Source organism: Budorcas taxicolor, chromosome 7 (genome assembly GCF_023091745.1).
Source record: "Budorcas taxicolor isolate Tak-1 chromosome 7, Takin1.1, whole genome shotgun sequence".
Taxonomy (NCBI): Eukaryota; Metazoa; Chordata; class Mammalia; order Artiodactyla; family Bovidae; genus Budorcas; species Budorcas taxicolor.
Genome location: NC_068916.1, coordinates 51,762,837 through 51,834,925, shown reverse-complemented (window position 1 = coordinate 51,834,925; position 72,089 = coordinate 51,762,837). Strand labels below are relative to the sequence as shown.

Genomic DNA, 72,089 nt, shown 5'->3' with positions numbered 1-72,089 from the left:
TGTATAATTCAGTGGCTTTTAGTATATTCACATCCACAACCACAGTCAATTTTAGAACATTTTCTACCTCAAACCCAAACCCTTTAGTTCAGATTTTCCAGCTTTATAATTAAAATTGAATTTTGGTAAAGATTCATAATATATTTATAAACTCAGTGTTTTTGCTTAACTATCTTTAGAAGTTTGTCTAATACTTTGTCTAAGGTTAAAGGATCTAATCAATAATGTCTAAACTCCTGTCACAAAGGTCTTTGTATACCTTCCTTTGGCCATAGGTGGTACTGCCAGACTGGATAATTTTCTTTCAAGCAGCCAACGGTAAGCAGAATAATGGCCACCTACCCAAAGATATCCATGCCCTAATTCCCAAAATCTGTAATAATGTTACCTTACATGTCAAAAGAGAATTCATAGATGTAATTAAATTGAGGACCCTGTGAAGGAGAGGTTATCTTGGATTATCTGGATTATCTACAGATAGAACATTTCCTGGCTATGATCAAGGGAGATATGATTATAGAAGAACTGGAGTAAGGGACAGAGTGTTGCTGGCTTTGAATGTAGATGCAAGAGACCATGAGTCAAGTAATATAGGCAGCATCTAAAAGCTGGAAAAGACCAAGAAATTAATTCTCCTCTAGAGCCACCAGAAAGATGTATCCCTAACATTCTGAATTTAGCCCAGTCAGACTCATGTCAGACATCACACCTACAGAACTATATAGTAGTACATTTTTATTGTTTGGAGCAACTATGTTTGTGGTAATTTTTAATAGTAGCAATACAAAACTAATACACATAAACATGAATTTTCATGCACCCAGCATCCAAGTCAGCAGAAATTCATCACTCTACAAGAACAGCATTATCAGAGCAAATGCTGAAGAATGTCTGATTCAGCTCTTGTGATCCATTTTTTCAAAATAGTCATTTATGACCCTCTAAATCTTTTCTCAGTATAATTTTTTAAAGAGATGTCATCAAAGCCATGTGGTTAATTTTAACAGAAAATTACTAGAGCCTATTGGCTCTATTAACATTCCAGAATCTCTAAATTGTTTAGTGATAAAAATTCTGCCACATAATTGCTCATACTTTTCTGAAATTAGTTATTTCATTCAGAAGTAATACTAGAATAGCTACTGCTTCTAAACAAATAGTCAGCTAATGTGAATATAGTATTTTAATCTGAGTAAGGAACTTACAAATTGTGTATAATAAACTTTTAAAAAAAGAATATATTAGGATTGACAGAAAAAGACTGAAGAAATAGTACAAAAATACAACCATAGGGTTAATTCTACTCTCTATTCAGAGTATTCATTTCTGCAGTAATGAATGTGATATGTTGAGAAGGTATAGGAATATAATCAGACTGATTGGATCATGATGAAGGTCAACTGTGGTATCTGACCCAGCTTACTTAGGTCAATGCTGCTATAAGAACTTTGGGTTCATTGGTTCAGAGCAGTGTGATCTTTGGTACAGAACCAAAATCAAGGAATAGATTAAAAGTTACATTTCTACATGTGAGTTCAGTTCATGAAAAAGAATTTCACCTTCTCAGTTTCGAAGACAGTGCTACCAGTTAGTGCTTGCCAGGACAGCATCTGGGTTAAGAACTGGGGTACTCAATTCAAGGAGACTTAGAATATATTTCACGTTTTTTTCATTTATTACTTCCAAATTGTGTGCAAGTAAAAGAGGAGATAATATGTCAACTTCCTTAGGGTTTGGCAGAGGATTATAAAGATAATGAACATAAAGCACTCCTCACTCTAAATTAGTGCTCAAGAAAAAATGACAAAGATCAGTTATATCAAATTCTCTTACACTTAACAGTTGTGCATTCTACTGTATTATATTTTAACACACTATCTTACTGTGAGAGCATTAGGATTGGATTCTACTGGAGGTAGCACAAAATTAAAAGAGGCTTAAATGAGATAGAAATCCCTTTATTTCCCAAGTAAAAAAAGTTCAGAAGTAGGCAGTTCAGGGATGACATGATGACTGATTATCAGGGATCCTCATATCTTTAGAGTTTATGCTACACTGACTGTCTTGAACCATTATTTCCATCTTTAGTTTTGCTTTATGGCTCAATATGACATTATATTCCAAATGTTACTCACACATTTCAAGTAGCAGAGGCAGAGAAAGACAAAAGGGACCCCCCGCAGTCACTTCCTAGATGAATCACCTTGGTTTTAAAGGCCTTTCTGAAACTCTTCTTAGAACATTCTCATATACATTTCTTTGACAGTAACCTAGTCAAATGCTTTATTATAGCTGCCAAGAAGGTTGGGAAAATGTTTTCTTTTAACTAAGTACACTAATGTTCTAAATGATATTTGGGGATCTGTTACTAAAGAAGAAAAGATGAATAGAGTTTAAGTGGCTACTGCATACTCATAGATGATCAGTGTTTCTTAAGTGGGAAAAGCCAGTTTCCTGCTATGCCCTTTCATCTCACTGGATAAACAGTGTAGCTCTTTCTCCCCTTTTAACACCAGTGAAACTAAATGAAAAGCAAATAAAACAATTATATTAAAACTAACATTGGTATATTAATGAAACACAATTAGTATAACATTTTAAGAGAAAATATGATCAAAGTGCTGTGACAGCAGAATAAAGCAAGAACCAGATTCTCACTGTATCAGTTCTCTCTCCTTTCATGTTAGTCATGGCTCAATGTGTTAGTATGGTAGTGCTCTTAATACTTACTTGTTAAACTATGCAGAAAAAGTTAAGTGAATACAACTGATAATAATTTCCCATTTTTTTTTCTTCATATAGATCTAAGCTATGCCAGAACAAGGGTTTGTACAGCTATTGACTTCATCATTGTTTTCAGGCAACATTTAGGACCATTAATCTTGTTACAGTAATAAGAAAGATACCATTTTTAAAAACAAATTTTGGAAGTAAGTTTAGTGTTTTAAAGGTTCATGGTAAGTTGCCAGAAAAACCTTTAATCATCATCAATTTAAACTATTTGGAATATTAAAAACAACTATTGTCACTGAATACTGAAACTAAAGTCTTCCCTAAAATTGGGGATTCATTTCTGGCCCGGGGAAATGGCTCTGAAAGTTGGTTACAACTGGCTTCAGGAATTTGAACTCGCCGGTCCCGGTACCTCCAGTCAGACACACTTCATACTGGTAGCTCTGCGACAGGGTCCCCGTGCCGCTGACGTCCACCAGGTGGCCCGGGAAGTGGCCCTCGGGCACCGGGCAGCGACCCGCCGAGCCCGCCCCGCCCCTCCTGCACAGCCGCACCGCCACGAACACCAGCACCGAGAAGAGGAAGAGCGACGACACCGACGCCAAGGCCACCACCAGGTAGACGGTGAGCGGGTCGGCCGGCGCCGCGGCCGCCGCTTCCGCTTCCGGGGGCGGCAGGTAGGGCTGCGAGAAGCCGTCCACCAGCAGCACGTGCAGCGTGACGCTGGCCGACAGCGGCGGCTCGCCGTTGTCCTTGACCAGCACCACCAGCCGCTGCTTGGGCGCGTCGCGCTCGCTCAGCAGCCGCGCCGTGCGCACCTCGCCGTTGTGCGCCCACACGCCGAACAGCCCGGGCTCCGTGGCCTTGAGCAGCTGGTACGACAGCCAGGCGTTCTGGCCCGCGTCGCCGTCCACCGCCACCACCTTGGTCACCAGGTAGCCCGGCTCGGCCGCCCTGGGCACCAGCTCGGTGCAGGGCGCCGAGGCGTTCTGCAGCGGGTAGAGCACGAAGGGCGCGTTGTCGTTGGCGTCCGCCACGAGCACGCGCACCAGCGCCTGGCTGCTGAGCGCCGGCGAGCCGCGGTCGGTGGCGCCCACGCGGAACTCGAAGGCCCGCAGGGCCTCGTAGTCCAGGGACGTGAGGGCGAAGAGGTGGCCGTTGTCGGGGTTGATGGACACGAGGGAGGCGAGGGGCACGGGCGAGTCGGGGGGCGGCAGCAGCGAGTAGGTGACCTGGGCGTTGGCGCCCGCGTCTGTGTCTGTGGCGCTGACGCTGCCGATGTGCAGGGCGGGGCTGTTGTTCTCGCGGACCCACAGGGTGTAGGAGGTCTGGGTGAAGGCGGGGGCGTTGTCGTTGACGTCGGACACCAGTACGGTTATGTTGTGCTCGGTTTTCAGTCTGGGTGCCCCCAAGTCCGTGACAGTGATGGTGATGCTGTATTCGGCTCTGGTCTCTCTGTCTAGCGGTCGCTCTGTTACTAGGGTGTAAAAATTTTCCATGGAGGATTTCAGCAAAAACGGTAGATCGTACTGAATGGAGCAACTTACTTTCCCATTCTCTTCAGAGTCAAGATCTGAAACACTGAAAACTGCAACCACAGTCTCAGGCGAGTTCTCAGCGATCTGTCCAGTAAATGCAGACATGGTGACTTCTGGGGCATTGTCGTTCACATCCACCACTTGAACCAGAACGGTGCATTTTCCAGAAAGGCTTCCAGGATCGCTGGCCTCGATACTGACCTCGTAGGACTGAGTTGTTTCGAAATCAAGTTGTTTTTTCAGTCGAATTTCTCCAGTCATGGCATTGATCTCAAAGGTTTTGCTGATGTCTTCTGAAGCCTGGGAAAGTGAATAGGAAATCTCTCCATTGACTCCTATGTCTACATCGGTAGCAGAGACTTTGACAACAAGAAACCCTTTGGGGCTGTCCTCAGGGATCTTTACTCTGTAGAAAGGCTGCTCAAATTCAGGGGCGTTGTCGTTGATGTCCACGACTTCTATGTATACGTGAGCGGTGCCAGACCGTGGTGGAGAACCACCATCCTGAGCAGTGAGGGTTAACCTGAGCTCAGCTTCCTCCTCGCGATCCAGTACTTTGTCCAGCACAAGTTCCGGATATTTTCTGCCATCGCTGCGTTTGCGAGTGAGGACCCGAAAATAGGAGTTGGGACTGATTATATAATTTTCAATATTATTTTGGCCTACATCCATGTCCTGAGCATTCTTTAGAGGAAATGTAGTGCCAGGAAGACTGTTCTCTGATATTTTTAACAACATATCTCCGTCCTTGAACACAGGAGTATGGTCATTTATGTCTATTACCTGTAGCTCAGCTTGAAAAAACTCTAAGGGATTCTCTAGTAAAACCTGGAAACGCAGCGCACATGGCTCTGTCTGACCACACAGTTCCTCGCGGTCCAGTTTCTTATTTAGCAGTAAATCCCCAGACTCCTGATCCAGCTGCAAATACAGTTTGTTCCCTTTGGAAGTGACCCTTGCTCCCCGCCTGAAGAGTTCCCCCTGCCCCAGACCCAGGTCTTTTGCTAAATTGGTTACGAAAGAGCTCCCCTCAGCTTCCTCCTCCACAGAATAACGCCTAAATTCAAAGCCGGCCAGAGCTAAGTGTAAGAAGAGAAAGAAGAAAAAGACTTGCCTTTGTTTGCAAACGAGCTTCCTGCTGGCCTCCATTGTTCTTGCCCGGTATAGCCTCTGGCGAGGATGGTTCCTCTGAGCTGTAAAGGCCTCAATGTCTTGTGGTTTACCTCAGAAGTATTTCCGTGAGAAGCCCTTTACGGAAGATCTAGTCCTACTGTGACATCCAAGCTTCCCGTGGGCTTCCAGGCTCTGCTTACGAGTTCTGCCTTTAATAGAACCGCAGCTGCGATTTAGGTTTGTACCTTCTTATCCTGCAGCGCCACCACGCGTTCTCAGAGGAACTTGTATTTTCCGGGTTGAAATGGATGCAGTGTTTCCAGCTTTGTTTTTTTTCTTTCTTTCTTTTTTTTTTTTTTAAATTTTGGCCGCGCTGCTTTGCTTCTGGGATCTGTGTTCCCTGACCAGGGACTGAACCCATGTCACTTCAGTGAAAGCAAGGAATCGTGACTACTAGACCACCAGGGAACTCCCCACTGTTCCCAACTCTTGACAGTATTATGTATCACCGATATATCTAAGGTTCAGTTCAGTTCAGTCACTCAGTCATCGACTCTTCGACCCAATGGACTGCAGCACGCCAGGCCTGCCTTAGAATACTGTTTTTACTATTTCCCACCCTAAGGTTCAGACAGTTGTCTGAGGCATACAGGAGAAATGATAGTACACTGACTATTTTCAATAATGCTAATTGAGTTTGGAGCAAAAGCAAATATGTGACAGTCTGATAAGGAAGACTGTGCAGAAATTTAAATGTATATGGTAACACAGAAAACTTCGAGAACTGGACACTTTTATTGCCATGAACTATGGGAATAATTAATAGCTATAAACCTTGGACACATTATTTAACCAGTGCCTCCGTTTCCTCATCTGTCTAATGTGACAATATTAAAGGTACTTACACCTTGGGCTGCTGTGAGTTCCTCACTTTACAGATGAGGAAACTGAGACAGAAAGAAATTAACCTTATACACACATACACCAGGCATGTTTTTTGATGTCATCAGGTAGCTCAGTTTGCATTAGTCCATTGCCATGACTAGAAAAACAAGATTCACATGGCAGAAGAATTCATGAGCAGCATTATTTAAGATAGACGTTATCATATCAAATGATGAAACAAAAAGGCTGGAGAGTTTGTTTAGTAGAGGTATAATCTGATCATATCGATGAGTCTGTATCTCCGAAGTGTTCTAGTTTCCATTCCACTTCTTACAGTGTCAGTTTTTTCCATTTTTTTAAAAGTTAGGGGATAATTACAATATTGCGATTTTTTTTTGCCATCAACATGAATAAACATTAGGTGTACATATGTCCCCTTTTTCTTGAATGTCCCTCCTACCTCCTCCCCTTCGCAGCACTCTGGGTTTTCATAGAGCACTGACTTGTTCTCTACGCCATACATCGAGAATTTCCCACTGGCTATCTATTTCACATATAATATATACGTTTCAATGCTATCCTCTCAAATCATCCCACTCTTTACTTCCCCTACTGTGTCCAAAAATCTTTACAGTGTCCATTTAAAAAAATCTTTTATTTTGAAAAATTTCAAACCCCATAATGAAGGAGAGTAGTATGACAAACTCCCAGGTACTCACAGCTAGTTAGAACAGGTATCAATATTTTGCCATAATTGTTTACCCTATATCCCTAACATTTTCATATCCCAGGCAAACTAAATTTTCACCTGTAAAAATTTTATTATACATCTCTAACTTTCATTTTTTTAAAAACACTACAGTGACCTTACAACACCTAAGAAACTGTTAATATTTTTTAGTATCAGTTTATAGTCAGACTTTTCTAATTATTTCTAAGTTGTATTGATTGAATCAAAATTCAAACAAGATCCACCATCCATTACATTTGGATGGTATGTCTTAATTTCTATCATTGTGTAAAATTCTGTTCCTCCCCTTTTCCTGATTCAGCACTGAAGTATATTGAATATAACTTTAAAAATAAACTTTCAATTTAAAGGAAAAATGTGTTTAAAAGAGCAGATAGGGGCTGATGTAGGAAAATTACTGCAATGGGAGAGAAATAAGTGATTAAAATGAATAATTGTATAATATTTCTATTCATGGTCATTAATCTTTTCTATGAAATGCAGGTCATGGGTTCAGATAACAAGAAGAAGACACAGACTTTCAATTGCTTTTGAGATTTGGTTAGGTCAGAGCTTTAAAAATAATACTTAAATTATTATCCACAAAAACTGTATTGTTAGTTTGTAAGAAAATAAAACCACAATACACATCTTAGTCTTTACAGAAAAGACTGTAAAGAAATATGAGAAAAAGATTTCTCTTTAATTAGGCAGAAACTTGCCAGGTGATATCTGATAAGAGAAAACAGTATAGCATCACAAGAACGCCCCAGAATCAGATTTATAAGAGATGCTTAGCTCTGCCATTTTTCACTTGGTGACCTTTGTGAACTCAAAGAAACTCTATGAACCTACGTTTGCTCATTTCTAAAATACCTCCCATCATAGGTTTATTTCTAAAATTGAAAATGTCAAAATATATATTGCAGTTTTTTTTTATTTAGGTACTTACACAGCACTCTTATCAACTCAGAAAATAAAAGTAGCAATAATATTTGAAGACAGTGAATTACAATTTAGAACGTCTCAAACAAGATTTGTCATGTAATAGACTGCACACAAAGCATAATTGAGGCCAAAGATGACAATACACAATCCATGCTTTGTGTTCTTAGGGCTAAAGGTGAATCCTTTTCTGTGTGAAGAAATTCATTCTTTGACCTTAGGAATCCCTGAAATGATGTGAAAGCACTCTTCTACAGGTAAATTGAGATAAATTTCTTAACAGGAATATATTCACAGATACAGTAACGGTATTTTTCCTTTTTATCACAGACCCAAATCATTCCGATATGAGGGATATTCTTCCACTTCCCTGCCTATGCTCTGGGATGCGAGATTGGGGAGAATCGGCTTCAGAATTTGAACTCGCCAGTACCATAGCCTCCCATCAGACACACCTCGTACTGGTAGCTCTGCGACAGGGTCCCCGTGCCGCTGACGTCCACCAGGTGGCCCGGGAAGTGGCCCTCGGGCACCGGGCAGCGACCCGCCGAGCCCGCCCCGCCCCTCCTGCACAGCCGCACCGCCACGAACACCAGCACCGAGAAGAGGAAGAGCGACGACACCGACGCCAAGGCCACCACCAGGTAGACGGTGAGCGGGTCGGCCGGCGCCGCGGCCGCCGCTTCCGCTTCCGGGGGCGGCAGGTAGGGCTGCGAGAAGCCGTCCACCAGCAGCACGTGCAGCGTGACGCTGGCCGACAGCGGCGGCTCGCCGTTGTCCTTGACCAGCACCACCAGCCGCTGCTTGGGCGCGTCGCGCTCGCTCAGCAGCCGCGCCGTGCGCACCTCGCCGTTGTGCGCCCACACGCCGAACAGCCCGGGCTCCGTGGCCTTGAGCAGCTGGTACGACAGCCAGGCGTTCTGGCCCGCGTCGCCGTCCACCGCCACCACCTTGGTCACCAGGTAGCCCGGCTCGGCCGCCCTGGGCACCAGCTCGGTGCAGGGCGCCGAGGCGTTCTGCAGCGGGTAGAGCACGAAGGGCGCGTTGTCGTTGGCGTCCGCCACGAGCACGCGCACCAGCGCCTGGCTGCTGAGCGCCGGCGAGCCGCGGTCGGTGGCGCCCACGCGGAACTCGAAGGCCCGCAGGGCCTCGTAGTCCAGGGACGTGAGGGCGAAGAGGTGGCCGTTGTCGGGGTTGATGGACACGAGGGAGGCGAGGGGCACGAGCGGGTCGGGGGGCGGCAGCAGCGAGTAGGTGACCTGGGCGTTGGCGCCCGCGTCTGTGTCTGTGGCGCTGACGCTGCCGATGTGCAGGGCGGGGCTGTTGTTCTCGCGGACCCACAGGGTGTAGGAGGTCTGGGTGAAGGCGGGGGCGTTGTCGTTGACGTCGGACACCAGCACGGTTATGTTGTGCTCGGTTTTCAGTCTGGGGGTTCCCATGTCTGTGACCGTGATGGTGATGTTGTACTCGGCTCTGGTCTCTCTGTCCAGTGGACTGTCGGTTACCAAGGTGTAGTAATTCTCTACAGATGGCTTCAGGACGAAGGGGAGATCGTCTTGGATAGAACACACCATCTTTGCATTGTTCCCCGAATCTCTGTCTAGAATCCTAAAAACAGCTACGACTGTTTCAAGTGAATTTTCTTGAATTGGGCTAGTAAGTGATGACATGAGCAGTTCTGGTGGATTGTCGTTTATATCTGTTACCTGAACCACCACCGTACATTTTCCTGAAAGTCCTCCGCCATCTTTGGCCTGAATAGTTAATGTGTAAGTTTGCATTACCTCATAGTTCAATTCAGCTCTGAGATAAACACTGCCGGATGTTGGATTGATTTGAAATGTTTTGAGAATTCTTTCAGTAGCATAAAAAAATGCATAAACTATTTCCCCATTACTTCCCGTATCTAAATCTCTAGCTGAGACAGTGACAACCAGAGAGCCCACAGGGCTATCCTCACACAACTGCACCTTGTAGAGAGGCTGTACAAATTCAGGCGCGTTGTCATTTGTGTCCCAAACCAGGATGCGCACCAGGGTAGTCCCGGATCTGACTGGAGAGCCACCATCCAAGGCGGTGAGGATTAAACTGAGTTCAGGCACCTCTTCTCGATCCAACGGTCTATCCAGGACCAATTCAGGATAGATAAACCCCTCTGCACCATTATGAACACTAATGTGGAAATAGGCATTGGGGCTGATGGTGTAGTTTCTCACGTTATTGGTTCCTATATCTGAATCCTGTGCACTTTGTAGAAGAAATGCCGCCCCTGGGGTGGTACTTTCTAATATTTTCAAGGGAATCTCTCTATCCAAAAATACTGGAGAATGATCATTGATATCTCTAACCCATAATTTAGCACGGAAAATCTCAAAAGGCTTTTCCATTAACAGCTGGAACGGTAGCACACAAGGCTCTTTGAGGCCGCACAGTTCCTCTCGGTCTAATTTCTCATTTAGAGATAAATCACCTGTAAGCGGATCGAGTAGTAAAAATCCTATTTTCTGGTCTGAAATGACTCTAGGCTCCCTGGCTGATAGTTCCTCCACCCCCAACCCCAGGTCATGCGCTAGGTTGGCCAGAAAGGTGCCTCTCTCAGCTTCCTCCTCCACAAAATACATTAGCGGTTCTTCAGCAGCCCAGGACATTCCCAGAAATACACAAAGAAAGAGGACTTGCCTTTGCTGCACAGCACATTCCACTCTGGCGTCCATTCTTCGTTTAACCAGTCTTTCAAAAACACTTTCTCTCGTTCTTAAGCAACTCAGAAATGGCATGAATCGAATCGTTAGAAATGAACTGGATAACAGCAATGCTTGTAGGGAGGAATTCCCATTTTACCCAACTCCTCTTACCACGGTTTCCTTTCCTCTACTATTACAGTCTGGCCAGCTTTCCTCTAAACGCTGGCATCCGCAGCATCCTTGATGCGAAAATTTTTTTCTCTTTTTAGCCTGCAGCGCCACCTTGCGTTTTGTGGGTGTTACTCCCGATTTTAAGACTAGAACAAAAAGATGGCGGATTAAAGGAACTGAAGTAGGAGTGATTTTTTTACCCCCAAGTTTCTTTGCTGTTTTATTTCATTTTCTTTTTTCTCAACTAGCCATAGTACGCCTAGTAAGTTCTTACATCGTTTCCCTCTCTCTGAGTGCACTCGCAGAAAAATCAGCTGTTTTCTTATAATTTATGTACACAAAATTAAACTCTGGTTCCCATACAGGAGTTAATCCTAAGAAAATCTCTTTAACTTTTAAGATTTATAGTAAAGAATATATAAGACAATGAAGTCTCCATCCCAAAGTCAACAAATATCGGTTGAGGACCTTTTGTTTATTTGCAAACTGCTTAATAATGCTGTCCACCCTGCAGAGTAACTGGCCTTTTTTCAGTTTCTTATGAATTTAATAACCCTTCCAGTTTCAAGGCCTTTGCTCTTTTCCCACAGTATTTTTTGGAACACTGTCTACCACCCCATCCTCTACCCTTCACCTGATTTAAGTATGTGTTCACATAACAGGCATTCTAAGAGTATGCGATGAATACTCTTAAAATTAATAATAGCATGCAGGTGTCACTCTTGTCTGTGGAAGTGCTCCTAGTATTTCATCTTTAACTATGATGGTTGATGTCAACTTGGGGTAAATGCTCCATGAAAAAAATTTTATTTTTCCTTATTCTTTCATATTTTAGAGTAATTTTTGACATCTGTGAAACTGTGCTTTTATTCTTTAGCTTTTTAATTATTGAGTTCTTGATTTAAATGACATTTAACCATTACATATTGTTTTAATGCACAGGTAGATTTGATGAGCCAACATTGTTTTAGGATTTTTTTGGCTCATGCTGTTCTGTGTGTGTGCATGTATGTGTGTTTAGCTTATATGGCTTTGATAGTAAACTGTTATGGCTTTGTAGTATGGATTAGAAGCTTTCTATTTTTATGCAACAATTGTTTTTATAATCATATTATCATCTGTTTCTACATGCTTTATTATGACTTGCCTTTTAAATGGTTTGGATTTGGGTGGTAAATTTATGACTATCTTTCCATTTTACTTTTGGTTATTAATCTATGAGTTTTGTTTCTGTTTAAAGTAATTTGTATTTTATTTTTAAAAACCATTTATCTGGATTTACAAACATTTTGGTATTATATTTTCATTGCATAATTTATGTTTAGTTATATATGTGTTCTTATTATATTTAGTATTTTATTTCCTTTTTTATTATTTAGGATACTTGCAAGAACTCTGTTTTACTGATCTTTTAAAATCCACTCTTTTAAAAATAATCTATGACCTTGATTCAAAATCAATAGTACTAAAAGGTTTAGCAGAAAATACGGTAGTTTTCTGTACTTTCTCTCATTTTCCTAGTTCATTTCCCAATAAGGAGACTTTTTTGAATTAATATTTGTTTATAACCTTATTAAGTTTCATGTGTACACTGTATTTTGACTTCTGTGTACACTATGGTGTGCTCACCACAAGTTTAGTTTTTGCTTACACAGGTGGTCCCTCTTACACATTATGCCCTACCCCTACACTTCTTTTCCTCTGATGACCATTAGAGGAAAAGACCATTCTTTTCCTCTGTTCTCTATAGCTATGTGTTTGTGTTTGTTTATTTTGTCTTTTTTTTTTAATATTTCACATGAGTGAAATCATACAGTATTTGTCTTTCTCCCCCTGACTTATTTCACTTAGGATAATATCCTCTAGGTGTGTTGTAGCACATAAAACGATTTCATTTTTTTTATGCTGAGTAGCATTCCACTGTGTGTGTGTATCATATCTTCTTTGTCCATTTGTTTGTCGATGGGCACTTAGGACATTTCCGTATCTTTGCTACTTTGAGTAATGCTGCAGTGAATATAGGGTACATATATCTTTATAAATTGGTGTTTTCATTTTCTTCAGGTAAATATCCAGAAGTGAAATAGCTGGATCATATGGTAGTTCTATTCTTAGCTTTTTTGAGGAATCTTCATATTATTTTCTATAGTGGCTCCAAAATTTACATTCCCATGAACAGTGTATGATTCCCTTTTGTCCACACCCTCTCCAAAATTTGTTATTTCTTGACTTATTTGATAAGAGCCATTCTAATGGGTGTGAGGTAATATCTTGTGGTTTTTATTTGCATTTTCTAAAAATGAGTGATGCTTGAATATCTTTTCATGTGGCTGTTGACCATCTTTTTGTCTTCTTTGGAAAAATGTTCAGATCCTATGTTCATTTTACTTTTATTTATTTATTTATTTGGCTTTATCAGCTCTTAGTTGTTGCATGCAGAATCTTTAGTAGTGGCATGTGGGGTCTTTCAGTGGTGGCATACAGACTCTTAACTATGGCATGTGAACTCCCAATTACAGCATGTGGGATCTAGTTTCCTGACCAGGGATCAAACCTGGGCCCCCTACACTGGGAGTTCAGAGTCTTAGCCACTGTACCACCAGGGAACCCCCCTCTGTTCATTTCTTTAAATTTTTAAAATTTATATTGGGGTATAGCCAATTAACAATGTTGTGATAGTTTCCAGTGAATAGCGAAGGGACTCAGCCATACCATTCTCCAAACTCCCCTCCCATCTAGACTGCTGCATAATACTGAGCAGAGTTCCACAGACTATACAGTAGGTCCCCTCCGTTCATTTTTAAATTAGGTTGCTTTGTTTTTGTTGAGTTGTATGAGTTCTTTATATATATTGGCATTAACTCGTTATTGGATATATGATTTGTAAATATCTTCTCCCATTCTATATATTGCCCTTTTGTTGATGGTTTCCTTTGCTGTGCAGAAGCGTTTTAGTTAGAAGTAGTACCATTTGTTTATTTTTGCTTTTGTTTCCCTTAAGAGACATATTCAGAAAGAAATTAGTAAGACAGTATTGAAAAGCATATCGCCTATATTTTCTAGTGAGAGTTTTTATGGCTTCAGGTCTTATACTCAAGCCTTTAATCCATCTTGAGTTGATATTTGTATATGGTGTAAGATAGTGGTCTAGTTTCATCATTTTGCATTTGGCTATCCAGTTTTACCAACACCACTTATTGATGAGGCTATCCTTTCTCCATTGTATGTTCTTTGCCCCTTTGTCTCAGATTAATTATTAATATATGCGTGAGTTTATTTCTGGACTCTCAATTTTGTTCCATTGATCTGTGTGTCTATTTTTCTGCCAATAAGACACTGTTTTGATTACTATAGCAATAAGCAGCCATTTTCAACTCTTTGTCTCTTCTGCCTTTAATTTACATTCTACCATACTTTGATTAATTGGTTTTAGACATTATCAGTTGACTCCTTTTTATGTTGGATTAGATTTTATCTCTTGTACATCTCAAAGGCCCTTTCATGCGTTCTTTCATTTGCAGCAGCATTGGGAGCATTGTGTACTCATTATATCTTTTAATTTTACTTTTTATTCCTTGAAGTTAAAGATTACCTTGTGTTTTCATTTACTTGGTTTTCTTTAGATATGTCATCTATTCTCACACTTCTGGTTGCCTCTCAGTTCAATTTTCCATGTGGTCATTGCCTTATCTCCTGAGCTATCAATTCTCCTTCAAATTGAGTGGTTTTTCTCTACATTTGCTGCGCAGCTCTTATCCTGGAACTCTCCTTTACTGTCATTCTTGGAATTTTATTTTCTTTTTTATTCTGATTGGGTTTCCTATTTCAAGGATTTTATTCTTTCTCTTTTTTGGTTTATTCTCTAGCTTTAAGAGATCATATCCTCCAATTGTTTCATCTGATTGAAGGTATGTCAGGGGACTTGCTGATGATATCCTGTGAAATGTCTGCCTCTTGAGCTCTAAACTGGACTAGTTTTTCACTATACTGGAGATGAGAGTCATCCTAGGATCATCCTTCAACATTATATGGAGACTCATTTCACTTGTTCTACTATGGATCATATCTTTTCTCTTTCTTCTGACTTCCTCTCTCTTAGATTACTCTCTCATTTTGATATTTACCTTCCAGTAGTTTCCAGAGAACGCTGTATGAAAGTTAAATTTTATTGTGACCTTGAGTGTATTAAATTATCTTTATTTTACTCTCAAACTTGAGTGTAAATTTGACTGATTATAGAGTTTTAGGTTGAAAATAATTTTTCTTCAAAATTTTGAAATATTTTGTCCATGAGCTCCCTAACCCAATGTGTTTGTTATGAAGTCTAAAGTGAATTTTATTTTATATTTTCTATATGAGACCTATATTTTTAGTTCTTACTGTAGCATTTTATCATTGTCCCAAGCTTTTTATTTTTTGTAACAACTGATTATAGATTTATTAAGGTTGATTTAGGCATCAGCAATGGTGACTTCCACCTCCACTCCTGGCTCAATACTGATGGAAGTGATCTTCTTGACAATTTCAGAAGGGCTGTGCAGGTCAATGAGTCGCATGTGGATCCTCATTTGGAATTGATCCCAAGTCTTAGAACCTTCACCACAGGGAGTTTTCCTTGTGGTTATTCTGAGTCTTGGTAGGCATCCGAACTGGTCATTTGGCTTTGAGATTCTTTTCCTTCGCGCCTCTAATCAGGTCAGCACACACCTTCTCCAGAGACTTCACTTTGCGGCTGGTGAGGGTGATCCTAATCCGGTGAATGGCCACCTCTGGCTCCACGGGAGTCTCGCCGGTGTCTTTAAAGGCCATGGCTGCGGCGCGGCTTCCTGACCGACTTGTTCCTCGGCGAGAGCAAACGGCGGTGAGTCAGAAGCAAAAGCCAGCAGCACGGAGCTCCGCTTCAGTGGCGACCGCGTCTTCCTCAAAGAGCTGTCCCGAGCTTTTTAAATTAAATGCTGATGTATCTTGGCTTGAGCATATTTTTATCCATTATACAGGACAGTTGATGAAACTAATTTCCTCCAGCTTTTAGAAACTTGCCATTTTCTCCAATTTTTTTTTTTTTTTTGCTTTGCTTTGGTTTCCCGTTGGAAAAAAGTTTTAATAAAGGTTTTTTTAAAATTAATCTAGTTTAATTGGAGGCTAATTACTTTACAATATTATGGTGGTTTTGGCCATACATTGACATGAATCAGCCATGAGTGTACATGTCCCCCCCCTCAACCTGGCAACACCCCTCCACCCCATCCTGAACCCCCCCTCCCACCCCCTCCCCATCCCCTCCCTCTGGGTTGTCCCAGTGCACTGGCTTTGAGTACCCTGTTTCATGCATCGAACTTGGACAGGTCATCTGTTTCACATATGGTTCAGTTCAGTTCATTTCAGTCGCTCAGTCGTGTCTGACTCTTGCGACCCCATGAATCTCAGCACACCAGGCCTCTTTGTCCATCACCATCTCCCAGAGTTCACTCAAAGTCATCATCCATTGAGTCGGTGATGCCATCCAACCATCTCATCCTCGGTCGTCCCCTTCTCTTCCTGCCCCCAATCCCTCCCAGCATCAGAGTCTTTTCCAGTGAGTCAACTCTTCACATGAGGTGGCCAAAGTACTGGAGTTTCAGCTTCAGCATCATTCCTTCCAAAGAACACCCAGGGCTGATATCCTTTAGAATGGGCTGGTTGGATCTCCTTGCAGTCCAAGGGACTCTCAAGAGTCTTCTCCAACACCACAGTTCAAAAGCATCAATTCTTTAGCGCTCAGCTTTCACAGTCCAACTCTCACATCCATACATGACCACTGGAAAAACCATAGCCTTGACTAGACAGACCTTTGTTGGCAAAGTAATGTATCTGCTTTTCAATATGCTATCTAGGTTAGTCATAACTTTTCTTCCAAGGAGTAATGGTAGGTTTTTTTTTAATCAAGTATACAACTATTTGGAAATAGATACAATTAAGATCTATTCCTTATGCCATACTGCTTTTATTTTTGTATTTCTTTTAGGAAACTTTCTTTGGGAGTCTCCTTCAGGTGTCTGTTCTTAATTTAGTGTGGGAGATTAAAGAGCTCAATAATTGCTTTGAGCACATGTTACCAGGGCTTGTCCATTTTGATTATTTCTCTAAGGTGAATTAGGAGTTGTTGGAGAAATCCAAAACAGTGTTTTTAGGTCTTTAGTCAGTGTAATTAGGTGTTTCCACTTGGACTAGTCAGAGTCCCCAAATCTTTAAAAATCTCCTACTCAGGAGAAAAAGGTATGGATTGAAAAAGTAAAAGACTGAATGGGAAAGAGGAGTGTTCAGTTCAGTTCAGTCACTCAGTCTTGTCCGACTCTTTGAGACCCCGTGAATCGCAGCACGCCAGGCCTCCCTGTCCATCACCATCTCCCGGAGTTCACTCAGACTCACGTCCATTAAGTCCATGATGCCATCCAGCCATCTCATCCTCGGTCGTCCCCTTCTCCTCCTGCCCCCAATCCCTCCCAGCATCAGAGTCTTTTCCAGTGAGTCAACTCTTCGCATGAGGTGGCCAAAGTACTGGAGTTTCAGCTTTAGCATCATTCCTTCCAAAGAAATCCCAGGGTTGATCTCCTTCAGAATGGACTGGTTGGATCTCCTTGCAGTCCAAGGAACTCTCAAGAGTCTTCTCCAACAGCACAGTTCAAAAGCATCAATTCTCCAGCACTCAGCCTTCTTCACAGTCCAACTCGCACATCCATACATGACCACTGGAAAAACCATAGCCTTGACTAGACGGACCTTAGTCGGCAAAGTAATGTCTCTGCTTTTGAATATACTATCTAGGTTGGTCGTAACTTTTCTTCCAAGGAGTAAGCGTCTTTTAATTTCATGGCTGCAGTCACGATCTGCAGTCATTTTGGAGCCCAACAAAACAAAGTCTGACACTGTTTCCACTGTTTCCCCATCTATTTCCCATGAAGTGATGGGACCGGATGCCATGATCATTTTCTCAATGTTGAGCTTTAAGCCAACTTTTTCACTCTCCTCTTTCACTTTCATCAAGAGGCTTTTTAGCTCCTCTTCACTTTCTGCCATAAGGGTGGTGTCATCTGCATATCTGAGGTTATTGATACTTCTCCTGGCAGTCTTGATTCCAGCTTGTGTTTCTTCCAGTCCAGCGTTTCTCATGATGTACTCTGCATATAAGTTAAATAAGCAGGGTGACAATATACAGCCTTGACGTACTCCTTTTCCTATTTGGAACCAGTCTGTTGTTCCATGTCCAGTTCTGTTGCTTCCTGACCTGCGTACACATTTCTCAAGAGGCAGGTTAAGTGGTCTGGTATTCCCATCTCTCTCAGAATTTTCCACAGTTTCTTGTGATCCACAAGGCTTTGGCATAGTCAATAAAGCAGAAATAGATGTTTTTCTGGAACTCTCTTGCTTTTTCCATGATCCAGCGGATGTTGGCAATTTGATCTCTGGTTCCTCTGCCTTTTCTAAAACCAGCTTGCACATCAGGAAGTTCACGGTTCATGTATTGCTGAAGCGTGGCTTGGAGAATTTTGAGCATTACTTTACTAGCATGTGAGATGAGTGCAATTGTGCGGTAGTTTGAGCATTCTTTGGCATTGCCTTTCTTTGGGATTGGAATGAAAACTGACCTTTTCCAGTCCTGTGGCCACTGCTGAGTTTTCCAAATTTGCTGGCATAGTCAGTGCAGCACTTTCACAGCATCATCTTTCAGGATTTGAAACAGCTCAACTAGAATTCCATTACATCCACTAGCTTTGTTCGTAGTGATGCTTTCTAAGGCCCACTTGACTTCACATTCCAAGATGTCTGGCTCTAGATTAGTGATCACATCATCATGGTTATCTGGGTCGTGAAGATCTTTTTTGTACAGTTCTTCTGTGTATTCTTGCCACCTCTTCTTAATATCTTCTGCTTCTGTTAGGTCCATACCATTTCTGTCCTTTGCATGAAATGTTCCCTTGGTATCTCTAATTTTCTTGAAGAGATCTCTAGTCTTTCCCATTCTGTTGTTTTCCTCTATTTCTCTGCATTGATCGCTGAAGAAGGCTTTCTTATCTCTTCTTGCTATTCTTTGGAACTCTGCATTCAGATGCTTATATCGTTCCTTTTCTCCTTTGCTTTTTGCCTCTCTTCTTTTCACAGCTATTTGTAAGGCCTCCCCGGACAGCCATTTTGCTTTTTTGCATTTCTTTTCCATGGGGATGGTCTTGATCCCTATCTCCTGTACAATGTCACGAACCTCATTCCATAGTTCATCAGGCACTCTATCAGATCTAGTCCCTTAGATCTATTTCTCACTTCCACTGTATAATCATAAGGGATTTGATTTAGGTCATACCTGAATGGTCTAGCGGTTTTCCCTACTTTCTTCAATTTGAGTCTGAATCTGGTAATAAGGAGTTCATGATCTGAGCCACAGTCAGCTCCTGGTCTTGTTTTTGTTGACTGTATAGAGCTTCTCCATCTTTGGCTGCAAAGAATATAATCAATCTGATTTCGGTGTTGACCATCTGGTGATGGCCATGTGTAGAGTCTTCTCTTGTGTTGTAAGAGGGTGTTTGCTATGACCAGTGCATTTTCTTGGCAAAACTCTATTAGTCTTTGCCCTGCTTCATTCCGCATTCCAAGGCCAAATTTGCTTGTTACTCCAGGTGTTTCTTGACTTCCTACTTTTGCATTCCAGTCCCCTATAATGAAAAGGACATCTTTTTTGGGTGTTAGTTCTAAAAGGTCTTGTAGGTCTTCATAAAACCGTTCAACTTCAGTTTCTTCAGCATTACTGGTTGGGGCATAGACTTGGATTACTGTGATATTGAATGGTTTGCCTTGGAGATGAACAGAGATCATTCTGTCGTTTTTGAGATTGCATCCATGGCTACTCCATTTCTTCTGAGGGATTCCTGCCTGCAGTAGTAGATATAATGGTCATCTGAGTTAAATTCACCCATTCCAGTCCATTTTAGTTCGCTGATTCCTAGAATGTCAACATTCACCCTTGCCATCTCTTGTTTGACCACTTCCAATTTGCCTTGATTCATGGACCTGACATTCCAGATTCCTATGCAATATTGCTCTTTATAGCATCAGATCTGGCTTCTATCACCAGTCATATCCACAACTGGGTATTGTTTTTGCTTTGGCTCCATCCCTTCATTCTTTCTGGAGTTATTTCTCCACTGATCTCCAGTAGCATATTGGGCACCTAATGACCTGGGGAGTTCCTCTTTTGGTATCCTATCATTTTGCCTTTTCATACTGTTCATGGGTTTCTCAAGGCAAGAATACTGAAGTGGCTTGCCATTCCCTTCTCCAGTGGACCACATTCTGTCAGACCTCTCCACCATGACCTACCCGTCTTGGGTTGCCCCACAGGCATGGCTTGGTTTCACTGAGTTAGACAAGGCTGTGGTCCTAGTGTGATTAGATTGACTAGTTTTCTGTGAGTATGGTTTCAGTGTGCCTGCCCTCTGATGCCCTCTTGCAACACCTACCTAACTTAAAAAAAAATTTAGGGTCTGCAAAGTTTAAAACTCCATTTCACATACTCCTTTGAATTATTATGCTGGATGTATACTAGGATTTACCAGTGAGATGCCTTCACATGAGCTTTGAAGACAGGCAAAGGTCATCTTCCCACTGTCATTGCTGTTAGCCAACAGATCAGAAAGATATGAGTGCTTGCAGCCAAGTCAGTGTTTCTTTGCCCAGCCATCAGTTTCATGGGGAACTGGAGGCCACTGTGGCAGCCAGATATGTTCCACTGTGTAGTCACCAATTTTGGAGGTGGGAGAAGAGAGGCCTTTGTGGCAGTAACAGTTTGAATAGTATTAATAGCAGCAGTTAGGCAGTAATGGTAGTATGCCTTCAACACCAGGAATTCAGTGCTAACTTTCACTTCTGCTTGTCCAGTTCTGATTTTGTAAGCAACTAATTCCATATATCAAATATAGTTTTTTTACTTCAGTTAGATGTACATAGAGTGGTTTCTGATTTTTGTTTTGTTTTTGCTTTGAACTTAGAATAATTCAGTTTTATACCTTCACTCAAATTATAAGGGATAGGAGCTTCTTAATTAGTTTGTAAAGGAAAAGATGCAAAATATAAACTCATTAACCAGTTATGGCACTATTCTCTAAACCTAACACATCTTGGTTTAAGAATAGGGAAGAATAAAAAATTATGAGCACACTCCTGAGAGACTAGGGATGAAAGTGTTTACTATATTTAATGTCTATATTTCTACAAAAGAGGGCATGGTCTAAAAGTGAATTATAAAACACTTTCTTCCCTCACATGCAACACAACAGATAAAAATTAAAGTTTCATTATCTGTGAATAAATAAGACTCAACATCACATACATATAAAAAGATAATTGGTTCACTTTTTTTGACTGCCTTGTGTGGCATATGGGATCTTAGTTCCCTGACCACAGATGGAACCCACACCCTCTGTAGTGGAAGGACAAAGTCTTAAATACTAGGTCACCAGGGAAGTCCCCGGCTCATATATTCTAAATGATATATAGTTAGGTGAATGACGTAAGCATCAAATAGTACAAATAATATAGAAGCATCTTATAAAAAGAAATATAATATTTTGTTATAGTTTTAAAATTTATACTGATGATAAAATAGGTTGAAATTTATTCATTAATTTATTCAATACTTATTCATCCATATTTACTTCAGTATGTATTTTTCTAAACACAATAGAAAAAGAGCTCTCTCCATGAGGAGATTATAATTTAGTGGGGAAGGGAGATCATTGATTTGACTGGCCAGAATATGCAATGAATGGAGCACTGGATACAATGGAATCAAAATAAAAATAGCCTAATATGTTACTGAAATGATGGAAAATTGAATCTTCAAATTGAAAAGACATTAGGCAGAGCTTTTATTCCTGAAACAGATGGTAATAGATAATTCAGATGACCCTCCTGTGGAAAACAATAAAAAATGATAGATAAGACTTTTAAATAATTACTTTAGCAAATTCCCTGCTGGTGCAGTGGTTAGGACCCTCTGCATCCACTACTGAGGGCCTAAGGTTGGATCCCTGGTCAGGGAACTAAGATCCTGCAAACCACACAGTCTGGCCAAAAAAATGAAAAAAAATTCACTTAAAATATTAAAGAGGTGAAAACAGTCATTTTTGATGGATGCATGTAATAGAGGCACCTGTAAACAGTATATCAAAACTTACTATTCTCTCAGGGCATTTGAAAACATTTTCCTTTGGGCTTTGATTTGAAGCAATGTAAGATCAAAGAAATATAAATCAAGTCTCAGGGCCAGCCAAATGTGCAGCAATGTTATTTGAAGATATTTCCTATTTCAAGTGACCTAACAGGTCCACAATATAAACACAGTGTAAATGCCAAAAAAATCTAAACCTGCTTCCTCTATTGGCTCTCTGGTGTTAAGTAGAGCGGAAGAAAAAAGAAAACATGCCTGGAAATTGTAGCTACAAATTGGGCCTCGTGTGTTTGTACTTTAAATCTGTGTAGGTTGAGTTGCAAGAAACATTAAGATATAACTTGGCTTGTGATAGTCCCTTATTTATAGTGTTTCTATCCTGGCTAGCAGAGAAGGCAATGGCACACCACTCCAGTACTCTTGCCTGGAAAATCCATGGACGGAGGAGCCTGGTGTGCTGCAGTCCATGGGGTCGCTAAGAGTCAGACACGACTGAGCAACTTCACTTTCACTTTTCACTTTGATGCACTGAAGAAGGAAATGGCAACCCACTCCAGTGTTCTTGCCTGGAGAATCCCAGGGACAGGGGAGCCTGGTGGGCTGCCGTCTATGGGGTCGCACAGAGTTGGACACGACTGAAGCGACTTAGCAACAGCAGCAGCATCCTGGCTAGAACAAATGAAAATTATTTTTGAAAGATGGAACATGCAAACAAGGCTTTGAGGAATACCCTACAAATAAATTTTCAGCGGCAGCCAACCATATAATTCACATAAAGACAAAATGAAAAAGAAGAATCAGAAACAATACAGGAGAAAAAGACCCATACAACTTCATATGTGGGAACTATCTGATTTAAAAACCATTTATAACTACCATATACAAATAAGTGACAAACTTCAAAGTATCTGCACAGAACAGTTCGAAAAAGATTGAAAGGGTCCCTGAGTTTCAGGGGAGGTAGTACAAAAATTATCCAAATTAGGATATAATCTGATAAAGATAATTAATTTCAAGGATAGAAAGCAAATTATCTATAGGTGAAGAAAAGAGCCTTCAGACTCCTCATCAGCATTTATACCAGAACACGATGGAAATCTCTGGAGGCTTCTGAGAGAAACAAATTATGGCTCAATAATGTAGAACTGGACATGAAACAACAGACTGGTTCCAAATAGGAAAAGGAGTATGTCAAGGCTGTATATTGTCACCCTGCTTATTTAACTTATATGCAGAGTACATCATGAGAAACGCTGGATTGGAAGAAGCACAAGCAGGAATCAAGATTGCCAGGAGAAATATCAATAACCTCAGATATACAGATGACACCACCCTTATGGCAGAAAGTGAAGAGGAACTAAAAAGCCTCTTGATGAAAGTGAAAGAGGAGAGTGAAAAAGTTGGCTTAAACCTCAACATTCAGAAAATGAAGATCATGGCATCTGGTCCCATCACTTCATGGGAAATAGATGGGGAAACAGGGGAAACAGTGGCTCCAAAATCACTGCAGATGGTGACTGCAGCCATGAAATTAAAAGATGCTTATTCCTTGGAAGGAAAGTTATGACCAACCTAGATAGTATATTCAAAAGCAGAGACATTACATTGCCAACAAAGGTCCGTCTAGTCAAGGCTATGGTTTTTCCTGTGGTCATGTATGGATGTGAGAGTTGGACTGTGAAGAAAGCTAAGCGCTGAAGAATTGATGCTTTTGAACTGTGGTGTTGGAGAAGACTCTTGAGAGTCCCTTGGACTGCAAGGAGATCCAACCAGCCCATTCTAAAGGAGATCAGCCCCTGGGTGTTCTTTGGAAGGAATGATGCTAAAGCTGAAACTCCAGTACTTTGGCCACCTCATGTGAAGAGTTGACTCACTGGAAAAGACTCTGATGCTGGGAGGGATTGGGGGCAGGAGGAGAAGGGGGTGACAGAGGATGAGATGGCTGGATGGCATCACTGACTTGATGGACGTGAGTTTGAGTGAACTCCGGGAGATGGTGATGGACAGGGAGGCCTGGTGTGCTGCGATTCATGGGGTCTCAAAGAGTTGGACACAACTGAGCGACTAAACTGAATGTTATACCTAGCCAAGCTGTTCTAGTACAAAGATAACAATGTGGAAAACAGGAAAGAATTTCTAAAAGATTGCATTAACATTCATGACTACTTACAAAAAAAAAACTACTTAAAGATGAAATTCAGTCAATGTATAGATGAACTGAGAAACTTTGATAGGGTTAATATAGTATTTGGTATCGAGAAATCTCTGAAGAAAAGAAAGTTGACTGAACAATATTCAGCTCAGTTCAGTTCACTTGCTCAGTCATATCTGACTCTTTGTGAGCCCACAGACTGCAAGTACGCCAGGCATTCTTGTCCATCACCAACTCCCAGAGCTTGCTCAAACTCCTGTCCATTGAGTTGGTGATGCCATCCAACCATCCCATCCTCTGTCGTCCCCTTCTCCTCCTGCCTTTAATCTTACCCAGCATCAGGGTCTTTTCAAATGAATATTCAGGACTAATTTCCTTTAGGATTGACTGGTTTGATCTCCTTGTAATCCCAGGGACTCCCAAGAGTCTTCTACAATACTACAGTTCAAAAGCATCAATTCTTCAGCACCCAGATTTCTTTATGGTCCAACTTTCACATCCATACATGACTACTGGAAAAACCATAGCATTGATTAGATGGACCTTTGTCAGCAAAGTAGTGTCTCTGCTTTTTAATATGCTGTCTAGGTTGGCTGTCATAGCTTTTCTTCCAAGGAGTGTCTTTTAATTTCTTGGCTTCAGTCACCATCTCCAGTGATTTTGGAGCCCAAGAAAATAAAATTTCTCACTGCTTCCATTGTTTCCCCATCTATTTGCCATGAAATGATGGGACTGGATGCAATGATGTTAGTTTTCTGAATTTTGAATTTTAGGCCAGCTTTTTCACTCTCCTCTTTCACTTTCATCAGGAGGCTCCTTAGTTCCTCTTTACTTTCTGCCATAAGGGTGGTATCCTCTGCATGTCTGAGGTTATTGATATTTCTCCCAACAATCTGAATTCCAGCTTGTGCTTCATCCAACCTGGCCTTTTGCATGATGTATTCTGCATATAAATTAAATAAGTAGGGTGATAATATACAGCCTTGACATACTCCTTTCCCAATTTGGAACCAGTCCATTGTTCCATGTCCCATTCTAACTGTTGTTTGTTGACGTGCAGACAGATTTCTCAGGAGGCAGGAAAGGAGATCTGGTTTTCCCATCTCTTTAAGAATTTTCCACAGTTCGCTGTAATCCACACAGTCAAAGGCTGTGGCATTGTCAATAAAGCAGAAATAGATGTTTTCCTGGAACTCTCTTGCTTTTTTTATGATCCCATGGATGGTGGCAATTTGAACTCTGGTTCCTGTGCCATCTCTAAATCCAGCTTCAACATCTGGAAGTTCTCAGTTCACATACCGTTGAAGCCTCACTTGGAGAATTTTGAGCGTTACTTTGCTAGTGTGTGAGATGAGTGCAATTGTGTGGTAGTTTGAACATTTTTGGCATTGCCTTTCTATGGGATTTAATTTTATACCCAGCTAAATAATACTTCTCAAGCATATCATAATTCAAGAAATACAGCGCCTATAAACTCTTCTTTAAAGGATTATACCTGATGAAATCCAGCAAATCAAGAGCTGATGCATAAATATGTTAAGCAAGAGCTGAACATAAATAATTCAGGACTGAGGAAGCTAGATAAAATAACTGACAGTAAGCACTGCATTTCATTCCAGTTTGAACATACCAGTTCATCTCAATTCACCCTTGAAACTTCATTTAAGCAATAGAGAGCAAAGATTTAACATAAATGAACATATGAAGACAAAAAGTATAGGAGAAGAGTAAAGAGGAGGGGAGAAAAGTCACTAAAAATTTTGGAAGATGCTAAGTATACAGACAATTGGTTATGGACAGATTTCACTTTTTTACTGTTGCCAAATAAGAGTAGAAAGTGGGGGTACATCTGCAGGTGGGTAGGATTTGTAAGAAGAAAATCAAATCCAGCCAAAGTAATAATTCATATTGAGGGTCCAAGGAGAGGTTGACAGTGAAGAAAGGTGCCTTCCTTTTTCTCTCAGTGGCAGAAAATGGGAGGTACACTATTTGTAGATGTTATTATACAGGCTTGGCTGGACCAAGGGATGCTAGCACACTAAGGGTAGGGCTGAGACCTTATTAAGAAGAGAATTAAAGAAATTCTACATACTGATTAGGACCCCAGTTCCAACCAAGGAGCTCTTAGTGCTGAGTGATATCTTCATAACACCTTCCACCACTACCCCCATTCTTGTTGAATTTTTCTGTAGAAAATAACATAGGCCCAAGAAAAGAGATTTACAAATACTAACTTTTGGTCCCCAAGCCAAATGTTGTTTTCTATTTCATTATCCTAAGGTGAGATCAACCACTCAATTAGTCCCACCCAAATATGCCACGCTTAATCAGCTTCTTAGTGTCTCATGAAAAAAACAAACAGCCGAGCAGCATAATACATATAAAGGAGAGTCTCTAAAATGAGGCTAGAGACCAAAGACAAAGAGGTTAAAAGTATTAATAATTCTAAAGAAAAGTGAAATGGTAGGATCAGAAGATAAAAATTTAAAACTTAATATCTTCAGAGATATAAGAAAAGACCAAGTTGGTGTGATACAATAAAAGGCTGCCATTGATGGATAAAGGCCTAAATGTAAGGGCTAAAACTATAATACTCTTACAGGAAAATATAGGTGTAAATCTTCATGACCTTACATTAGGCAGTGATTTCTTAGGCATGATACCAAAAACATAAGCAACCAAAGGAAAAATAAATAAATTTCGGTTCATTAAAATTTTTAAAAAACTCCTGTACTTCAAAGTACACTATCAATACATTTAAAAGACAAATCACATAATGGGAGAACATATTTGTAAATCATATGTCTGATAAGGGTGTAGTATCCAGATACTATTCCAACTCAACAACAGAAAGACCAAAATCCTATTTTGAAATGTAAAAAGAATTTGAATAGGTGTTTCTCCAGGAAGATATTCAAATGGTCAAATAATCAAATGAAAAGATGCTCAACAAAATTAGCTATCTGAGACATGCAAATCAAACCACAATGAGATATACTTCATACCATCTAGGATGGCTATACTCAAACAGAAAATAACAAGTGCTGGTGAGGAGAAACTGGAATCCTCCTACACTATCACTGGGAATGAAAAATGGTACAGTTACCTTGGAAAGCAGTTTGGCAATCCCTTAAAAAGTTAAACAGTTGCTGTATGTATGACCTAGCAATTCTAATTCTAGGTATATACTCAAGAGGATCAAACATATGTCCACAAAAAACTTGAACATGAATGTTCATAGCAGTGATATTCATAATAGCACTAATGTGGAAACAAACCCCACTGTCCATAAGCTGGTAAAATGTGGGACATCAATACCATGTTAATATAGATTATTTGGCCATAAAAAGGAATGAAATACCAATATATGCCACAACATGGAAACATTATGCAAATTGAGGGAAGACAGATCTAAATGGCTACATATTATATGATTCAATTTATATGAAATATCTAGAATAGAAGAATCCATAGAGACAAAAAGTTGATTAGCAGTTGAAGAGCAAGTGACTGTTAATGGGTACCAGGCTTCTTTTCAGGGTAATGAAAATGTGAAAATGTTCTGGAATTAGACAGACTGGTTCCAGATAGGAAAAGGAGTACGTTAAGGCTGTGTATTATCAGCCTGATTATTTAACTTATATGCAGAGTACATCATGAGAAATGCTGGGCTGGAAGAAGCACAAGCTGGAATCAAGATTGCTGGGAGAAATATCAATAACCTCAGATATACAGATGACACCACCCTTATGGCAGAAAGTGAAGAGGAACTAAAAAGCCTCTTGATGAAAGTGAAAGAGGAGAGTGAAAAAGTTGGCTTAAACCTCAATATTCAGAAAACGAAGATCATGGCATCTGGTCCCATCACTTCATTGGAAACAGATGGGGAAACAGGGGAAACAGTGGCTCCAAAATCACTGCAGATGGTGACTGCAGCCATGAAATTAAAAGATGCTTACTCCTTGGAAGGAAAGTTATGACCAATCTAGATAGCATATTGAAAAGCAGAGACATTACATTGCCAACAAAGGTCCGTCTAGTCAAGGCTATGGTTTTTCCAGTGGTCATGTGTGGATGTGAGAGTTGGACTGTGAAGAAAGCTGAGCGCTGAAGAATTGATGCTTTTGAACTGTGGTGTTGGAGAAGACTCTTGAGAGTCCCTTGGACTGCAAGGAGATCCAACCAGCCCATTCTAAAGGAGATCAGCCCCTGGGTGTTCTTTGGAAGGAATGATGCTGAAGCTGAAACTCCTGTACTTTGGCCACTTCATGCGAAGAGTTGACTCATTGGAAAAGACTCTGATGCTGGGAGGGATTGGGGGCAGGAGGAGAAGGGGATGACAGAGGATGAGATGGCTGGATGGCATCACTGACTAGATGGACGTGAGTTTGAGTGAACTCCAGGAGATGGTGATGGACAGGGAGGCCTGGCGTGCTGCGATTCATGGGGTCTCAAAGAGTCGGACATGACTGAGCGACTGAACTGAACTGAACTGAACGATTGTACAAGACCTACAAGCCCTTCTAGAACTAACACCAAAAAAATGATGTCCTTTTCATCATAGGGGACTGGAATGCAAAAGTAGGAAGTCAAGAGATACCTGAAGTAACAGGGAAGTTTGGCTTTGGAGTACAACATGAAGCAGGGTAAAGGCTAACAGAGTTTTGCCAAGAGAATGCATTGGTCATAGCAAACACCCTCTTCCAAAACACAAGAGATGACTCTACACATGGACATCACCAGATGGTCAGTACTGAAATCACACTGACTATATTCTTTGCAGCTGAAGATGGAGAATCTCTATACAGTAAGCAAAAATAAGACCGAGAACTGACTGTGGCTCAGGTAATGAACTCCTTATTGCCAAATTCAGACTTAAATTGAATAAAGTAGGGAAAACCACTAGACCATTCAGGTATGACCTAAATCAAATCCCTTATGATTATACAGTGGAAGTGAGAAATATCTTCAAGGGATTAGATCTCATAGACATAGTAGCTGAAGAACTATGGACGGAAGTTCATGACACAGTACAGGAGGCAGTGAGCAAGACCTCCCCAAGAAAAAGATGCAAAAAGGCAAAATGGTCGTCTGAGGAGGCCTTACAAATAGCTGAGAAAAGAAGAGAAGTGAAAGGCAAAGATGAAATGGAAAGATATACCCATCTGAATGCAGAATTCCAAAGAATAGCAAGGAGAGATAAGACAGCCTTCCTAAGTGATCGATGCAAAGAAACAGAGGAAAATAATAGAGTGGGAAAGACTAGAGATCTCTTCAAGAAAATAAGAGATACCAAGGAAACATTTCATGCAAAGATGGGCACAATAAAGGAATGGTATAGACCTAACAGAAGCAGAAGATATTAAGAAGAGGTGGCAAGAATACACAGAAAAACTATACAAAAAGAACTTAATGACCCAGATAACCACGATGGTGTGATCACTAACCTACAGCTAGACATCTTAGAGCGTGAAGTCAAGTGGGCCTTAGGAAGCATCACTACAAACAAAGCTAGTGGAGGTGATGGAATTCCAGTTGAGCTATTTCAAATCCTGAAAAAGGATGCTGTGAAAGTGCTGCACTGAATATGCCAGCAAATTTGGAAAACTCAGCAGTGGCTACAGGACTGGGAGAGGTCAGTTTTCATTCCAATCCCAAAGAAAGGCAGTGCCAATAATGTTCCAACTACTGCACAGTTGCACTCATCTCACACACTAGCAAAGTAATGCTCAAAATTCTCCAAGCAAGGCTTCAACAGTATGTGAACCAAGAACTTCCAGATGTTCAAGCTGGATTTAGAGAAGGCAGATGGACCAGAGATCAAATTGCCAACATCTGTTGGATCATAGGAAAAGCAAGAGTTTCAGAAAAAAACATCTATTTCTGCTTTATTGACTATGCCAAAGCCTTTGTGTGGATCACAGCAAACTCTGGAAAATTCTTAAAGAGATGGGAAAACCAGATCCCCTTTCCTGCCTCCTGAGAAATCTGTGTGCAGGTCAAGAAACAACAGAATGGGACATGGAACAACAGACTGGTTCCAAATTGGGAAAGGAGTATGTCAAGGCTGTATATTATCACCCTGCTTATCTAACTTAAATGCAGAGAACATCATGTGAAATGCCGGGCTCGATGAAGCACAAGCTGGAAACCAGATTGCTGGGAGAAATATCAATAACCTCAGACATGCAAAGGATACCACCCTTATGGCAGGAAGTGAAGAGGAACTAAGGAGCCTCCTGATGAAAGTGAAAGAGGAGGGGTACTCTTTCTACCCCCTTCTGATGCCTATGTCAGAAGCTTTCTCTATCTCCTTTATACTTTAGTAAAACTTTGTTACACAAAAGCTCTGAGCTATCAAGCCTCATCTCTGGCCCCGGATTGAATTATTCTTCTCCGGGGGCCAAGAATCCCGGCGTCGTAATTCAACAACAACCTTTCACTTTGGGGGCTCGTCCGGGATCCTTCAGGACAAGGTAAGGATGCTTGGAGCTCTAGTTCTTTGTCTCTCAGCGAACACGTTTTCTGCTGTGCTTTACTAACTCTACGGTGTGCTTGTGTAAAGGAATGACATGCTCTGCGTGAAGCAAGTGAGGAGCCTTGCTCTGCGGTTATACATCTTATGGGTGAGGGGCCTGGTGCCATTCTAAGTTTTGAGACACTCATTTCTTTCATTAACAGACTGCTGGTGACTATATAATATCCAGCTAAAGACTACCAGGGGGTACTCTTTCTGCCCCCTTCTGATGCCTATGTCAGAAGCTTTCTCTATCTCCTTTATACTTTAATAAAACTTTGTTACACACACACACACACACACAAAGGAAAGTGAAAGAGGAGAGTGAAAAACCTGGCTTATAACTCAGCATTGTAAAAACAAAGATCATGGCATGTGGTCCCGTCATTTCATGGCAAATAGATGCAGAAATGATGGAAACTGTGACAGACTTTATTTCATTGGGCTCCAAAGTCACTGCAGATGGTGACTGCAGCCATGAAATTGTAAGATGCTTGCTCCTTGGAAGAAAAACTATGACCAACGAACCTATACAGCATATTTAAAAAGCAGAGACATTACTTTGCCACCAAAGATCCGTCTAGTCAAAGCTATGGTTTTTCCAGTACTCGTCTATTGGTGTGAGAGTTGTACCATAAAGAAGACTGATCACCAAAGAAGTGATGCATTTGAACTGTGGTGTCAGAGAAGACTCTTGAGAGTCCCTTGGACTTCAAGGAGATCAAACCTGTCAATGCTAAAGGGAGTCAACCCAGAATAATCACTGGAAGGACTGATGCTGAAGCGCCAATACTTTGGCTGGCTACCTGATACAAAGAGCTGACTTGCTGGAAAATACCCTGATGCTGCGAAAAATTGAAGGCAACAAGAGAAGGGGTGACAGAGGACGAGATTGTTGGATGGCATTACCAACTTAATGGGTATGAATTTGAGCAAGCTCTGGGAGATAGTGAAGGACAGGGAAGCCTGGAATGCTGCAGTCCTTGGCATTGCAAAGAGTCATACAATCCTGAGTGACTGAACAAAAACAACAAAACTCAATCTGAAGGGTTAAAAATTAGGTTGAGACGCTGCTCAGAATGGCTGGTATCAAAAACTCTACAAAGAATAAATGCTGGAGAAGGGGTGGAGAAAAGGGAACCCTCTTACACTGTTGGTGGAAATGGAAACTAGTATAGCCACTGTGGAAAACAGTGTGGAGATTCCTTAAAAAACTGGAAGTAGAACTGCCATATGATCCCACTGCTAGGCACACAAACTGAGGAAATCAGAATTGAAAGAGACGTGTACCCCAATGTTCATCGCAGCACTGTTTACAATAGCCAGGACATGGAAGCAATGTAAATGTCCATTGGCAGATGAATGGATAAGAAAGCTGTGGTACATATACAATGGAATATTACTCAGGTATTAAAAAGAACACATTTGAATCAGTTCTAATGAGGTGGATGAAACTGGAGCCTATTATACAGAATAAAGGAAGTCAGAAAGAAAAACATCAATACAGTATATTAACACATTGTATATGGAATTTAGAAAGATGGTAACAATGACCCTATATGCAAGACAGCAAGAGAGACACAGATATAAAGAACAGACTTTTGGACTCTGTGGGAGAAGGCAAGGGTGGGATGATTTGAGAGAATAGCTTTGAAACATGTATATTACCATACGTGAAATAGATGACCAGTCCACACTGGATGCATGAAACAGGGCACTCAAAGCCAGTGCACTGGGACAACCCTGAGGGACGGGATGGGGAAGGAGGTGGGAGGGGGTTCAGGATGGGGACACATGTACACCCGAGGCCGATTCATGTCAATGTATGGGAAAAACCACCACAATATTGTAAAGTGATTAGATTCCGATTAAATAAATTTTTAAAAACTGAATAAAAAAATAGGTTGAGAAAATTCTTTGAATCCAGGGAAATGAAGACAAAAGGCAGTAAATAGAGAAACATTAAGAAAAACTGAATATCAACCAAGGAGGTCACTATATAACTAAAAGGATTTAGAGAACCAGTAAACAAGGACACTGAGTAGAGGAAATAATTTTTTAAATTATACACACACACATCCCAAATCCTGTCCTAGTCTAAAGAATGTCACAAGATTGACAGATCTCACTGAAGAATTATGACAATAAATGACAAAATTCTTACACTATGACACTACATAGTTAAGAAATTCTATAAAAATGGAGGTAATATATAATGACTTAATTTCATCTTTAACAAGCTTTCTTAGCCTCAGTACTATTGGCCTTTGGGGGCCATATAATTCCTTATGTGCAGGGGGGCTGTCCCATGCATTGTAGAATGTTTAGCAACATCCCTGGCCTCTACCAACTAGATGCCAGTAGCACCATCTCCTCCAATTGTGCCAATCAAAAATGGTTCCATATATTACCAAATGTTGCTGGGTGGCAAAATTGCCCCAGCTGAGAACCAGGGATCTAGAAAAAATAGATCTTAGAAAAAAATGGGTAATGAAAATGTTGAATTCCTCAACACAAGAGATTAGAAAACAAAGCAATGCCTTCAAAATGCTGCTGCTGCTGCTAAGTCACGTCAGTCATGTCCAACTCTGTGAGACCCCATAGACAGCAGCCCACCAGGCTCCACCATCCCTAGGATTCTCCAGGCAAGAACACTGGAGTGGGTTGCCATTTCCTTCTCCAGTGCATGAAAGTGAAAAGTGAAAATGAAGTCGCTCAGTCGTGTCCGACTCCTTGTGACCCCATGGACTGCAGCCTACCAGGTTCCTCTGTTCATGAGATTTTCCAGGCAAGAGTACTGGAGTGGGTTGCCGTTGCCTTCTCCACTTCAAAATGCTAGCAGCAAATAATTCCTAACCTGTAATTCCACATTCACTGAAATCAGTAAATCATTTGAATCTACTGCATCCAAAATTTTCATATGTTCAAGTTCTCAGTAAGTTTATCACCAAATATTTTTCAGGAATGTAGGGAAAGAAACCAATAAAGAGGAAGTCATAAAAATGCAGAAAATGAAATCAAACTAAGGAGAGAGATTAAAGTTATTTCCTAGGACAAAAAGTATAGCACAAGTCCCAAACTGCCCAGCCATGGAATAGGACTAGAGAACACAGTGTATGACTAGCACAAGCCCGGGGGGATCCAGGATGGCTCCATGGGAAAAAAAATGGAACTGAGAGGTTTTTTTAAGCACTTAATAATATAACGAGGTGCTTTAGACTTTACAAAGTATGGGGATAACTTAAAAGTATATACCTAGAAAAGTAAGTAAAGTGGAAAGTGAGACAATTATAAACTTAAGAAAAATATCAGTAACATGAGGTTCAGGTATAAGTGATATTTATGTAATTATTTAAACACTACTTAAACAGATTACGACATTGTTATCAGAGAGGATGTGGTCGAAGTGTTCAAGTTTGTGTGTGTGCTCCTTAGAAGTAAATGGATAATATCTAAAACTTAAATTGAGAAAAAGGATTTTTTCACCATATTATTTAGAAACATGGAAGCAAATATTATGGGGGAAAAAAACAGTTAAAAGGCTCAGAAGTTATCATCTCTGGGCAGTCAGACATGAGTACACTTGGAAAAATTGAAGTGTTGTATGACAAATATTTAAAACATAAAATGTCTAAACAATGATAAACATCATCTTTTAAAAACACATTGTATGGCGAAGGAAATGGCAACTCACTCCAGTCTTCTTGCCTTGGAAATGCCATGGACAAAGGAGCCTGGTGGGCTATAGTCCAGTGGGGTCACAAAAGAGGGGGACATGACTTAGCAACTAAAACAACAACAAATTCCTTGACTTAGGTCCCTTCCAGGGCTTGGGCAGCTTATAACCTGCCATAAAAAATACCATAGACGGTGTGGATTAAGCAACAGAAACTTATTTCTTACAGTTCTGGAGGCTGGAAGTCTGAGCTCTGGGTGTTAGCAGGTTAGACTCTGATGACATCTTTCTTCCTGGCTTGCAGATGGCCACCTCAGTGTGCCCTCACATGAGAGAAAGAGCAAGTTCTCTGCTGTCTCTTAGGAAGGCATTAATCTCATGAAGAAGACCCCTGCCCTCCTGAGGATATCCAAACCTAATTATACCCCAAAGGCCCAGCTCCAATTTCCATTACATTGAGGGTTAGGGCTTCAATGTATGATCTTGGGAAGACACAACTGAGTCCACAGCACTTGGAAAAAACACTAATTTTAAAAATTAAAAGTAAACAGAACCATACGATCCAGCAATCCCACTTCTGGTTATATATCCAAAAGAAACAAAATCAGAATCTCAAAGGGGGAAAAAAAATCACATTGCAAATGTTATAAACATTGACATCTCTATATATTTGCTATCTTCTTAAGTGTATTTGCTCACTTATTTAGCTATGTTGAGTCTTAGTTGCAACATACAGACTCTTAGCTGTGTCTTAGTTGCAGCATGTGGAATGATGGGATGCCAGGATGAGGGATCTAGTTCCCTGGCTAGGGACTCAACCCAGAGTGCCTGCTTTGGGAGCCGGGAGACTTAGCCAATGGGTCACCAGGGAGGTCCCTATTTGCTCACTAATAAGAGGGCAGTTAAGTGATGCTAATATTTTAATATGCATCACACTCTTGTTTGTTAACCTTGTAGGGCTTATTTAAGCATAAGCAAGTTCTGTAGTTACATATTATTTTGTTTTTATTCAAGTAAAATCTGATAGTTTTAATTATAAAGATAGGAATTTATTACAGATCCATTTTATATTATTTTCATCTATTATAAGCATCATGGAAATGTTTTAGGATGATGTTGAAAATTATTTCTGAGTGGGAGAATGTTAATTTGCTTTCCTTTTTATTCTTATTAAATGTTAAAATAACTAAAAGAATCATTTTCATACTAAAAGCCATTTATTATGAAAAAGAAATCATAACTCTACCAACTTTTTTCTACTTAACTGGGATTAAATCCTTTAAAAATTATATAGTAGGTGGTCTAATTAAACGATACCAATTTTGAAAGAAAGTACTCAGAAAGCATTCAGATAAAATATTAGTTCATTTGAGGAAAGACAATAGTGTTTTTGAAACAACACTACAGAACTCTAGCAGTTTACAAGGTCACAATTTTTTGCATAAGTGAAAAATGTTTAAAAAGCCATCATTTACAAAAGTCAGACATGCAATAATAATCATAAAACAATTCTCTTAGTTATAACAAGTTATCAACGAACAAGCTCAACTATCAGGAACCTGAAAACACTTCTGACTTAAAAAAATCTGACCTCCAAAACTTGAGAAACACCATTTCTCTGCTAAATGTTTGATCTCCCATGCAAAATGTTAAGGGCTTATCAAAATCGTCAAAAGAGCAACAATAAAAACCACCTAGAGATTCGGAATGTAAAACACTTCAAACTATAAATAGGACAATACTTAACGAATGTGTCAATATGTAAGCTCTTCATGTTAATGAAAGGGTTGGAAATTAATAGTGAATATGATCATTGATCATCTCTTGTCAAGTGAGATTCCTAACTGAACCCCAAACGATTTCTAAAGTTAGCGTTTTCCGCGGTGTCCATATCAGCTCCTTCACTCATGAGGCTGGGGACAATAGGTTTGAGAAATTTGAATTCGCCGGACCCAGTCCCTCCCATCAGACACACCTCGTACTGGTAGCTCTGCGACAGGGTCCCCGTGCCGCTGACGTCCACCAGGTGGCCCGGGAAGTGGCCCTCGGGCACCGGGCAGCGACCCGCCGAGCCCGCCCCGCCCCTCCTGCACAGCCGCACCGCCACGAACACCAGCACCGAGAAGAGGAAGAGCGACGACACCGACGCCAAGGCCACGACCAGGTAGACGGTGAGCGGGTCGGCCGGCGCCGCGGCCGCCGCTTCCGCTTCCGGGGGCGGCAGGTAGGGCTGCGAGAAGCCGTCCACCAGCAGCACGTGCAGCGTGACGCTGGCCGACAGCGGCGGCTCGCCGTTGTCCTTGACCAGCACCACCAGCCGCTGCTTGGGCGCGTCGCGCTCGCTCAGCAGCCGCGCCGTGCGCACCTCGCCGTTGTGCGCCCACACGCCGAACAGCCCGGGCTCCGTGGCCTTGAGCAGCTGGTACGACAGCCAGGCGTTCTGGCCCGCGTCGCCGTCCACCGCCACCACCTTGGTCACCAGGTAGCCCGGCTCGGCCGCCCTGGGCACCAGCTCGGTGCAGGGCGCCGAGGCGTTCTGCAGCGGGTAGAGCACGAAGGGCGCGTTGTCGTTGGCGTCCGCCACGAGCACGCGCACCAGCGCCTGGCTGCTGAGCGCCGGCGAGCCGCGGTCGGTGGCGCCCACGCGGAACTCGAAGGCCCGCAGGGCCTCGTAGTCCAGGGACGTGAGGGCGAAGAGGTGGCCGTTGTCGGGGTTGATGGACACGAGGGAGGCGAGGGGCACGAGCGGGTCGGGGGGCGGCAGCAGCGAGTAGGTGACCTGGGCGTTGGCGCCCGCGTCTGTGTCTGTGGCGCTGACGCTGCCGATGTGCAGGGCGGGGCTGTTGTTCTCGCGGACCCACAGGGTGTAGGAGGTCTGGGTGAAGGCGGGGGCGTTGTCGTTGACGTCGGACACCAGCACGGTTATGTTGTGCTCGGTTTTCAGTCTGGGGGTTCCCATGTCAGTGACGGTGATGGTGAATGTTGTACTGGGCTCTTTCCTCTCTGTCTAGCGGTGTCTCTGTCACCAGTGTGTAAAAGTTTTTGAACGTGGGTTTCAAGAGAAAGGGGAGACCATTGTGAATGGAGGAAACCATCTGACCGTTTTCCCCGGAATCTGGATCAGAAACACTGAAAACAGCCACCACAGTCTCTGGGGAGTTTTCTGGGATAGAGCTGATGAGTCTCGACATGGTCAGTTCGGGGGCATTGTCGTTCACATCCACCACCTCTATAGCTACACTGCATTTTCCTGAAAGGCCTCCGCCGTCTGTGGCTGCAATCTCCACGTTATAAAATCGAGTTGCCTCGAAATCCAAAGCCCTTTTCAGACTAATTTCTCCTGTTATTTCGTCTATTACAAATGGTTGAGTAACTTCATCTCCTTGGAACAGAGCATAGGCTACTTTCCCATATGTTCCTGCATCTAAATCTCGGGCAGAGACAGCGACAACTAAGGAGTTTAGGGGACTGTTCTCTGGAATCTGTACCTCATAGACGGACTGTAAAAACTCTGGGGCATTGTCATTAATGTCCACGACTTCGATGCGGACTGTAGTGGTCCCAGATCTGGGCGGAGCCCCCCCATCCTGCGCGGTGAGGGTTAAACTGAGCTCAGGCTGCTGCTCCCGATCCAGTGCTTTGTCCAGCACCAGCTCTGGGTATTTTCTGCCATCTCCACGATGATGAGTGACAACATGAAAATGGGAGTTGGGGCTGATTGTGTAGTTTTGAACCGTGTTGCTACCTATGTCAAAGTCCTGAGCTATTTTCAAAGGAAACACAGTCCCTGTCTGGACGCTCTCTGGGATTTTTAGAAGCATTTCTCTCTAGGAACTCTGGGGAATGGTCATTTATATCTGTGAGCTGTAGATCAGCCTGAATAATTTGCACCGGGTTTTCCAGTAATAGTTGGAAATGCAGTATACAGGGATCTGTTGCCCGGCACAGTACTTCCCCGGTCTAGTTTTTCATATAGGAGCAAATTCCCGGTCGTTATATCCAGCTGCAAGAGCTGTTTGTTTCCTTTGTAATGGATTCGCGCGCCCCGCGTGGCTAGTTCCCCCACCCTGAGACCCAGGTCTTTTGCCAGGTTGGCCACAAAAGACCCACTTTCTGTTTCTTCTGGCATGGAATACCTAATTTCTTCAGAGCCAGTCTCCCACAAAAGGAACAATATAGCAAGAAAGAGAACTTGCCTTTTTTGTAGCGTTTTTGCTGGCGCGGTCTCCATTGTCCAGACCCGGTGCAAGAAGGTAGTTTCTTCAACTCGATATACAATCAATCCAGATGAGTTCGTTAAATAAAATGGAATTTGATCTGATTGACTTGCGCTAGGACGATGCCCTTCTCAGAGATCTCTGCCCCTAGATTCTATGTAAATTGCTTTCTTCTTTTAGAAAGCACTCGAGGTTCTGATTCCCACTTTAAATGCTTCCGGGGCAGTCACAGATCCCTTCATTCATACTCCTAGCTTGCAGCGCCACCAGGCGTCATTATTTACTATTGCATATAGTATGGGCTGTTTCATTCCAAGCTTTAACTTGGTATGTATCAGTTTCCTTTTAAGTCAGAAATGCTTCTGATTGATTCTGTATTTCCAGTTTTTAGTTTCTGGAAGTTCTGAATAAGCATTTGCTAAGTTAACTTTCAGTGAAAGAATACTTTTCAGAACAAACTAAAATGATGTATCAGTATTCCTCATAAAACACCTTTTGAGTAGTCAAACTTTCTCTTGTGGGATTCTTATTTGATTATATTCAAGAAATTAGTAATATGGTAAGTTTACAATTTTGCAAAATTGTTTTATTTTAAATATACACCAGAAAAGGGAACAAATCATGTGTGTACAACTGAATTTTTCAGGAAGTGAACACACTGGTAAGCAGAACCTAAGTTAAAACTAAAATGTTACCAAAACCCTAGAAGCCCCCTCCTGTCATTATCTGTTCACTACCCTGTAAAGGTAAAACTCTTCTGATTTCTATTATTATAGTGTGGGGTGTTTTTTTTTCTGTTCTTGTTTTTAAGCTTTCACACAAATGGAGTTATACAATATTACTCATATGTTTGTAAAGTCCACCCCTTCTATACTGTTCTAACTTATTTCATTGCTTTGTATTACTCTATTGTACAATGATTTGTTTTTCTATTCTCCAGTGGATGGACATTGGTATTTTCCAGTTTGTGGATATTTTCAGTACTGCTGCTATGAATATTTTTGCTGTCTTTGTGTGCACTTATATTGTGTGCATTTATGTTCAATAAATTCCTAGGATTTACACAATTATAGGTTAAGATGTGCACATGTATTTAGCTTTATTAGATATTACAAAATAGTTTTCTAATGTGGTTTTACCAAAATCAGTGAAGAGTGAGAGTTCCAGTTGCTCCAAATCCTTGTCATCATTTGATATTGTCTTTTAACCATTTTGGTGAGTGTGTGGTGATGTCATATTGTAACTTTAATTAGGATTCCCCTGAAGATTAATTAAATGAGTCCATTTTCACTTGTTTATTTTTATTAGAGTACATTCTTGTGAAGTATGTAAGTTTCTTGTCTACTGTTCTTATTAGGGCATTTGCCTTTTTTTTTCTTACCAATCTTTAGAAGTTCCTTATATATTCTGGATCTAAGTACTTTTTCAGAAGTATGTATTGCAGGTATCTTCTCTGATTCTATTGCTTGCACTTTAACTCTCAAGATATCTCTGAAGAACAAAACCTTTAAATTTTAATTTAGTCTAATTTTCAATATTTTTCATTTATGGTTTGAGTTTTTTTGTATTCTCTTTAATTCTTTGCATACAGCAAAGTGATGAAAATACTGTTGTGTGGTGTTTTCAAAATATCAGTTACTTTTTACATTTATAGCTATAATTCTCAAGAAATTAACTTTTTAATATGAATGAGGTTAGGCTCAGAATATTTTTTCATAAAAATATCCAAATGTCTTTGCACCATCTACTGAAAAGAGTTCCATTCTCCACTATTTCTGAGTGGTCATTTTTTTCATAAATGACCATAGTTATGTTCAAGGCCCTTCTTTTTTTCAATTTTTCTCCTTGTTTATCCTACAATACCAAATTGTCTTAATTTCTATACTTTGTAATAGGTTTTATTATCTGATAATTAAGTCCTTTAGTTTTATTCTTTTTTTCAAGATTGCTTTGGTTAGTATTGTCTATTTCCATATAAATTTTAGATTCAGCTTGTCAGTTTCACAAAGAAATCTGCTGAAGTTTTCTTTAGGATTTTACTGTATCAGTAGATTGATTGAGAAGAACTGGCATATTCCCAACATTGAATCCTCTAACTGGAATGTCCCTGAATTTGACAAGTATTCTGAGAGGGGAACTGGCCTCCAATTTGCCATAGGCATATGAAGTTATTCTATCCCTGGCAGGAGCAGGAGTCTTTTGTCTGTTCTTAAATGAAGTCACTCCGTAGGGTCCATCTCATTGCGACCCCATGGACTGTAAGTAGCCTGCCAGGCTCCTCCATCCATGGGATTTTCCAGGTAAGAATACTGGAGTGGGTTGCCATTTCCTTCTCCAAGGGATCCTCTGGACCCAGGAATCCAACCTGGGTTTCCTGGCACTGTTCTTAGGCTTTGCAGATTTCCTCAGGGCAAACTGTAGGAGTCAGATCAGAGCTTTCTCAAGAAGTTTCCTTTTCAGGAAGCTTACTTAGCCCCTTCAGTTCTTTGTATATGATCTACTGTTTCTTCAAACTAGTAATTTCTGAATTTTAACCAAGCTTTATAGTTGTTTGAAAGTGAAAGAAGAAAGAAAAGTTGTTTTCTGCTGTTAAATAATCCTTCTAACTTGAAACAGAATACAACCAAATATGTGCAAAACTTAAAATCTGAGACTACTTAAAATCTGTATTTTGTAACTTTGGGCCATAAGGAAGAGGAGTTCTGAAAGTGATGTGGGCCACGTTGACTTAAGTAGAATTTATGTCACTAAAACAGCATATGTTAAACATACTGTGTGTGCTAGGTCACTTCAGTCATGTCAGACTTTTTGCAACCCTGTGCACTGTAGCCCACCAGGCTCCTCTGACCATGGGATTCTCCAGGCAAGAATACTGGAGTGGGTTGCCATTCCCTTCTCCAGGGGATCTTCATGACCCAGGGACTGAACTTGCATCTTCTGCATTTGCAGGTGAATCTCTACCACTATTGCCACCTGGGAAGCCCTAAACACAGTATATGCTGTGCCTAAAAAAATGATGAAAGAGGAATTGTTAAAAATGAACATATATAATACATTTGAGAAAGTGATTGAAATGGGTATTATTATCCAGATATTTGGCTCCCATTTTCTATTTTTATTTTGCAACAATAGAAATGGCCTGTTTTTTATGATGTATTCATTTTGTGGAAGTTACCTGGATATTTACTACTAAATTCTAGTTGAATTTTAAAATGTTGATGAGGTCTACACCAAAGTCTGCTAGTGATCTCCAGCCAGTAAGTAATGATCCATACTTTACAGATACGCATAGTAATTTATAAATTAATATACACAGTAATTTATAAATGAATACACAAAGTAATTTTAAAAACATATATAAGTTAATAAAGGTGGGTTCTCAGTGTTTATTTGCCCAGACTCATTTAGGTAATTATACAAATTGGACTTTCCTGGCATAAACAAAAACATGAACTTTTTTCATAATGTTGAGATATAGTGGTGAGATATAGAGGTGAAATAGATACAGTGGTGAAAACTTCAATCAGATTTCTTGTCATCATACATTAAACTATTTCATTTAGTTATCTAACAGTAAATGGAGGCATCATTAAAGTTAAATACAATATTTATGTCATTTGTTTAATTGTTTTCTCACTTATCACTTTCTAATTTCAAGTATTAGATTGGATGAAGGTGAAAAGGTATGTTCAATGATAACTTTAAGAGTAATTTTCATTTTTTATTTCATTACATCCTTAGAAAAAATATAATTCAGGGAAAGATGCAAATAATTAAATTCCTGTAGAGTGATACTTGAGACTTATAAAGCAAACTCTTTAATAGATATGAGTGGCTTTATAGTTATATCCCTATAACTTTAGCTGGAAATCACATAGCTTCCTTGGTTTAATGGACACAATATAAAGCAATTGCAATGCCAGATGAGTTTATTTCTTATCTTAGTTTATATTTCTATTCTTGTCTTAAAGGAAAAAAAAACCAGTGCTTATTTCTTACTAATGAAAGTTTAGCATAATTGAAAAAACTACTTTGCAAAATGTCTGAAAGCTACATAGAAGAACAAAAGAAGATAACTTGGACATAAAAAATACATCACTGTTTTGTTGATAAAGACTGTCCATGTCTGCAGAATAACAAAGTGAAAATCTCCTATCATTCAATAACCAGACTAGAACAGAATAACCAAAACTGAGAAGAAATTCTTACTCTTTTGAAGGTACAGAGAAACTTCAGGGAAACCAAGAAAAAATACATACATTAAACTACATTTGAACTTCTAGTTATAGGGCAAAATGAAGGACAAGGCAGTATATGATGCCCTCTACCTCTTGAGTCCTATGAAATGACTTAGGGTGTATTTAAGGTTCTGTGTTTTTAAAAATAATTTAAGAAGTAGTGACTTAGTTTTAGTTAGTGAAGTAATGCCAAATTACATCAGATTTTTCTTTTTAATTATTATAGAATAATTTTATGTTAATATTAGTGAGTATTTATGTAGCAATTGCAATGTGCTAGGTTAAGTAGCAGACAAATAAGAGAGATAAATCTCTAGCATATTGGTGGTCACAGTGGGATATGGTCAAAATTGTAGTGTATTACTACTTTAATAAAGTGCATGTTTATGTACAGTTTTGGAGAAACAAGTATTCTAAGATATGCTCATGGCTATTCAGGGGCCATAGCTTTGTAGAATAGTCAACAAGAGTGGTCTGCTGCTGCTGCTAAGTCACTTCAGTCGTGTCCGACTCTGTGCAACCCCATAGACAGCAGCCCACCAGGCTCCCCCGTCCCTGGGATTCTCCAGGCAAGAAAACTGGAGTGGGTTGCCATTTACTTCTCCAATGCAAGAAAGTGAAAAGTGAAAGTGAAGTCACTCAGTCGTGTCCAACCCTCAGCGGCCCCAAGGACTGCAGCCTTCCAGGCTCCTCCGTCCGTCCATGGGATTTTCCAGGCAAGAGTACTGGAGTGGGGTGCCATTGCCTTCTCCGGTATGATAAAGAAAAGCACCAAAAATATACAGAAATGCATGATTACACAGGTGCTTTCAAATGTTTCATTGAAAAGACATAAACTAAGAAGTTGATTTAAATATTAATAGAATTTTTTATACTACTTGAGTAATTTTTAGTTATGGAAAGATTAATCACCAAGAGAAGGTCAAATATGGAGAAAATACATACTCTATCCAGTACAACTAAAAATGCTAAATCTAATTAGCACAGAGACATGCATATATTTGTGTGTGTTAATCACTCAGTCGTGTCCGACTCTTTCTGATCCCATGAACTGTAGCCTGCCAGGTTCCTCTGTCCATGGAATTCTCCAGGCCAAAATACAGGAGTGGGTTGTCATTTCCTTCTCCAGGGGCTCTTCCCGACCCAAGGATGGAACCTGGATCTCCAACATTGCGGGCAGATTCTTTACCACTGAGCCACCAGGGAAGCCCTATATATATATTTGTACAACAGTACAACTTCTTAAGAGAAAGGTATTGCAATGGGAATTAGGTTTGCCAAAATTAAGGAGAGGCTCACTTAACCAAATACGACGTTTAACTGAATACAAAGCTATTTCTACAGTTGGGGCTTTCCTTGATTTCTCTTTCAGTGTCCTGAACCAAGAGGTTAGGGAATATCGGCTTCAGGAATTTGAACTCACCAGTTCTATGGTCTCCTGTCAGACACACCTCGTACTGGTAGCTCTGCGGCAGAGTCCCCGTGCCGCTGACGTCCACCAGGTGGCCCGGGAAGTGGCCCTCGGGCACCGGGCAGCGACCCGCCGAGCCCGCCCCGCCCCTCCTGCACAGCCGCACCGCCACGAACACCAGCACCGAGAAGAGGAAGAGCGACGACACCGACGCCAAGGCCACCACCAGGTAGACGGTGAGCGGGTCGGCCGGCGCCGCGGCCGCCGCTTCCGCTTCCGGGGGCGGCAGGTAGGGCTGCGAGAAGCCGTCCACCAGCAGCACGTGCAGCGTGACGCTGGCCGACAGCGGCGGCTCGCCGTTGTCCTTGACCAGCACCACCAGCCGCTGCTTGGGCGCGTCGCGCTCGCTCAGCAGCCGCGCCGTGCGCACCTCGCCGTTGTGCGCCCACACGCCGAACAGCCCGGGCTCCGTGGCCTTGAGCAGCTGGTACGACAGCCAGGCGTTCTGGCCCGCGTCGCCGTCCACCGCCACCACCTTGGTCACCAGGTAGCCCGGCTCGGCCGCCCTGGGCACCAGCTCGGTGCAGGGCGCCGAGGCGTTCTGCAGCGGGTAGAGCACGAAGGGCGCGTTGTCGTTGGCGTCCGCCACGAGCACGCGCACCAGCGCCTGGCTGCTGAGCGCCGGCGAGCCGCGGTCGGTGGCGCCCACGCGGAACTCGAAGGCCCGCAGGGCCTCGTAGTCCAGGGACGTGAGGGCGAAGAGGTGGCCGTTGTCGGGGTTGATGGACACGAGGGAGGCGAGGGGCACGAGCGGGTCGGGGGGCGGCAGCAGCGAGTAGGTGACCTGGGCGTTGGCGCCCGCGTCTGTGTCTGTGGCGCTGACGCTGCCGATGTGCAGGGCGGGGCTGTTGTTCTCGCGGACCCACAGGGTGTAGGAGGTCTGGGTGAAGGCGGGGGCGTTGTCGTTGACGTCGGACACCAGCACGGTTATGTTGTGCTCGGTTTTCAGTCTGGGGGTTCCCATGTCTGTGACCGTGATGGTGATGTTGTACTCGGCTCTTTCCTCTCTGTCCAGTGCCCCTTCTGTTACCAACGTGTAGAAATTCTCAACGGACAGTCTTAAAACAAAGGGGAGATTGTCATGTATAGAACAGATAACCTGTTGGTTATGTCCAGAATCAGCATCTGATACACTGAAAACTGCCACTAGGATCTCTGGCAGGTTTTCAGGGATGGGGCTAGTCAGTGAGGACATAATCAATTGAGGAGCATTGTCATTCACATCCAGGACCTTGATGACTACAGAGCATTTTCCTGATAGTCCCCCACCGTCTGTAGCCTCGATATCCACCTGATATGTTTGAAATTCTTCAAAATCCAATTTCTTTTTTAGTCGAATTTCTCCTGTATTTGCGTTAATTTCGAAGGGTTCGTTACCGTCATCGACTTGAAATAGGGCGTAAGATACCTCTCCAAATGATCCTGCGTCTAAATCTCTCGCTGAGACAGTGATAACCAGAGAGCCCAGGGAGCTATTTTCAGGGATTTGAGCCTCATAGAACTCCTGAGCAAACTCGGGGGCGTTGTCATTGCTATCCAAGACCAGGATCTGAATCTCTGTGGTCCCAGACCGAGGTGGAGACCCGCCATCCAGCGCTGTGAGGGTTAGCCTGAGCTCGGGCTGCTCCTCACGATCCAGCGCTTTGTCCAGTACCAGCTCCGGGGACTTCCTCCCGTCCTTGCGGTTTCTAGTGAGAATGTGGAAGTGAGGGTTGGAGCTGATTATGTAGCTCTGAAGGCCGTTGCTACCAGCGTCTAAATCTTGTGCCATTTTCAAAGGAAATACCTTACCTGGTATGGTAATTTCTGATATTTTTAGTTGCACTTCTCTAGCAGGGAACTCTGGAGCGTGGTCATTTACATCTCTAATTACCAAGGCAGCCTGAAATAACTGAAAGGGATTTTCCAGTAACACTTGGAAGGGTAGTACGCAGGGCTCAGTGGAGCCGCACAGCTCCTCCCGATCCAGTTTATCATTCAGCAGCAAATCACAGGTGTCTGGATCAAGCCGCAAATGCTGTCTATTCCCCTTGAAAACAACTCGGGCGCCCCGGGCAGCCAGCTCTCCCATCCTGAGTCCCAGGTCTTTTGTCAGGTTGGCCACAAACGTGCCACTTTCTGTCTCTTCCAGTACAGAATACCGAATCGATTCTGAACCTGCCTCCCACGAAAGAATCAATGTAATGAAGATGATCACTTGCCTTTTCTTCTGATGTAGTTTCACTTGCATCATTTCCATCGTTATGTCTGGTTCCGGGGGAAAAATCTTCTTCCAATCCCAATCACTGCGTCCACTGTTGACCCTTCAAAATGTCTGCTCCGGAATTTCAAATTCGTTCCTATGACTTGTCTGGCAGCGACTGCTCCGTGAACACTTCTGTCTTAGCTTTACCAGTAAATGAGTTCTGTATTTTTTTCTTGGGCTTCTCTGAAATGGAGTCCACCGAGTCTGCAGAGCTTTTTATCCACTCTTAGCCTGCACTGCCACCATGCGTTGAAATGAGTAATTTCGTGGGCGTGCTGCAGGTCAACACCACATCCAAAATATAAACTTTATAAACGTTTTAAGGAACACGCTGAGTTTCTCAGACTGCAGTGAGTGAATCACATGCATAAAGACTTATCTGGGAGTCTTGGGTTTTTTTTTTTATTTTTCAGAACTTGAATTTTCTAGCTTTCTGGCTGTACTAGCGAATCTGTAAGTCAGTCTTTTCCTTTAAGGATTCTGATACATACTAACACATTTAAGAGTTATTCCCTCAGGTAATATAAACTTCCTATAACCAACTTTTATTCATTGGTTCAGTTCAGTTCAGTTAAGTTGCTCAGTCGTGTCCCACTCTTTGCAGTTTATCTCTGAGGAGCAGTGTAATTTCTGAATCTGAGAAGTATACTATTTAATTGTCCCACCTATACACTATACAAAAGTAAAAGTTGGTTAGCAAGATCAATCTTAAACACTTATTTCTCTAAACTATATGACTAATAAAATGGAATGAACAACATACTTACTGTTCGGTGGTCACCTGCACAATAAAGGGAACAATTAGGCCATTAGGAAAATTGAGGCCAAGAAATAGGTATTATAGAAGTATCAAATCAAATTATTTAAAAGAGGGACCAGGAGTAATCCGGTATGTGTCGTAAGTAAGGGTTTTAGGAATCCATTTCATTTTTGTATTGGTAGAAATGGCCATGATTTTATTAGGGTTGTTCATTTTATTGCAACTTTTTGGTCAAATTTCCCTGCTGTGTGTATTAATTAATCAAAGTCCAAATGTATTACCCTGTTATAAGGGCATAATGTAATGTAGAAAACAAACATTCAAGAATCACCTCTACCATTCTTTCGCAACAAGGATAACACTTGGTCCTATAAATACAGACCAAATAACGTAGTGTGAAAGGTGGATTATATTTGAGTGGATACCCTGAAATTCAGTGATAGTTCATTATGACTATGTTCATTCCTATCTCACCAATTTCTGCTCAGATAAACTGGAAAATATATCTGTAAATTTCCTGAGAATGCAATAAATGGGTCAGTGCATATCTAAGCATACAAAAATACCAAAAATAATTTACTTCAGAATGATTTTGTATTTGTGGAGAGGTGAAATGATTTAAATTCAAGCAAAATTCACTTCAGGTAAGGAGTGAATGATGGAAGGTTAAAAATGAGGATATTTTTCAAAATACTTCAACTCTAGCTAAATTAAAGCTGAATAAAATTTAAATTCTGAACCGATGAAATAATTTTATAGTTGAAAAGCAACTCTATATACCCAGAAGGATAAAATTAAGATCACTGTCACCAACCTCCATTGTTCACTTGGTAAATGTTGCTGAAAACAGACTTCCCCGAGGATACGAATAATGAAATACACTGATAAAGTAAAACCAACAATCAGAAACATCTTGGATGGGTTTAGCTTCTTCTCTGAAACGAAATTATTTGTAGCTCAGTCCTAAATGCTTTCTCCTTTCAGTGGACATTCTGAGTTCTGATTCCAACTTAATGCCATCTCTGGCATCCAGAGTTCTTTATTCACTCTCTTTGCCTGCAGGCATCCTCAAATACAGCTTATTAAATTATTTTCATTTTAAAACAGATTTCATTTATTAGTAGTACAGTATGTATAAAAATCAAGTTAGATCATTAAAGTGTCTGTGAGAGCACTGGTTGCTATAATAGAAAGAAGGTAATATTTTAATGTAACCCAAAGAGATGTCAGTTGGGTATGTGAAGAAACTCCCTTTTTGGAAAGTGGATTGCATTAGATTCCTTCAGGAAAATGCTTCTCAGTTGCTTGGATTTGCTAAAGTAGAGCTGAATTGACTTTGCTTTTATAAACCCATCTCACAAGGACTATTCATTTAAAAATTTATTATGGACAAAGTTCAACATAGTCAAAGTAAACAGCATAAACTTCCATGTACACACCTCCCAACTTCACAACATTCTGTCTTGTTTCACCTATACCTTTTCCTCCATTTTATGCCTCCCAGTCAATGTTCAGTTTTGCATAGTTCTTTTCTTAAGGTCATGTTTACACAAATTGAAATGCACCAGTCTTAACTGTAGCATTTTTAACAAATGGATCCATCTGTGTAACCCACATCTCTCTCAAGATAACGAACATTTCTGTGATCCACTGGTAATTGTATTAATAATTATATCAGTATTTTTCAAGTTAATTTTAGTAACTAGATGGCACAATCTTGGTCTCCTCTGGACAAGGAAAGCTAAACAATGTAAAAAATCACCATGTGCCATGCTCTTTTTGCTCATGTGTGCTAATTGGAAGTTACCTTTCAAGATTAATTTAGCTGGATTATTACCAGTGAATTGAAATAGTAATTTAACTGATGAAACATTGTCAAGTATTTTAATTTTATTTAGTTAACTTATAAACATTGCATTGCTGATTTCCATTTATATGCCACACATTTGTCTTTCATTCTGTTATAAAATTTAAAAAGTCTTCAACTTTATTAAAAATGAAAGATAAAGACTAAGCTTCAGGGATGAATTGAAACTCTTGGAAATCTTTCTAAATTTAGTTACATGTAAGGAAAACACAGTATTCAGGGAAAAGATAGACATGCTATATAAGCCAATAACTTAGGGAAACCTTTCAACTGATGGGATGGGATACATGCTGCAGAAAAGTTTGAAAATATAAACAATTTGATGCTAAACACATTTGAAAACTGAAATCATTGAAAAAAGTTTTTTGCCAGCATTGCTATTTGCCAATTTTATCGATTTTATTTTAAAAAACAGCTCATCTCACTCATTTTATTTTTATTTTGAATTTCATTTATATATATATATATATATATATATATTCCTACCTCCTGCTTGCTGTGGGTTTATTTTCCCCTTCTTTTCCTGCATGCTTGAGGTAGGAGCTTAGATGATTGAGACTTTTCCTCTTTTCTAATATATGCATTTTGTGCTATAAAATTCCCTCTGTACCACTTTAAATACGTCTTATAAATTTTGATATGTTGTTTTTACATTTCCAGTTCACTTCAATATATTTGAAAATTTTCGCTTGTGACTTTGTCATCGACCCATGGATTAATCAGAAGTGTATTTTTTAGTCTCCAAGTATTTGAAGATTTTCCTGTTATTTTTAGTTTGATTCCATTGTAGTTGGAGAACCCATGCTGTATGATTTCAGTTTTAAAAATTGGTTGAGTTTGTATTAGGCTTATTTATGTGGTCTGTGTTGTATATGATCTCTGAGCATTTGAAAAGAATGTGTATTCTGGAATTGCTGGGTGTTCTATAAATATGTTGGTTGTTCGTTGAGCTCTTCTGTATTCTCATTGATTTTCTGTCTAGTTGTTCCATGAGCTGAAATAGGGTTCAGAGAGGGTGTTTAAATCTCCAAGTTTAATTGTGGATCTATTTCTCCTTTCAGTTCTGTCAGTTTTTGCTTAACATATTATTCATCTCTGTTGTTTGGTATGTATATTTTTAGGATTGTCATAATGTTCTACTCTCTCTCTGGTCATTTTCCTTGCATATTTTTCTTTTTACTTTCAATCTGCCTGTGTCAAAATATCTGGAGTGAAGTTTCCTATAGCTAGCATATGGTTGGTCCATTTTTGAAAACCCATTCTGGTCATCTGTTTTAATTGGTGTGTTCAAAACATTTACATTTAATGTAATTACTGATATATTAAAGCTTAAGTCTATAGTTTTATTTTTTTTTGTTTTCTATTTGTCTGTCTTTTCTGTCTCCATTTTAGTTTCCCTGCCTTTCTGTGGGTTATAAAAACAGGTTTTAGAGTTCTACTTTATCTATAGTGGGTTTTAGTGTGTGCTTTTGTATAGCTTTTATAGTAGTTGGCCCACACATAACTTGTTAGGGTTTGAAGTGAAATGAAGTCACTCAGTTGTGTCTGACTCTTTGCGACCCCATGGACTGTAGCCTACCATGCTTCTCTGTCCATGGGGTTTTCCAGGCAAGAATACTGGAGTGGGTTGCCATTTCCTTCAGGGTTTACTGGTTGTCATTTTGCATATGCAAGGGTGGAAAACTTAAGTACCATTACATACCTTTACCCTTCCCCATTTATAATATAATTGTCTTAAATATTTCTTCTATAGAAATTTTGAACATAGACAGTGTTATAATTTTGGATTCAACCATCAAACATAATTTAGAAAACTAAATTCTAAAGAGAAGGAAAATCTATGGTGTTTACCCATATTTTTGTTTACTGTGTTTGTTCTTCTTTCCTGATGTTCCAAGATTCCTTTTATTATTGATTCCTTTCTGTTTGGAGAGCTCCCTTTAGCCATTTTTAAAAGAGTAGGCCTTACGGCAACAAATTTTCTTCCAGGAGGGTATTTTCACTGCACGTAGAATTCTGGGTTAATTGTTCTTTTCATCACTTGGAAAATACTGTGCCATTTTCTTCTGACTTCCATGGTTTCTGATGAGAAATCGACTCTCATTCATATTGTCATTGCTCTATGTGTAATGTGTCATTTATCTGTCACTGCTTTTCAGACTTTTTCCTTCTCTTCAGTTTTCAGAGATGTGACTGTATCTTTTTGGTGTATTTTTTTGTTTATCTTGTTTTGGATTTGTTTGGCTTTCTAAATCTCTGGATCTCTATCTTTTGCCAAATTTGGAAGGTCTTCTCTCCTTCTGGGGTTCCAATGACACAAATGTTAGCTCTCTTATTACTGTCCAACAGGTCTCAAGGCTCTGTTAAACTTTTAGTCTGTTTTCTCTCTCTTGCTAAAATTGGGTAAATGCTATTGTTGTATCTTCTAGTTCATTGACTCTTCGTCTTCCTGTTGTTAAGCTTGTCCACTGAGTTCTTCAAAAATTGTATTTTTAATCTCTAAAATTTTCATTGGTAGTTCTTTACATCTTTTATTTCCTTGTACAATTTTACATTTCTTTTCTGAGAATATTTTTTCTTTTATTTCAAGCATGTTTAATATTGCTTATTGAGGCGTTTTTCACCATCCATTTAAAAATCTTTGTCAGATATCTCCAACGTCTCTTTCATCTCAGTGCTGGCATCTTTTAATAGTCTATTTTACTTAGTTTGGTATCATTCCAGTTCTTGCTATGACTCAGGTAGCACCTTCCTAGATGTGCCTGTACCCAAAAGGAACTCTTCCCCAAGTGCATGAGGAGATATAGTCAAGAATGCTTATATCAGTATTGTTATGATAGCCAAATTCTTGGAGCAACCCAAAAATCTACAATAAAATGAATTTAAAGGTGAGGGTGTATTTATATAATGGGATACTGTAGAGTGGTGTAATTGAATGAACTGCATTTAACACTGATGAGTTCAATACCATAATGACTGAGAAAAGCAAGCCCACAGATATCCATACTATATCAATCCATTTATATAAACTGCAAAGACAGAAAAGATCAAACAATGTATTATTTAGCAATATATGCATTTCCAATACAACTACAAAGAATAACAATTAATAAAAATTCAGGATAGTGGTTGATTTTAATGCAAGTAGAAGATGTTATGGTGGAGGCACACAAGGATTTCCAACGTCTTGGCATTGTTCTAATTCTTAAGTAGATGATGAACATTTTATTATTTTTAAATTGCACATATACATTGTGTACACTTTTTGGAATGTTTAATAGATTTCAAAATTTAAAAAGTAAAGACAAAAAAGTGCTATCTTTGGGGTCAGGCTGCCTGGAGTCAAATACTGATTCCACTATTTATTAGCTAGGTAGCCTTGGGCAAGTTACTTTAACTCTGTTTGGTTTGTTCATCTCTAAACTTGGCTTACCAATTGTACCATTATTTAAATGAGTAAATAAGATATGTGTACAGAATTTAGAAAACATACAGTACATAGATAGTATGTAATATGAAAAATATATGTAACATATAATTTTAATAATGATTAGCCTTCCTCTTGCACAGAGTCAGACACGACTGAAGAGATTTGGCAGCAGCAGCAGCAGTCTTCCTCCAGACCTTCTTTCAAAAACATTAAGTCTCATTTCTTAAGAAATAAAAAGGAATTTTTTTTGGAGAACACTAGAATATTTTAGTGAAGAATAGGAATCCCAGCATAAAATTTTTGTATCCTAACACTTGCAGGGCCACATCCTGAAAAGAGTTCTTTGCCCATTCATCACAATGCTCCTTAAAGTCTGATATTTTATAAACCTGGCTCTGCACTACCTCATGCAGAGCACCTTGTCAGAAAATCCACTCAGGACAGAAACTTGGGTGCAGACTACCGTATCACATAAAAGCTGATAAGACCTAGCAAAACAGCAATTGCTACACACCAGATACTCAAATTCTTTTTCTTACATATGAGCACATCTCTCACCAGACTTATGAAAACCAAAAATTATACAGAAACACAGAAAAAAAGAAATGAGAACTCCAGGAAACAGATCATTTAGGAAATAAAATGAACTTTTAAAATTCCAAGTGCTACTATGGAAAAGACACATCAGATAATAAGAAAACACCTAGGGATTTAAATACTCCATTAAAATTGAAAATTTAATAAACGTACTCAAGGTGACTCAAAGATGTTAAATGAGGATATAGAGGGAAAACCAAAGATATACAGGAAAAATATAAGAAACAGAGAGAAATGATTTAAATTGTTCAATATCCAACAAGCTCAAGCCTCAGAAAAAATTAGCTAGGAATACAACTATTAAGGAAATAATACTAGAGATGAAATAATTTCAGATATGACAAGGCATGAATTGTTAGAAAGTGTATTGAATATATATGTATGCAGTGAAGCAGAAGCGAAAACTGCATTTTCAGACATGCAGAGATACAAAAAGTCTGTATTTGTGTACCTTCTCTTAAAAAGCCACTTGAGGGTATATACTGTAGCAAAGAGATGGAATTTTAAAAAAAGGAAAGGAGATTTCCTTGAACTCTACCCAAAATCACCTAACATAAGCCCAGATCCTCTGTCTCCTTGGTAGGGTGCCATTATGTGCATTGATCAATGGTTCTCCATGGTGTGCAGTCTCCCTCATTATAAGTCAGTAAACCCAACTTTGTTCTGATATAATGTGTTCCTGGTGATCTTTAGCTGAAGAGCATTCATAATTTATATAGTCGTTAAAAATAAAATTTTAATATTGCTTTTTAGGTTTTAAAACATCTATAAACAATACAAGGAACTCTTAACTATAGTCAAAGAGTAAAAAGTACCATTAATCCTGACTATATAGAAGTAAAAACTCATTTTTGAGAGGTTTGAAAGTGTAAGGGAGAAACAAAAGGAAAAAAGAATTCTACTAGTTTCTTTCATACAAGAAAATAATAAATGGTTGTTAGTGGAATAATAAGTGGAGGTTTCGTTTGAGCAGAGAAAATAATGAGATAACCACATGGATGAGGGAAAGTTAAAGTGTATAGGCTACCAACAACAGAGTGAAATTGAAGTTTATGAAAAAGTTATAAGCATATTCTTTAGTGAGAAGAATGTATTTAAAAAGCTAGAAGATAAAGGTTTAAAAGTGCTTTCCAGAGGGATAAAATAAAAAACAGATAATACCAGATGTTGGCAAGAATGTTGAGGAACTGGTACATCCATATGCTGCTGACAGCAGTCAGTGTAAACGGGTACAACCGCTTTGAAAAACTATTTGGAAATATCTACTAAAAGTGGACATGCACTTACTGAATGAGCAGCAATTCCACCGTAGGTATATACAGAACAGAAATGCTTATACATGTTTGTTGAAGGATATGTATGAGAATGTCTATAACAGTATTATTCAAACAGCCAAACCTTACACGAACCCAAATATCCATATACAGTAGGATGAGTTACAAATTGTGAAATAGTCACAGTGGAATACTATATAGTAACAAGAATGAAGAACTAAAATTAAAAACAGTATTATGGATAAATGTCATAAACATATTGCTGAGTTAAAGACACCAGACGCAAAACAGTTCACACTCTACTATTTCATTTATATAAATTCAAAACAGCCAAAACAGCTGTAGCATTGGGTATTGAGTTATCTGTTATGTTTGAACTGGCAGTGATTTTAAGGGGTAATTTGTGTGGCACTTGGGATGTTAATAACGTTTCATTTCTTCAAGATGCTGATGTCAAGTATGTTCATTTTCTGAAAATACAGTGAGCTGTATTAAGGATTTGTCCATTTTTTCTGTATGTAATAATTCCATGAAAATATTCATTAAAAATTATTTTCCAGTAGGATGAGAGCTAGGGAGTGTAAACAGAAGAGTGTTGGTTTTCATAATGCTTTCTTACATATTTCTATGCATATATTCCTTTAAAAACCAAATATTATGTAAACATTTAAAATTTTTGTTATTTAGCATCAAATAAACTTTTAGAGTGTGATGAAGCAGAATGAATGTAGAGAAAACAACAGCATGCAAAGATTTGGAATGGCACGCTAAAACAAAAACGGTAAGAATCGAATGGAGTTTTCCAAAATTAGACAAGTTCATTGTAAAAGGGAAATCAATGATATACCTGAATGTGGGATTTTTCTCCATGAGGTTCTCAAATTTTTCATCTGGGGAATTACAGATAAATGACAAATACCTTGCATCAGGTTGAGATCCCTAATTGAATCCAGAGCTTTTCCGAAAGTTGGCATTTTCCTCTATTCAACGGGAGGTTGGCGAGAATCGGCTTTAAGAGTTTAAACTCATTTAATCCCGAGCATAAGGTCAATCACACCTCCTACTGGTACCTGTGGGTCGCTGACGTCCACGAAATGGCCCTCGGGCACCGGGCAGCGACCCGCCGAGCCCGCCCCGCCCCTCCTGCACAGCCGCACCGCCACGAACACCAGCACCGAGAAGAGGAAGAGCGACGACACCGACGCCAAGGCCACCACCAGGTAGACGGTGAGCGGGTCGGCCGGCGCCGCGGCCGCCGCTTCCGCTTCCGGGGGCGGCAGGTAGGGCTGCGAGAAGCCGTCCACCAGCAGCACGTGCAGCGTGACGCTGGCCGACAGCGGCGGCTCGCCGTTGTCCTTGACCAGCACCACCAGCCGCTGCTTGGGCGCGTCGCGCTCGCTCAGCAGCCGCGCCGTGCGCACCTCGCCGTTGTGCGCCCACACGCCGAACAGCCCGGGCTCCGTGGCCTTGAGCAGCTGGTACGACAGCCAGGCGTTCTGGCCCGCGTCGCCGTCCACCGCCACCACCTTGGTCACCAGGTAGCCCGGCTCGGCCGCCCTGGGCACCAGCTCGGTGCAGGGCGCCGAGGCGTTCTGCAGCGGGTAGAGCACGAAGGGCGCGTTGTCGTTGGCGTCCGCCACGAGCACGCGCACCAGCGCCTGGCTGCTGAGCGCCGGCGAGCCGCGGTCGGTGGCGCCCACGCGGAACTCGAAGGCCCGCAGGGCCTCGTAGTCCAGGGACGTGAGGGCGAAGAGGTGGCCGTTGTCGGGGTTGATGGACACGAGGGAGGCGAGGGGCACGAGCGGGTCGGGGGGCGGCAGCAGCGAGTAGGTGACCTGGGCGTTGGCGCCCGCGTCTGTGTCTGTGGCGCTGACGCTGCCGATGTGCAGGGCGGGGCTGTTGTTCTCGCGGACCCACAGGGTGTAGGAGGTCTGGGTGAAGGCGGGGGCGTTGTCGTTGACGTCGGACACCAGCACGGTTATGTTGTGCTCGGTTTTCAGTCTTGGGGTTCCCGTGTCAGTGACTGTGATGGTGATGTACCCGGGCTCTTTCCTCTCTGTCTAGCGGTCTCTCACCAGAGTGTAAAAGTTTTTGAACGTGGGTTTCAAGAGAAAGGGGAGATCATTCTGAATGGAGGAAATCATTTTACCGTTGTCCCCAGAATCTGGATCGTAAACACTGAAAACAGCCACTACAGTCTTTGGGGAGTTTTCTGGAATGGAGCTGATGAGCCTCGACATGGTCCGTTTGCGGGCGTCGTCGTTCCCATCCACCACCTCTATAGCTACACTGCATTTTCCTGAAAGGCCTCCGCCGTCTGTGGCTGCAATCTCCACGTTATAAAATCGAGTTGCCTCGAAATCCAAAGCCCTTTTCAGACTAATTTCTCCTGTTATTTCGTCTATTACAAATGGTTGAGTAACTTCATCTCCTTGGAACAGAGCATAGGCTACTTTCCCATATGTTCCTGCATCTAAATCTCGGGCAGAGACAGCGACAACTAAGGAGTTTAGGGGTCTGTTCTCTGGAATCTGTACCTCATAGACGGACTGTAAAAACTCTGGGGCATTGTCATTAATGTCCACGACTTCGATGCGGACTGTAGTGGCCCCAGACGTGGGCGGAGCCCCCCACCCCCATCCTGCGCGGTGAGGGTTAAACTGAGCTCAGGCTGCTGCTCCCGATCCAGTGCTTTGTCCAGCACCAGCTCTGGGTATTTTCTGCCATCTCCACGATGATGAGTGACAACATGAAAATGGGAGTTGGGGCTGATTGTGTAGTTTTGAACCGTGTTGCTACCTATGTCAAAGTCCTGAGCTATTTTCAAAGGAAACACAGTCCCTGTCTGGACGCTCTCTGGGATTTTTAGAAGCATTTCTCTCTCTAGGAACTCTGGGGAATGGTCATTTATATCTGTGAGCTGTAGATCAGCCTGAATAATTTGCACCGGGTTTTCCAGTAATAGTTGGAAATGCAGTATACAGGGATCTGTTGCCCGGCACAATACTTCCCGGTCTAGTTTTTCATATAGAAGCAAATTCCCAGTCGTTATACCCAGCTACAAGAGCTGTTTGTTTTCTTTGTAATGGATTCGCGCGCCCCGCGTGGCTAGTTCCCCCACCCTGAGACCCAGGTCTTTTGCCAGGTTGGCCACAAAAGACCCACTTTCTGTTTCTTCTGGCATGGAATACCTCATTTCTTCAGAGCCAGTCTCCCACAAAAGGAACAATATAGCAAGAAAGAGAACTTGCCTTTTTGTAGCGTTTTTGCTGGCGCGGTCTCCATTTCCAAATCCTGTTCAAGAAGGTGCTGCTGCTGCTAAGTGGGCTCAGTCGTGTCCGACTCTGTGCGACCCCATAGACGGCAGCCCGCCAGCGTCCCCCGTCCCTGGGATTCTCCAGGCAAGAACACTGGAGTGGGTTGCCATTTCCTTCTCCAATGCATGAAAGTGAAAAGTGAAAGTGAAGTCGCTCAGTCGTGTCCGACTCTTCGCGACCCCATGGACTGCAGCCCACCAGGCTCCTCCGTCCATGGGATTTTCCAGGCAAGAGTACTGGAGTGGGATGCCACTGCCTTCTCTGTCAAGAAGGTGCAGTTTCTTCAGCTCCCGATATACAATCAACCCAGGTGATCTGGTTAAATAAGCTCGCGTTAAATCTCTCTGACTGGCTTGCATTAGGCCGATTCCCTTTTCTGGAGTCCTCCACGCCTAGGTCTTATGTAAAATGCTTCCTTCTTTAGAAAGCACTGGGAGTTCTGATTCCCAGTTTAATGGCTTCCCAGTTCAGTTCAGTCGCTCAGTCGTGTCCGACTCTTTGCGAGTCCATGAATTGCAGCACGCCAGGCCTCCCTGTCCAACTCCCGGAGTTCACTCAAACTAGTGTCCATCGAGTCGGTGATGCCATCCAGCCATCTCATCCTCTGTCGTCCCCTTCTTCTCCTGCCCCCAATCCCTCCCAGCATCAGAGTCTTTTCCAATGAGTCAACTCTTCGCATGAGGTGGCCAAAGTACTGGAGTTTCAGCTTTAGCATCATTCCTTCCAAAGAACACCCAGGACTGATCTCCTTTAGAATGGACTGGTTGGATCTCCTTGCAGTCCAAGGGACTCTCAAGAGTCTTCTCCAACACCACAGTTTAAAAGCATCAATTCTTCAGCACTCAGCTTTCTTCACAGTCCAACTCTCACATCCATATATGACTACTGGGAAAACCATAGCCTTGACTAGACGGACCTTTGTTGGCAAAGTAATGTCTCTGTTTTTCAACATGCTATCTAGGTTGGTCATAACTTTTCTTCCAAGGAGTAAGCGTCTTTTAATTTCTTGGTTTCCTGGGCAGTCACTAATCTCTCCATTCATACTTCTAGTCTGCAGCACCACCAGGAGTCATTATATACTATTGCATATAGTATTTGCTGTTTCATTTCATATATATGCAGCCAATGTATTTGAAGTCACAGAATTGTTCCCAATTGTATCTCCAGTTCTTAGTTATTGGATGTTCTTAAAAAATCATGTGCTAGGTTAACTTCCAGTGAAAGAATACTTTTCAGAGCAAACTAAAACCCTGGTATTCCTCAGAAAGTGCATTTTGAGCACACGAAGAAACTTCCCTTATTGGATCCTTAATTGATTAAGAAATAAGTAATAATAGATGTTTAGAATCTTACAGTATTATAAAATTTTAAAATATATCAGGAAAGGACATAATCATGAGTGTACAACTCAAAAAAGTTCAGGAAGTGAACACATTCATAAGCAAAATGTAAAGTAAAACTGAAATGTTAACAAAAACCATAGAAATTCTCTCTTGTTATTGTCTGGTCACTATTCTTCCCCTGCTAGATAAAGGTAAGCACTCTCCTGAGTTACGGTATCATGTGTGTGTCATAGTATCATAGTTTCTGTCTTTTTTTTTAAACTTACACAAATGGAGTGTGTTATGCTTGCCTTCTTTCACTCAATCTTACCTTTGTAAAATTGATCTGTTACATATTGTTTATTTTATTGATTGCTTTGTTATTGTATTGTACCACCATTTTTAATTTATTCTCCAGTTGATGGACCTTAGGGTTTTTCAGTTTGTGTATATATTGAGTAGTCCTATTATAAACATTCTTGTCTTTTGGTGTCTGTATGTTCATTTATATTTAATATTCCTAGGAGTTAGACTGCTGTGCCTTAAGATATGCACACATATTTATCTTTTTGTTTCAGCTTTAATAGATACTGCAAAATAGTTTTCAACTCTGGTTTTATGAAAACTAGCAAAGAGTGAGAGTTCCAGTTGCTCCATATCCTTGTCAACATTTGATATTATCTTTTAATATTAAACACTCTGATGAGTGTGTGATGTTATATTGTAATTCTATTTTTATTTTATGTCACTGTAATTTTAATTAGTGGTTCCCTGATGATTCCTTAAATTAGCACATTTTTCACATGGTTTTTATTAGGGTGTATCCTTGTGAATTGCTTAAGTCTTTTGTCTGTTTTTCTGTTTAAGGTATTTGCCCTTTTTCTGATTGATCTTTAGAAGTTCCTTACATATTCTTGGTATAAGTACTTTTTTAGAAGTATGTATTGAAAATATTCTCTCCCATTCTATGGCTAGCATTTTTAACTCTCTTGAGATATCTTTGAAAAACAAAACTTAACTTAGTCTAATTTTCCAATTTTTTTAATTTATGGTTTGAACTTTTTGTATTTTCTTTAAATCTTTGCATGCGCCAAAGTCATGAAAGTATCACTGTATGGTGCTTCTGAAAAATCAGTTACTTTACTTTTCACATTTAGAGCTGTAATCCTCCTGAAATTAATTTTTTTCATGTTAATCAGGTTAGAGTCAAATTGCTTTTTTTCATGTAAATATCCAAATGACCACACCACCTATTGAAAAGAAGCTGCATTCCCAGTTATTTTCTGATGTATCATTTTTTCATAAATCAGGGGTCTATAGTTCTGTGCAAGTGTTTTTACCCCATTTTTCTCTTTGTTTATCCTGCAGTACCATATTGCTTTTTAAGTAATAATTAATTATACAGATATACTAGTTTTTTAAATCAATTACTTTCTGGTTGCACTGGGTCTTTGTCACTGCAGGCAGGCTTTTCTCTATTGGGGGAGTGGGGGCTGTTCTTTGTTGCTGTGCACAGGCTTCTGATTGCAGTGGCTTCTCTTGTTGCAGAGCACAGGCTCTAGGTGCATGGGCTTCAGTAGTTGAGACTTCAGCACGTGGGCTCAGTAGTTGAGACTCATGGGCTCTGGAGCATGGAGTCAGTAGTTATGGCAGTCGAGTTACTCCACAGCATGCAGAATCTTCCCTGACCAGGGACTGAACCCATGTCCCCTGAGTTGGCATGGGGAGTCTTATCCACTGTATCACCCAGGGAAGTCCTGCAATACCATGTTGTCTTCTTAATTACTATACTTCATAATAGGTTTTATTATCTGATTGGTAAGTCTTCTAGTTTTACTCTTTCCTTTAAAGTTGTTTTAGTTATTATTGTCCCTTTGTATTTCCCTGTAAACTTTATTGACTCCCCTGGTAGCTCAGACGGTTAAGCATCTGTCTACAATGCAGGAGACCCAGGTTCGATCTGTGGGTCAGGAAGATCCCCTGGAGAAGGAAATGGCAATCCACTCCAGTACTATTGCCTGGAAAATCCCATGGACAGAGGAGCCTGGTAGGCTACAGTCCATGGGGTGGCGAAGAGTCAGACACGACTGAGCGACTTCACTTTCACTCTCATAAACTTTATTATCTTTTTAATATTTTTATTTATTTGGCTGTGCCTGGTCTTAGTTGTAGCATGTGGAGTTTTAGTTGCAGCATGTGGGATCTATTAATAGTTCTCTGGCCAGGGATTGAACTCAGGCCCCCTGCATTGGGAGCATGGTGCCTTACCACTGGACTACCAGGGAAGTCTCTATATAAACTTTAGGTTCATCTTGTTACCTTTCACAAAGAAACATGCTAAAGTTTTGTTTAGGATTTTATTGCATTTATAGACTGACTGGGAAGAATTGACATATTCCCAGCATTGCTGCTGCTGCTGCTGCTAAGTCACTTCAGTCGTGTCTGACTCTGTGGGACCCCATAGACGACAGCTCACCAGGCTCTGCCAACCCTGGGATTCTCCAAGCAAGAACACTGGAGTGGGTTGCCATTTCCTTCTCCAGTGCATGAAAGTGAAAAGTGAAAGTGAAGTCGCTCAGTTCCAGTATTGGAACATTATATATCCCTCTGTTTATTCAGGTACGTAACTTTTCTCAATAATATTTTATATTTTTCAGTGTATAAGTTTTATGGATATTCTGTTAGGTTTGTTTCTAGGAGTTTGATATTTCTGAAACTTGTAAATGATAACTTGGAATTCTTCATTTTCTGGGTTTTGTTGCTATATAGGAATACAATTATTAGTTGCATGTAGAGCTTATATCCAGTGGCATTACTAACTTCATTTATTAATCCTAACAGTCTGCAGATTCTTTATGACTTTTAATGTGTACAATCATGTCATTTAAAAAACTAATCGTATTTATTTAGTTAGTTTTGGTTGTTCTAGGTCTTCATTGCTGCGAAGTCTTTCCCTAGTCGCCTCAGTCAGGGGCTAGTCTCTAATTGCAGAGAGTGGGCTTCTCATTGTGGTGGCTTCTTTCCTTGCAGAGCATGGGCTCCAGGGCAGTCTGGCTTGGCTAGCTGAGCTACTCCTGGGCTGTAGAGCACAGGCTCAATAGCTGTGGCACACAGGCTTAGTTACTCTGAGGCATGTGGGATCCTCCCAGATCAGGGATCAAAACTGTGTCTCCTGCATTGGCAGGTGGATTCTTTACCACTGAGCGACCAGGGAAGCCCCATTGTCATTTTTTTAAAAAGCCCTCTTATTTCATCCCTTCCAATTACTGTGCATTTTTTCTTTGCTTTATTCCACTGCTTAGAACCTGCAGTAAAACACTGAGATGAAATAGTATAAGCAGGCATTCTTGTTTTATTCTTGATCACTGAAGAAAACTTTAAAATAATTTTCCATTAAGTATAATGTTTATTGTAAATTTTAAAATACTTTCTGAAAGTTCCCTTCTGTTTTCAGTCTGCTAACAATTGTGTGTGTTGAATTTTATCAAGTGTTTTTTTTCTGTATCCATTGAGGTAAGCATATGATTTTTCTCCTTTACCTATTAATGTGATAAATTATATTGATAGATTTTAAATATTAAACTGATTTATATTCCCTGACTAAGTTTTCTCATACTTTATTATTTCTCTTTCATATATTTCTGAATTTTATTTGTTGATATTTTGTTTAGAATTTTTCCATCTGAGTTTTTAATAGAGATTGGTCTCTAATTTTCCTTCCTTGTGATGTCCTATTCAGATTTGGATGTCATAATTCATTGAAGTCATTCTGGTACCCAAATAATCTGGGAAATATTCCATTTTTTCTATCTTCCAAAAGATTTTATATAAGTTGGTATTAGTTGTTCCAGAGTATTTAAGAGAATTCACTAGTGTGAACTGAAGTGGCAAGGTTTTTAATAACAAGTTTAATTTACTCGATAGAACTAATTAGATTTCTTCTTGTTTCAGTTTTAGTAAATTGTGTATTTAAAAGATGTTTTCCATTTTATATAAATTGTCAAATTTATTGGCATATGGTTGTTCATAATATCCTTTTTAATTTTTTAATGTCTGTAGGATTGGTAATGATGTTCCTTTTTTCATCCCTGATATTTGTGATCAATGTTTTCTTTTTAAAATTAATCTTAGTAGTCTTAGTAAGAGTCTTTAATTCCATTCATCATGACATAGAACCAACTTTAAGTTTTGTTAATCTTCTTGGTTATGTACTTTTAAAAATAATTTTATTTATTTAGTTTTGGCTGTGCTGGGTCTTTGTTGCTGCATGGGCTTTTCTCTAGTTGCTGCAAGTGGGGACTACTTTCTAGTTGCAGTACACATGCTTCTCATTGTGGCGACTTCTCTTGTTGAAGAGCACAGATTTTAGGGCCTGTGGGCTTCAGTAGTTGTGGCTCCCTGGGCTCTAGAGCACAAACTCAATAGTTGTGGCATGGGCGTAGTTGCCTCATGGCATGTGGGATCTTCCTGGACCAGGGACTGAACCTGTGTCTCTGGCACTGGCAGATGGATTCTTCACCACTGAACCACCAGGGAAGCCCTTCTTGGTTGTATATTTATCAGCATTGTATTTATGTTTATATATATAATACATGCATTATTTCTTCCTTCTTTATTTGTTCTTTTTCTAACTTCTTCAGATGAAAGGTTATTGTTTTTTAACCTTTTTTATCTAACATGTTCATTTAAAGTTTTAAAATTTCTCTGTAAATTCTGTTTTGATATATCATGTCTTAATTTTTACCCAGTTCAAAATGTATGAAAATTTCTTCTGTGATTTCTTCTTTCGACTCATGGATTATATTATTTACTTTTGAAGCATTTGGGGATTTCTGGATAAATTTTTATTTCTAACTTAATTTCATTTCTTTAAAAATTTTTAGAGAATTGCTTTATGACCTAGAATATGGACAATTTTGATATATGCCATATGCATATAAAAAGAACATGTACTTTCCCATGTACTATGTATGTTAGTTTATTCAAATATAGTTATTGTGGTGTTCAGATTTTTAATATTCTGTTTTTGTGTGTCTTCTATCAGTGGTTAATTGTTAATACATCCTCTCCTATGACTGTGGATTTATCTATTTCTTATGTTCTTTCAATTTAACTTTTTATATTTTGTAGTTTTCTTATGGGGATATATTTAGTCTTATAACTGACATATTTTTGGTATATTTTATCCATTTATCATTATGAAATATCTCTCCTTATCTGTAGTAGTGCATCTTTCCTTAAAGTCTCCTTTGTTTTATGTGAGTATATCTACACTTGATTAGTTTGGTTAATGTTTGTATCTTTTTCTATTTTTAAAACTTTCAACCTGTGATAATACACACACACACAGGTATGTAACAACATATAGCTGAATTTTTCTTAAACTTACTGTGACAATTTTGGTTCTTTAACTGGATTATTTAATCCAATAGCAATTACTGTAATATTTGATATCTATCCATTTATATTCACCATCTAAATTCTTTTTCTATTTGCTCTTAAAGTTTTTTTCTTCTTTTGGATAATTTAGATATTTCTTATTTTTTCCTTCAATTCATTTTAAAATTACTCTTATGATTATTCTAAAGGTTACAACATGCATCTTTAATCTACAAGTGTCTAATACAAATTATTTCAGTTTACTACTCTCATGATAATGTTTAGAACCTTAGAATTCCTTAACTCTGTTTATATCACCTGCCTTTTACATCACCATTATCATGAATTAAAATTTTATGTATACTTTAAATCCTTTAAGAAACTATTATTTCTATGTTTATTAATCAATAAATAACAATTTATAGTTACCCTTATTCTTGTTAATTTCTTCCTGCAAATCTGTGATTCCTCCAGGACTGTTTTCCTTCTTCCTAATGAATCCACTAAAAGTATTTATTTTAGTGCAGATGGGACTGTGATTGATTCTTGCAGTTTTTGTTTGTTTTAGAACTTCGTTTTGCAAGATGTGTTTTCTGGTGATAGAATTCCAGTCTGGTAGCTAGTTTTTTTCAGGACTCAAAAGACATCATTCCTTTGTCTTTTGGCTTCTTGATGGTCAGAGCTCTCCATCTTACTGTTTTTCCTTTAAAAGCAGTGTCATTTTCATGTGATTGCTTTTAAGATTTTCTCTTTGACTTTAGTCTTTAGCAGCCTTCCTGTGATATTTCTAGATGTGCAGTTTTTTATTTTTCTAATTAGGTTCACTGAACATCTTGAGGGGTAAATTTTTTCATCATTATTGGTCATCTTTTCTTTACACATTCCTTATTCCCTATTCCTAGCCCTTCCAGGATTACAATCATGTATGTGTCGGAGTTTTTCATTATGTTCTACGTGTAACTAAATGTTCTTATCTGTATTTTTAATTATTTTATTCCTCAGTGCTTCTATTTGGATATTTAATATTGACCTGTCTTGCATTCACTAATCCTATAATCTTTTACGACAACTATGCCATTATACAATCTAATATTTTAAAATTTCAGTATTATATTTTTCAGTCCTCAAATTATTTTCTATTTTATTTCATTCTGTGGTGAAATTCTCTTTACCTGTTTCTATATTCCTTATTTTAACATATTAGTTATACTTATTTTAACACCATTGTCAGTCAGTTCTAGTGTCTATTTTATCTGTAGATCACCCATATGTCTGTTTTTTCCTCTAGGTTTTATTCATGTCAACCAGTTTTTTTGTATGTATGCCTTATAATTTTTATTGAATGTTGATTATTAATGTAAAAAGCTCTCCTCCAGGGTCCTGATGATATTATATTCTTCCAGAAAGAGTCCATCTTTTCCTTTGTTAGCTTGACAGTGTGTGCTGAGTAGCTTCAGCTGTATCTGAGTCTTTGAGGCCCAATGGACTGTAGCCCACCAGACTCCTCTGTCCATGGGATTCTCCAGGCAAGAATTCTGGAGTGGGTTGCTATACCCTCCTCCAGGGGATCTTCCCAACCCAGGGACTGAACCAGAGTCTCTTAAGTCTCCTGCACTGGCAGGCGGGCTCTTTACCACTAGTGCCACTGGGAATCCCCTTTAGATTGATAGAAACATGTCTAATCAAATTGCCTTAATTCAAAACAGGCACTGTGCTTAGGCAAGATTCTTTCCAGTCCTAATAAGTACCTGGGTCCTCCAGAATTTTCAGTTCGGAACTCAGTGTATTCTCCACAGTCTCTCAGATGGCAGATCACAAATTCTAATCTCATATATTAAGACTATTAAAACTTCACTTGGCTTTTCAGTAATTTTCCACTTAATATTTTCTTCTTCTTTCCTGGAATGTCCCATAATTTGACAAATACCATGAGGGGAAAAACTGGCCATGAGCTTGAATCCTCCAGTTTGCCAAAGACTGTTGAAGTTACTCTATCCCTGGCCTTTTCTTAGACTTTGCAAACTTCTTTAGGGCAAATTGACTGTTGGAGTCAGTTCACAGCTCCAAGGATTTTCCTTTTCAGGAATCTTAGCCCCTTTAGTTCTTTATATATCATCTGCTGTCTGTTGCTTCAAACTGAAAATTTCTGAATTTAAAGCAGGTTTAAATAATCCATCTTATCTGGAAACAGAATTCTACCAAATAAGACTATTTAAAATCTATATTTTGTAATTTTAATAGTAAGAAATGTTGTTTATTTGCTAAGTTGTGTTCCACTCTTTTGTGACCCCATGGACTGTAGTCCACCAGGCTCCTCTGTCTATGGGATTTCTCAGGCAAGAATACTGGAATGGGTTGCCATTTCCTTTTCCAGGGTATCTTCTGGACCCAGGGATCAAACCCTCATCTCCTGCATTGGCAGGTGGGTTCTTTACTGCTGAGCCACTACTGAAATCCAGTAAGAAATACAAGGTCCTAAAGTGATATGGCTTATATTGCCTTCAGTAAAATGTCTGCCCCTAAAACAACATGCACTAAACTCACTATATCTGTGCCTAAAAACGACAAAGGAATTGTAAAAAATGTCAATATAATAGAAGTACTTGAGAAACTGGGATTGAAATGGGTATTATCCAGTTATTTGGCCTCCATTCTCTATTTTTGTTTTGCAGAAAAGAATTGTCCAATTTTCTATAAGGTATTCATTTTGTGGAAATTATCTGGATTATATTTACTATTAATTTATAATCACTGAATTTTAAAATGTTAACCTGTTCTATACTAGAGTCTGATAGTGATCCCCAACTGGTAAGGAATGATATATGCTTTATGAATACACACAGTAATTTATAAGGTAATACACAAAGTAATTCATAAATTTACTCATATAAATTCATAAACGTGGGTTCTGAGTGTTTATTTGGCCGGTCTCATTTGGGTGATTGTACAAGTTGGGCTTTCCTGGCATACACAAAAACATGAAGTTATACTTTCATAATGTTGAAATATATTGCTGAAAATATCAATCATATTTCTTGTCATCATACATAAAACTATTTCATTTAAATATCTAACAGTAAATGATGAACTCATTAAAGCTGGCTACTAAATGTCATATATTTGTGTTTAATTTTGTTCATATTTTTATTACTGTATAATTTCAAGTATCAGATTGGATTAAAGCTAAAAGCTATGTTTCAATAATAACTTGAATATTTTTTCTTTTTTATTATATTTTTAAAAATGTAATTCAGGGAAAAATGAAATAATTAAATTCCAGTAGGATGACACTAGAGATTTAAAAATAAATACTTAGGTTATAAAGCAAACTCTAATTACTCATATTGTGCCAAAAGTTCAATAAGTGTTCTTATAATTATAGCTATATAAATTTAGTTAGAAATCACAAGTCATCTTAATTGGCCTAATGAACACAACATAAACCAATTATAATTCAGATAAGTTTATTTCTTAATTTCTATTTCTATTCTTATTGTCTTAAAGGAGAAAAACTGCTTATTATTGAAAGTTAGCATAATTGAAAAAGTAAATTTATGCAAAATATACAAAAGCTACATTGAAAGACAAAACAAGGTCATTTGGACATCAAAAATAAATTATAATTTTGTTGATAAAAGCTGCTCAAGTTTACAAAATAACTTAGAGTAATCAGACTAGACCATAATCAACAAAACTCAAGAGAAATTCTGCCTTTTTTGAAGGATGTGGAAAAACTGTATGAAAGCCAAGAAAAACACATACTTCGTACTTACATTTGAACTTCTATTAATAGAGCAAAAGAAGGACAGGAAAGTATATGATGCCTTCTACCTCTTGAGTCCTTCTAAAGGATTTAGGGTTTTCTAAGATTTTAAAGTATGTTATCAAGCAGTGAATTAGTTTTATTTTAGTGAAGTGAATTTGATACCAAATTATATAAGATTTTCTCTTATTTATAAATAAGAATATTTTTATTTTAATATTAGTATTCCTGAAGCAATTACAATGTGCTAGGTAAGTAGCAAACGAATAATCTCTAGCATACATGGTACTCAGAATGGGATAAGGTCAAAACTGTAGTGTATTAATAAAGTGCATGTTTAGGTGCAACTTATGAGAAACAAGTATGCTAAGTTCTATGCTCACGGCTATTTAGTGGGGCACAGCCTGGTAGAATGGTGAACAGGAACTCTGCCCTTGCAAATATAAGTAAAGAAAAGCACCAAAAACATACAGAAATTCCAGATTACGCAAAAGCTTTAAAGTATTTCCTTAAAAAGACATTAAAAGAGGTTGATTTAAATATTAATAGAATTTCTCTTACGGCTTGAGTAATTTATAGTTATGGAAACATTAATCACCGAGAAGGTAAAATATGGAGAAATAATATCAACTGTAACTAAAAAAATGCTAAATCCAATGAATACTATAAAAGGAAAATTTAGTAGAGACATGCATAAGTTTGGAATAGAGATATACATACAAATTTACGTAACAATACCATCTCTTTTCCCTGGAAAAGGAAATGGCAACCCACTCCAGTATTCTTGCCTGGAGAATCCCATGGACCGAGGAACCTGGTGGGCTACAGTTCACGGGGTCGCAAAGAGTCGGACACGACTGAGCGACTTCACTCACTCACAATCTCTTGAGAGAAAAATATTGCAATGTGAGTTAGGCTTAACAAAATTGAGAGGCTCGCTTAACCAAATACGGCATTTAACTGAATACAAAGCTATTTCTACAGTTGGGGCTTTCCTTGATTTCTCTCTCAGTGTCCTGAACCAAGAGGTTAGGGAATATCGGCTTCAGGAATTTGAACTCACCAGTTCTATGGTCTCCCGTCAGACACACCTCGTACTGGTAGCTCTGCGACAGGGTCCCCGTGCCGCTGACGTCCACCAGGTGGCCCGGGAAGTGGCCCTCGGGCACCGGGCAGCGACCCGCCGAGCCCGCCCCGCCCCTCCTGCACAGCCGCACCGCCACGAACACCAGCACCGAGACGAGGAAGAGCGACGACACCGACGCCAAGGCCACCACCAGGTAGACGGTGAGCGGGTCGGCCGGCGCCGCGGCCGCCGCTTCCGCTTCCGGGGGCGGCAGGTAGGGCTGCGAGAAGCCGTCCACCAGCAGCACGTGCAGCGTGACGCTGGCCGACAGCGGCGGCTCGCCGTTGTCCTTGACCAGCACCACCAGCCGCTGCTTGGGCGCGTCGCGCTCGCTCAGCAGCCGCGCCGTGCGCACCTCGCCGTTGTGCGCCCACACGCCGAACAGCCCGGGCTCCGTGGCCTTGAGCAGCTGGTACGACAGCCAGGCGTTCTGGCCCGCGTCGCCGTCCACCGCCACCACCTTGGTCACCAGGTAGCCCGGCTCGGCCGCCCTGGGCACCAGCTCGGTGCAGGGCGCCGAGGCGTTCTGCAGCGGGTAGAGCACGAAGGGCGCGTTGTCGTTGGCGTCCGCCACGAGCACGCGCACCAGCGCCTGGCTGCTGAGCGCCGGCGAGCCGCGGTCGGTGGCGCCCACGCGGAACTCGAAGGCCCGCAGGGCCTCGTAGTCCAGGGACGTGAGGGCGAAGAGGTGGCCGTTGTCGGGGTTGATGGACACGAGGGAGGCGAGGGGCACGAGCGGGTCGGGGGGCGGCAGCAGCGAGTAGGTGACCTGGGCGTTGGCGCCCGCGTCTGTGTCTGTGGCGCTGACGCTGCCGATGTGCAGGGCGGGGCTGTTGTTCTCGCGGACCCACAGGGTGTAGGAGGTCTGGGTGAAGGCGGGGGCGTTGTCGTTGACGTCGGACACCAGCACGGTTATGTTGTGCTCGGTTTTCAGTCTGGGAGTTCCAGTGTCAGTGACCGTGATGGTGATGTTGTACTCGGCTTGACTTTCTCTGTCAAGAGAGCTATCGGTTACCAGAGTGTAGAAATTCTTGAAAGTCGGTCTTAAAATAAATGGCAGATTGTCTGGAATAGAGCAAATCATCTTTCCGTTGTCTCCGGAGTCTCTATCTCGAATTCGGAAGATAGAGACCATGGTCTCCGGGGCATTTTCTGGGATGGAGCTGATGAGTGAAGATATGGTAAGTTCAGGGGCGTTGTCGTTCACGTCTACCACCTCTATGACTACAGTGCCTTTCCCAGAAAGGCCGCCTCCATCTGTAGCCTCAATTTCCACGTGGTAAGATTTGATTTGTTCAAAATCCAGTTTCTTTGTCAGTCGGATTTCTCCTGTGACTTCATTTATTGAAAAAGTTCGTTTAATTTCCTCTGAGGCTTGGAACAAGCTATAGGAAACAGTCCCAAAGTTTCCAGCATCTACATCCCTAGCTAAAACTGTAAGTATTAGGGAGTTTAGGGGGCTGTTTTCCAGAACCTGCACCTCATATGGAGTGTGCACAAACTCGGGAGCATTGTCATTGACGTCCATGATCAGGATTCGCACCATGCTGGTGCCGGACCTAGGTGGAGACCCACCATCCAGCGCCGTTAGGGTTAAGCTGAACTCTGACTGCTCCTCTCGATCCAGCACTTTGTCCTGTACCAAATCTGGATGTTTCTTGCCATCACTATGATTTCGAGTGAGAACGTGAAAATGAGAATTGGCGTTGATTGTGTATTTTTGAAGACCGTTGCTACCCACATCCAAATCCTGAGCTAATTTCAACGGAAATACAGTCCCTGGCTGGCTGTTTTCCGGTATTTTCAAAAGCATTTCCCTATTCGGGAATACTGGGGAGTGGTCATTTATGTCCTGTATTAATAATTCTCCTTCAAAAAATTGCACTGGAGTTTCCAGGAACACTTGGAAATGCAGCACACAGGGTTCATCGGAGCCACATATGTCTTCCCGGTCTAGTGTCTCCCTCAAAAGCAAATCTCCAGTCTGACGATCCAGCAGCAAGCGCTGCTTATCATCATCACAAACCACCCGAGCCGACCGTGCGTTCAGCTCCCCAATTCCCAGGCCCAGGTCCTTGGTTAAATGGGCTATAAAGGAGCCGCTCTCTGTTTCTTCCAGAACAGAATAACGAATAGGCGCAGGGTTAGCCTGAGACAAGTATACCATCAAAATAAAGGTCGTCACTTGCCTGTTGTGTTGAATTCTCTGTAGCGTCTCCATGTTGGAGCCAGGGTGCTTACATCCAGTCCCCCTTCAGCAACCAGAAAAAGACCAGAGGTGTTAAATTTTCTTGCTTGATAGAATCCTCACAGAGTCACTTGTAATCTTAAATTCGTTTAGAATATTGCTGCCCAGATTCGTTGGTAACCCAGTAATGCTGGCAGAGCTTACTTGTGGTGGTTCCGTCTTGCAGCAAAGGAATACGTGAGCTTTCTCGGGCTCTTTATTCACAATCTTAGCCGGCAGCGCCACCCTGCGTCCCAATCGATAAACTAACATTCTTAACTCAGCCTATTTTGGAAGTGTCCAAATTAAGCCATTTCAAAAAGTGTAAAGGACTTTTTCAAGTATTATTCCATTAAATGACTTAATGTATAGGTTATTCCATTACATTGCGTGAGCTATAATAATTGTGAGCACAAAGCAAGGGACTATCTCCATCTGCCCATACCCTTTACAGTAGAACTACCCTTTGCCATAATCTAACCAGGGGAGATAAACTCTTATAAAATTACAATCCA

At 40.5% G+C, this 72,089-nt stretch overlaps 6 protein-coding genes and 1 pseudogene across 6 annotated transcripts; all 7 read right to left on the bottom strand.

The window, feature by feature from the left end:
* Positions 1-3,067: 3,067 nt before the first annotated feature.
* On the bottom strand, positions 3,068-5,420 carry LOC128050366 (protocadherin beta-13-like). The gene is given in 2 exon segments (XM_052642603.1): positions 3,068-3,091; positions 3,093-5,420. Coding segments are annotated over 2 exon segments (2,352 nt in total).
* A 2,934-nt stretch (positions 5,421-8,354) lies between these two features.
* Positions 8,355-10,658, bottom strand: LOC128050364 (protocadherin beta-7-like). Its single transcript, XM_052642602.1, has one exon. The coding sequence runs from the start codon at positions 10,656-10,658 to the stop codon at positions 8,355-8,357; it is 2,304 nt and encodes a 767-aa protein (XP_052498562.1).
* Positions 10,659-15,250: 4,592 nt separating this feature from the next.
* Positions 15,251-15,608, bottom strand: LOC128050365 (40S ribosomal protein S20-like; annotated as a pseudogene).
* A 20,573-nt stretch (positions 15,609-36,181) lies between these two features.
* LOC128051461 (protocadherin beta-5-like) lies at positions 36,182-38,572 on the bottom strand. The gene is given in 5 exon segments (XM_052644055.1): positions 36,182-37,318; positions 37,320-37,360; positions 37,442-38,169; positions 38,171-38,295; positions 38,297-38,572. Coding segments are annotated over 5 exon segments (2,307 nt in total).
* A 5,540-nt stretch (positions 38,573-44,112) lies between these two features.
* On the bottom strand, positions 44,113-46,506 carry LOC128051460 (protocadherin beta-6-like). The gene has a single exon (XM_052644054.1). The coding sequence runs from the start codon at positions 46,504-46,506 to the stop codon at positions 44,113-44,115; it is 2,394 nt and encodes a 797-aa protein (XP_052500014.1).
* Positions 46,507-55,465: 8,959 nt separating this feature from the next.
* Positions 55,466-57,725, bottom strand: LOC128051029 (protocadherin beta-5-like). The gene is given in 5 exon segments (XM_052643529.1): positions 55,466-56,477; positions 56,479-56,514; positions 56,592-57,073; positions 57,076-57,698; positions 57,701-57,725. Coding segments are annotated over 5 exon segments (2,178 nt in total).
* Positions 57,726-69,177: 11,452 nt separating this feature from the next.
* On the bottom strand, positions 69,178-71,568 carry LOC128050821 (protocadherin beta-4-like). The gene has a single exon (XM_052643224.1). It carries the CDS (start codon positions 71,566-71,568, stop codon positions 69,178-69,180), a length of 2,391 nt encoding a protein of 796 aa, XP_052499184.1.
* Between the last annotated feature and the right edge of the window lie 521 nt (positions 71,569-72,089).

Excerpts from the sequence above, each read along its gene's own strand:
- LOC128050364 (XM_052642602.1), bottom strand. The coding sequence starts at position 10,658 with ATGGACGCCAGAGTGGAATGTGCTGTGCAGCAAAGGCAAGTCCTCTTT.
- LOC128050821 (XM_052643224.1), bottom strand. The coding sequence starts at position 71,568 with ATGGAGACGCTACAGAGAATTCAACACAACAGGCAAGTGACGACCTTT.
- LOC128051460 (XM_052644054.1), bottom strand. The coding sequence starts at position 46,506 with ATGGAAATGATGCAAGTGAAACTACATCAGAAGAAAAGGCAAGTGATC.